The sequence below is a fragment of the Sciurus vulgaris genome (genome assembly GCF_902686455.1).
Source record: "Sciurus vulgaris genome assembly, chromosome: 11".
Lineage (NCBI taxonomy): Eukaryota > Metazoa > Chordata > Mammalia > Rodentia > Sciuridae > Sciurus > Sciurus vulgaris.
In genome coordinates this window covers 18,171,677-18,243,765 of record NC_136472.1, presented here as the reverse complement: position 1 = coordinate 18,243,765, position 72,089 = coordinate 18,171,677, and the positions used below count along the sequence as shown (strand labels likewise).

The window sequence follows — 72,089 nt, the reverse complement described above, 5'->3', positions numbered from 1 at the left end:
ATTTTAAAAGAGTATGCAATAGCATACATATATATGTCAATGCTAAATTTAATAATGTTCAACTGCATATGTTATTTCCAGTATTTCGCTTTATTAAATAATGATATCGATAATTTTATTTACATATTTAACACTTGTATTTCATCTATAAAATAGATTTCCAGAAGCAGAGTTGTTAAACAAAGACATAATCTTGTCAACTGTTTGGAACCTTATTCTAAGGTTTAGAATAAATAGGTTGAGAGGCTTAGAATAATTATGTTCCTCACTTCATGGTATATTATCATGACATGGTCAGCCAAGTTTCTCTTATTTTATTTTTCAGTGTAATAGTTTGAGTATTTCAGCACATAAAAATATGTTGATTTGTGCCCAACCCCAAATTTATATGTCTAAACCTTCATTCCTAGCACCTCGAAATGTAATTGCACTTGAAAATTGGGCCTTTGAAGAGGTAACCAAGCTAAAGTACACTCATCTGAATGGTCCCTAACCCATTTAAACTAGTCTTTATAAAAAGAGATTAGGATAGAGAGAGGGAGAAACATCCAGTACATGAATAGATCAGGGAAGGCCAGGTGAGGACACAGCAAAATGGTGGCCATGTGTAAGCCCAGGAAGGTGGACACCTTGATTCTGGACTTCAGGGCTCCAAAACTGTTAGAAAATTTTTGCTAAGCCACTCTGACTATGACATTTTGTTATGGCATTCCACAAAAGTTAACAAATCTTTTATCTTTATTTCCTTATGCAATCACAACCAGCACTATCAAATAACCACATTAGACTATTTAATGTGCCTGTGTTTTCTTGTGTTCTTACAGATATGTATTACTGTGCAATGTGTTTGCATTTATACTTTATATACATGTCACCATGCCACATGTTGTTACTTCCAGGTTTAAATTAAAGCCTGCAAGGGACTGTTTTTGCACAGGCAAAGTGAAATTTGCTTCCCAAACAGACAATCTACCCAAAGTATTTCTATTAGATAATACATGTATAAATTATGTGTAAATAAAATATCTGGTGTTTATAAATGTGGTTATGCATCAGGAAATCCATAGTCATCTTCCAGTATGACATAGGGCTTTGCTTTTAGGTACTGTGATTCTTCTTTAGCAGTTGTCTACTCTCTAGTCTCATCTGAAATGAAGCTTGAAGAGTAAAAGAATGACTTAATTACCTGAGTGTTTTTTTTTGGGAGACTGTACCCTTTTGAAATATTCACTTTATTCCATTTCTGAAAATAATTACTAAGTCTATTCTACTATTGAAGTAGAAAGGGTATACAGTGCCAACAGATGTTGGCATGATAAATATTTTCCTGATATATATGGTTTGCTCCAGTTGGGATGCTAGACCATTGGCTCCTAATTCTTCCATATTTGATGTTGCCATCATGGATCTCTGCCTAGAAACATGGTGCTCTGATAGACTCTCTTCACTCACTGTGAGCCTCAGCTGTCATGCACTTGAACTCAGTTCAATAACAGAGGCACAGACTACCCCCAGAGAAAACTCAAGGAGCGTCTGAATTCCTAGAGGGTGACCTTGTTAAGCAGCCAGTCCCAGGTGGCCTCTTCCCCAAGGATGTAACTGACATCGTGTGACTCCCAGAGTCACCTATGCCTCAGAGGTAAGTCCTAAAGTATGTAGAGCCACAAACTCCCCCTGCTGCTGTCATGTAGAGACTCACACAGGAACCCGAAAAGATTCTCCTCTAGAGGTGGGTAGAAAATAGTTCACTGAATTTTTGCATAAGGGCCTTAAATACTTCCAAACCATGGCTTACAATGTGCCTCTCCACTTTGATTCTGGAAGATCATATAGATTACATAAAACCAACTAATACATTAATTAAACTATTTCTTTGTAATACTTAACTGCTTTGAATAACAGGGTGTCAAATGCAATCCAATTTGTTCCCAAATCAGAATTATTGTAATGTCTCATATATCTAAGAAAATTATGTAACTAGAGAAACAATTCAATTTGTTCTTTGAAAAGGTATATATCATAATTTTATTGTTGCTACATTAGTTAAAATAAAAATTTTATCCTTATAATTGCAACTATGAAACGAAAGTGAATGTGTGACTACCCAAACTCAAAATCATGCCTCTTATCAAGAAGAAAGCCATGAATCAAAACTTTTCTTAGGAAAATTATCAATGAAATCTGATCACATACAGGCAAATGTAAAGAGCAGCAAACTTCATAATCAATGCAATAAGGCAAAGTGTTTGGATAAACCAGCTAGGTTTCTTACAGTAAAATAAACCTGTCAACACTTTAGTTCATAATCTATCAGAAAGGGGGCTTAAATTAGATGTCAAAAAATATGGGGTTGCACTTGAGGAGAGGCATTTGTGTAAGCACTTGGAGAACTTCAGCTGTGGAAACCTAGATTCCTGGTTTGATGAGACAAAAACCTCTATGACACGTTCAAGGGGAAAATAAAACCCAGGAAGTCATTACAAACGTCCTGTTTTGCCCTTGATTCCACTGAGCATCAATGTGCTGTAGATTCTCCCGTTTGATTGCTAAATGTTTAACGGACCCTCCATAAACTCGAGGCATAATATCTTGAAAATGTCACCTTGATTGTTCCATCTTAAACCATGATCTATAATATCTAAACATGCCACAGACACTTTCCCAGTTGCTTACACAAGTGCACCAAGGTCTATCCTTTGTATCGCTCATAGAAGTCGCCATATGAATTATTTTGGGGAACAGTTTGTTTCTATGTGCAGCAGTCAAATGTAGCAACTTATTTCAATGCCACGCTTCTCTTCTTTGGCCCACACAACATTCTTACCCAGAGTTTTGGTTTTTTTTTTTTTTCAAATTTCCACTCATGCTCCACCTCTAGTCTTTCCCAATTGACATAATTGGTTACCCTCATAACAGCAAGGGTATTATTTTAAAACTCAAAGCTGATCGTTATCATTCACCTGTCTTGAAATTTCTCTATGGTTTCAAGAAAATACAAATAGCACCTCCGGGCTGTACTATCTGAGTCGACTAATTCTTTTGTCCTCCAATCCCAGTCACTTTCTGCTCCATTGTGCTTCACTTTCCACACAGAGAAACCCTACGCAGCCTGTGCTACATATTCACTGTTGCCTGGAGTCATGGACTGTTCTCCCTATGATTCATTAAATAGTTGGTTCTTTCTGTTCTTTTAGATTTTATTTCTGTGTTTATCTCAGAAAAAGACTTCGCTGATATCCCATATGAAATGATTCTCCCAGGTTATGTTTATGTATCTTCTTGTTCAATTTACTCATTCTACTTCATCCACTGATTACACTTAACACACACTGCAATTATCTTGTTTATGTGTTTTTAGCAGACTTTGTCAGTTCCCTGCAATCAGAATAGCAGGTCTATGAGGTGAAGGACAGGCAATTTATGTGAAGCTTGAACATTTGCTGGCCCAGAATAGAAATTCAATAACTATCTGATTAATGAATGAATATTAATATGAATCAAAGAGTCTAAGAAGAAGGAATTATGTATGTTGTTAGAAGCAAACATATCACATAGATATTAAATTATATGGGCCTTCTATTGGTCTTATATCTCTACGTCATTTTACATTGTAATTGTATTTTTTTTTTTCGTTACTGAGTAAATTTTTCTATTCCATTATTTTCAGATGGAGAGGAAATGACAACAGTTCTGGGCAGGTACTGATCAGACATGTACGATGAAATAATCTTGACCCTCTGAAACATAACTCATAGGTTTAGATGAGGTACTTTGAAATAGATAGCATAGCTGGTCACAGTTGCACAGGACTGTGATTCAGGAGGCTGAGGCAGGAAGATTACAAGTTCAAAGGCAGCTTTAGCATCTTAGTGAGATCCCAACTAACTAAACAAAACCCTCTCTCAAAAAATAAAAAGGACTGGGAGTATAACTTAGTGGTAAAACCCTTCTGGATTTAAAAAAAAAAAAAAAAAGAAAGAAAGAAAGAAATGATGTAAAAGATAAAAAGACATGAATAAACTGATATGAGTTTCTTGGTCCAGGTACTAATAATTGTGTCCAAAAAATGTTTAATAGACCTAATTAAGTTCAAGTGATCATCTTTAAAATAAACAGCACATTTAACCATATTAAAATAGTGAGTAATTGTAGGGAAATATTTAACCACATTAAAATAGCATAGCTATTATATACATTAACACATTACCAAAGAAGCTATACAAAGTGAATATATTTACTATTATTAACAAAGGTATTAAAATGTAAAACCAATGAGTTAAAAATACTAAAGTTAAAATTAGGTATATTTTATCTTACTATCCAAATAATATAAAAATTAATAATTAAAATTATGATAAAAATAAAAATACAGGTGATTGGGTGGTAACTCAGTGATGCTTATCTAACAAGCATGAGGCACTGGGTTCAATTCTCAGCACATCAAAAATATAAATCAATAAAAATAAATATACAGTGAAAGGAAAATGTGAAGAACTATATAAGTATGTGGAACAAAATGGAAAAGAGTAATGAGAGTGAATGGGTAGGAAGAAATATTTAGTGAAGAATAATGTCAAGGAATTACAAGAATGATCCCGTGTTCACTGATAAAATATTAGAAAGACTGAAAGAGAATTTGCAGTCTGAAAGCTGTTGCTAAGAACATAACTCCATGTGTATTTGTCTAAGTTAATAAAATGAAAAAATAAGAACAAAATGGTTAAGAGACAAGGAATGGTAAAATATGCACGTCAACATATATTCAGCACAAGTTCCATAAAAGGACAGAATATAGACAGTGGAGCATCAGGGTGTCTAGAATCATCTATACTTGAGGAAAACAAAGAAGTTTCAAAACAAGTAATTGCAGAGAAACATTGGATTATTTAAGATAAAACTATTCATTATCTCACACAATATACACATGAGTTAAGAATCAAGACTTCAAATCCTCATAAGTCAATAACAGGAGGCCAGACTACCTCTTTAACTCATTATTCTTACTTTCCCTGACTCCAGAGACCTTAGAATAGATAAAACAACGTATAAAGGTTTACTTCCTGGACCTAGAACCTGAATGGAAGTAACTAAACAAGATCAACGCATGGTTGAAGGAAGGCTGGCTCCCACATTTAAGGGTAGTCATAGAAAATAATCTTTAATGTTGTAACCGCTTGTTTTCTACCCCAAACAGACGCCTTTCTGACTCCCACATGGCTCCTGAAAATATCACCCAGATCACTGAATTTGTTCTCATAGGTGTCTCCGATCTTCCAGAGCTGCAAATTCCTCTTTTCTGTGTTTTCCTGGTCATCTATGGGCTGACTGTGACAGGGAACCTGGGCATCATCACCCTCACCAGTGCTGACTCTCGGCTTCAGACCCCCATGTACTTTTTCCTCCGACATCTGGCCATTATAAATTTTAGCAACTCGACCGTCATTGCCCCTAAAATGCTGGTCAACTTCTTAGTAAGTAAGAGATCCACCTCCTACTATGAATGTGCCACCCAACTGGGAGCATTCCTGGTTTTCATCGTAGCTGAGATCTTCATGCTGGCGGTGATGGCCTATGACCGCTATGTGGCCATTTGCAACCCCCTGCTCTACATGGTGGTGGTATCTCGCAGGATCTGCCTTCTGCTGGTGTCCCTCACCTACCTGTACAGCTTTTCCACAGCTGTTGTGGTTTCGTCTTGTGTGTTCTCTGTGTCTTACTGTGCTTCCAATGTCATCAATCATTTTTACTGTGATAATGTCCCTCTGTTGGCACTGTCCTGCTCTGATACTTATTTTCCAGAAACTGTAGTGTTTATATCATCAGCTACAAACTTGTTCTTCTCTATGACTATAGTTCTCGTATCTTATTTCAACATTGTTTTGTCTATTCTAAGGATGCGTTCATCAGAGGGAAGGAAAAAAGCCTTCTCCACCTGTGCTTCGCACATGACGGCAGTCACAGTTTTCTATGGGACTCTGCTGTTCATGTATTTGCAGCCTCGATCCAGCCATTCCCTGGATACTGATAAAGTGGCATCTGTGTTTTACACCCTGGTCATCCCCATGCTGAACCCCATGATCTATAGCCTGAGGAACAAGGATGTGAAGGCTGCCTTAAGGAGGTTCATGGGGAATCTATGTTGTTCCCTTAAGTCACAGCAGTTTTTAAAATTGTAGGTAAATAAAGAGATGGCTAAGTTTTTCAAAGAAAAATTTATGTGAGTTACAAACTTTAAGGTTTCCCCGGGAAATTAAAAGATCTAGGATGTAAGGAGCACTAAATGGAGAAAGAAACAGGTTCATTGAGTTGTGAGGGTGACCTAAAACACATGTTGTTTGATAACTTCGCCTATGAGAGTTAGTGGTCAATATGAAAGGAATTTTTACAGGAGTCCAGACAGATACCTGTTTTTAAAAGTTAAGTAAATTTGGAATGAGCAAAAGCATTTGGAAAAGAGAAATGAAGTGCATCATTTTTGTTCTTTGACCTTTGTTGCTGTTTCTTTGGCTGAGCATAGTTGACATAATGAATTGCTGTGCTTTAACAATCTGTAATCTCAGATAACTAATTTCACTTTTATAGCTAAGTAACCAAAATGGAGTTGATTATTAAATTTAAAACTCCCTGTCACTTTCTGAATATTGCTTGAATGAATATTGTATTCTGCTCTTGATTAGCATTCAGAACTACATGCTAAGATTGTATTGTGCTTCCAAATGATGTTATTTATGTGTCTTTTTAAATGTAAACCCCATTTTACAGTTTCACACCAATTTTATTCTGCAAAGATTTTTCTTTTTCTTTACCCTAGGTATCATTCTACTTTAATTCGTGAAATAAAAATCTACTGTGATATTACAGGACACTTATTTAGTTATGTTCATGTGCACGTTTTACATCACTAGAGGAAAAATATGTATTTGTAAAAGTTTTGATGAGGCCAGCTCTGTGATCTGTGGCACTGGCCTGTGATCCCAGTGACTCTGGAGGCTGAGGCAGGAGGATCACAAGTTCACTGCCAGCCTCAGCAACTTAGTGAAACCCTGCCTCAAAATAAAAGTAAAATGAACTGGGGGTATGGCTCTGTGCTTAAGTGCCTCTCAGTTCAATCCCTGGCACCAAGAAATGAAAATAAAATGTAAAGTTTTGTTGTTCTCTCTGTTACTTCTTGATCAGTAAGCATGCACCTAAATCTGTTATAGACAACCTTAAATGTGTGGAGGATGACCAGGCTATATTTAAGAATTATCAAATCAGAATCATAAGCTATGGGCCATAAAGGCATATTTTAAAAAGTTTCAGGAGCATTTCTATATAAGACCATAAGAAGAACAAAAGCATTTGGAAAAAAGAAAAGAAGAAATTTTGGCAAATGTCAAAGAACTAAACTGGAATGTTAACATTCATTGAGTGGATTCATTTTACTCATTAAGGATTTTGATATTGAAGAGGTTTTTTTCTTAATTATAGATAGTAAATATTTATTGATAATCATTATGGTATAAGAAAAAGAATATAATACTACAAGACATATTAGAATCCAAGACATAGAAAATTTGCAATGAGAATGCATTCAGAGTTGCCTTAATGTTAATATACTCAGTTTATTTTTATAAAATAAATATCAGTTGTTATCTCTGGTTCCAGAAGTTATCTCACATTGCTGATTGGAATGAACAGTTATAAATTTTTTTGGCAAATAGGGAGACAGGTTTAAATAAAATTAAATGTGCAGCTAACTTCACCTAGGGGATTTTTACTTACAGGGAATGACAATGTGTACACATAAATGCACATATACTCATGTTACTGATATTGTAGTCAAAATCATGCAAAAGGAAAATATTTTAAGTGCTTATCAACGAATAAAAAGACAAATTATGACACATTGGTAAATGACATACTACTCCACAACAGAATGAAGTAAAGCCCAAGCATTCAGCAGCATGGATGGGCTTCAATAGCAACAACCAGACACAGACTTTTCTTGATATTCCTTTTATATGATACTCTAGAACAGGTGAACTGATCTGAAGATAAATAAAGCAATTTGGATCTGGAATATACAACTGAGGAATGTACCACAAAGGCCATTTGGAAATGTATACTCTGAATTAGGAACAGAAATAACATTTTCATATGCTATGCATTTATGTGAATTATTATTGTTTTAAGAGAGATCAATAAAATATGACACTTTACTTTTCCTGTTTTTGAGTCATAACTGTCAAATTAAAATATTATATATTGGAAATGTAAAACTTGATGTTTACATTGGTCTATCTCATTTACATCTCTATCAGCTCACTAGTAAATTTTCTGGTGGGCATAGCAAGAACAATTAATGTCTACGCTGCTAACATAATTTCAAATATACAGTCAAGTAACATTACCTAGCATCACCCTGCTGGACCTTAGATCCCCAGAACTTATTCACCCTCCACGAATGAAACTTTTTACCCATGGTCAAAATCTCTCCTGCCCCCATCAAGTGGTTATTTGTTGATAAGCACTTGAGACCACCATTCCACTCTCTGATTCTATGAGTTTAAGTATTTTATACTCCATATAAAGTATGACCATTCAATAAAATATGATGCTTTTAAAAGAATACACACTATATGTATATCTCAATTTACTACATAAAATCTCAAAGTATATATTTAGTTTGCAATGTTTTATCATAGTAAATAATAACCTTGTGAAGATTTTTATACCTGTCTTTTAATAACCTGTAATACTTCTTCAGAACAGAGTTGTAGAAGACACCTCCCCAAGTCCTTTATTTCTGGATTGGTATTTGTTGTTGCTGCTGTTGTTGTTTTGTTTTGTTTGGGAGCCTTAGATAATGAATTTAAAATATTTACATTTCTCATTTCATCTCATGCTGGATATTTCAATTTACTTTTAATTCCTCCACTCACAGGTAGAATTTTGTCTGCCCCCAAATTCATATATGATAACACTTACTCCTAGTACTGAGAAAAAATGGTATTTGGAAATCAGTCTTTCTAGAGGTAATTGAGTTAAAATGATTTCCTTAAACTAGACCTTATTCCAATACAACTGGTTCCTTTATGAGAAAAGGAGATTAGGGTAGAAAGAGGGAGGTGCACCAGACACAAATATAGGCCAGGAGCAGCCACGCCAGGACACAGCTGAGGAAGCAGATATTTGCAGTCCAAAGGGGTGGTAGACAAGAAATCTAACCTGCTGGGCATGGTAGTTCTTGCTGGTAATCCCAGCAGCTCAGGAGGCTGAGGTAGGAGGATCTTTCAAAGTCAGCCTCAGCAACTTGGCAAGGCCCTAGCAACTTAATGATACCCTGTCTCTAAATGAAACATTTAAAAAGTGCTGGGAATGTGGCTCAGTGGTTAAGCACCTCTGCATTCATTCCCGAGTACCAAAAAAATAAAGGAAATCAAGCCTGCAGACACCTGGATCTTGACCGTTGAGACTCCTAACTGTATGAAAATAAATTTACATTGTTTAATTCACTTATCGTATGGTATTTTGTTATGGCAGCTCTCAAAAATTAATGCACCTTGTATTTTCATTTATTTATCCAATCCCAATCACCACCATCAGATAACCACCCCTGAGCATTTACTGTGAATGTGCCTGTTCCTTATTTCCTCACAGAGTATGCATTATTGTGCAATGTACATTTACTAAAAGCTTCTCATGCCTTATATCCCCACTTGTAAGTTTAAATTAAAGTCTACAGGAGATAAGCCTGTGTAGTGTGTGTGTGTGTGTGTGTGTGTGTGTACAGTCAAATAAGATTAATCCACAAAGAAGACAATTTCCCCAATGCATATTGTCTTTCATATATTTTTATAGACATTATATGCAGGAAGTGCACATATTTAAGAATCATTTGTACATTAGGTCATTCTTAGTCATTTTCGACAGATCACTCTGCTCTTAAATGCTGTTTCACTCTGTTTCATTATTTGTCCACTCTTCTTTTATCACATGAACCGCAAGCATAAAGGAGAGACTAAAATAATAATTTTATTAAATTAGGACTGCTTTTTAGAGGAAGTATTCTTCTTTTAATATCCACTTTATAACTTTCCAGGAAATATTTTCAATTCCAATTATATTGTTGAAGCAGAAGGGATAAAAACCTAACAGAGATGGTGGCATATAAACATGTCCCTTATAGATACAGATTATTCTGATTTGATGGATAGACAACTAGTTCCTAGCTCTTATATATCCCATGTGTGAAATAATGAATTTCTACCTGGAGATGAGATGTGACAGACACACTTCAATCACTGTATCCCTGAAATGTCATGGAATTGACAGTCTGTGGTACATAATACAGAAGTGTTTATGGAGAATTCCTGGAGGAGGACTCTGTTAAGGAACCAATCCTAGTTGGCATCTTCCCTGAGGATGTAACAGGAAATGTGTGGATCCCAGAGCCATCTGTGCCTCAGAGGTAGGGTCCAAGGTATATAGGGCACATGGATTCTCATTGCTGCAGTTCAGAGACTCAAACCTGAAGCAGATTCTCCATTAGAGGTGGGTAGAAACTATTCATCTTATTTTTCTTTAAGTACCTTAAAGACATCCAAACCATGACTCAAAATAACTCACTTCACTTTGATTTTGGAAGATACTGTTAATTCCTTAAAATCAAAAAATATAGTACTTACCCTAATTTGTTTGTGATTTTTTAACTTTTTTCAGAAATACAGTGTGTCAGATAGGAGACATTTATACATGTTTCCAAATTCAAGCTGGCATCATGTCTCATTAAGAAAAGTAGATGCATAGCTACTCAAAGTCAAAATTAAACCCCTCTTTGAAAGCGTAACTACAGACAACAAATTTCTTAAAGAAAATTAATAGTAAATTCTGATGACATAAAGAAAATGTACATAGAAACAGTACCAATGCAATAAGGTAACATATTTACATAAACCTTGTATCTGTCAGGAAAATAAATCCGCTAATATTTTAGTACAATTATATAAAAAACGACTTTATTTAGTTAAACAAACAAACAAAAAAAGACTTCCACTTGAGCAGTGGCACTTGGGAGAGGATTTGTCATCAGTTGAAAAAGAGGCAGATTAAATAAGGAACATGTTAAAATTTTTGGTAACTATTTCAATAAAAACTTTGAAATAGAAGTAAAAAAATACGCTTTCATGATTTAGACTGAAGTTTCTCAAATGCCTGTGAAATTAACTGCACTAATGTGCTCCAGACAGAAATATTAATATGCCCAAATGACTGTGACTATTTTATGAACACCTCAAAATACTGTATTGGAAGCATCACTTTGATTACTCCTTTGTTTCGTATTCAAAATATCATCAATATCGACCCAATTGCCAAAATCATCTCACGCATGTCTTCCTGACTAGCTCTGTCTTTTGCTTATATATCTCCCACATAATTCTTTGAAAAATTTATACTAAGAGTACCTTGTTTCTGTCCCTAATTGTTCCAACTATTAATCTCTAGGTCCTGCTTCTCCTTCTTGGCTCAGTCAGCATCTGGAAAATCTCATAACTGCTGCTTAACTCTTTGTTTCTTTGAATTTCACTTCTGCTCCATCATTTGCTTTCAAATCACTACAGTTCATTATCTTCATAACAGTCAGAGAAATAGTCTTAAAACTTAAAGCTGATCACTTTGTTCATCTATCATAAAATTTCTCCAGTGTGTACAATTCACTTAAAATCTTAAAATGTACTATTAAAATCTACTACCAGATTCTACTAATCCCCCTCTCCTTATTATATCCAGTTACAATCTCTTCCATTGACATCCTCCTCCTCACCACCACCAAGAAACTAAGTTCTGTAAGTTATTTTCTACCCCAAAGCCGGATTGTACATATTCACCATGGCCTGGATTCCTGAAAGTATTCTTCCTGTGTTTCACAGAAGAGCTGATTACTTCTGATAGTTTAGGTCTTATTTTACAATTCCAAGTTTACCTTGAAAGATCATTCCTTAATCTCTTATGAAATTGTCCAAGGTTATCTTTTTAATTTTTTTGCATGACTGGAGATCAAACCCAGGACATTATGCATTTTCTCATTACACTTATTACACTCTACAATTATCTTCTTTCAATAATTGACTTTTTGATCATTATTTTCCTTCCTTCTTTCTTTTTTTCTTGGGCAGGGGTGGTTTTCCAGTGATTGAACACAGGGGCACTTAACCACTGAGCCATATCCCCAGCCCTGTTTTCACTTGCTATTTTGAGACAGGGTCTCACTAGGTTGCTCACACTCTTGCTAACTTGCTGAGTCCAGGTTTGAACTTATGATCCTTCTGCCTCAGCCTCTTAATCTGCTGGGTACAAACCTGTGACACGGGGCCTGACTTATTTGACAATTTTTTTGTCTGTTCCCTGTAATTGGTATGGCAAGTTCATGAGGTGAAGAGCAAATAATTATCTGAGTCTTGAATGTTGTCTGGAACACAGTAGAAATTCATTCAATATTTGGTCAATAAATGAGAAAACAACACAAAGAACCTAGTGAGTGAGGGACAGTGGGTGTCAGAGACACACTTAGACAGTCGGCAATGCTGGGGTGCATTGTGGTTTTATTTTTCTGATTTTTTGTGTCTTATCACTTTATTTATTTCAATGCTTAAAAATTTGCTCTTTTCCCCCTTTTTATTCCATATGTTTTAGAGGGAGAGAAAATGTCACATTGCTGCTTAGACATTGATCAAAATACAGACTTTGATTCTCATGAACTTAACTTCAAGATTTGAGGTAAGAATTCATGACAGGTCTTATTCTTTTACATTTCTCAACTGTCAATTGGAACTATAAAGGGACTCTAATTGGTTTAATTTGGGGCAGGTTATCATCCTTAAGATAAACAAGTCTAGGAAAACATTTAATTATTGGAAATACCATGATATTCCACGGCAAATATATTCATTGCAAATATCAGAGTAAGTAGTTAGAATAAAAATTTTCATTATCATCACTATAAAGATTGCTGTCAAATTGTGCAAAAAGGCCAATTAGAGGGATTAACTAAAATTAAGAGCATATATATTTTCAAATTATAAAAGCAATATTTTAAATATACTAATAAAAAGATGATAAAAGTAGTACAATGGTAGGAATGTAAGGAATTATACAAGTTTCTGGAACAGGAAAACAAGAATAATGAGAAGGTAAAGGTAGGAAGAAGTATACAGTAAATCGTAATGTCAAGGTGTTACAAAATGATTAAATTTTCACTGTTATAATTTTTTTAAAAGACTGAAAAAGGAAGCCAGTCATATAAAATTTAGGTTTTAGGTCATATCTCTCCATATTTTTTCTGAGTTAATAAAATCAAAAATGAAAAGAAAACAGTTAACAGGCTTAAATAGTTGAATATGCAAGAAGTTTTTATGTAATTCAAGTAATAGAAAAATAGAATAGAGAGAATGGGAAAGGATAGGACCTGGAATCAGATATTTTTAGAGAAAGGACAAAAAAATAAAAATAAAAAATAAAAGCCAGAAGTCTCAAATCAAGAGATCGTGAAGGATCCTTGGTCACTTGGTCCTCCAGACTCTCCCACACTCAGTACGAAAGACATGACATGAATCGTGGCTTCCAATGTTCCCAAGTTAAGGATTCTGATAACTTCATTAGACGGCAAAGAAGTAAACCCTGAAAATGTTCAGTGATGCTGAAGCACCTTATAATCTACAGGACATTCTCTCTCCAAATAGTTACAAATTTTTAACAGATGAGCAAGTTTAACACATAATTTAAGAAATCTCACCCAAGGAATTGGACTTGCCATAAAATGACAACCTTATAAAAAAATTCCTGAAAGCTGTAACTACTTTCCCTTTACTTCTGCAGACACATGAATTCCACCACCCTCATGGCTCCTGGAAATATCACCCGGCTGACTGAGTTTATTCTCATGGGAGTCTCCGATCTTCCAGAGCTGCAAATTCCTCTTTTCTGTGTTTTCCTGGTCATCTATGGGCTGACTGTGACGGGGAACCTGGGCATCATCACCCTCACCAGTGCTGACTCTCGGCTTCAGACCCCCATGTACTTTTTCCTCCGACATCTGGCCATTATAAATTTTAGCAACTCGACCGTCATTGCCCCTAAAGTGCTGGTCAACTTCTTAGTAAGTAAGAAAACCACTTCATACTATGAATGTGCCACCCAACTGGGAGCATTCCTGGTTTTCATCGTAGCTGAGGTTTTCATGCTGGCGGTGATGGCCTATGACTGCTATGTGGCCATTTGCAACCCCCTGCTCTACATGGTGGTGGTATCTCGGAGGATCTGCCTTCTGCTGGTGTCCCTCACCTACCTGTATAGCTTTTCCACAGCTGTTGTGGTTTCGTCTTGTGTGTTCTCTGTGTCTTACTGTGCTTCCAATGTCATCAATCATTTTTACTGTGATAGTGTCCCTCTGTTGGCACTGTCCTGCTCTGATACTCACATTCCAGAAACAATAGTCTTTGTATCTGCAGGAACAAATATGTTTTTTTCTATGACTATAGTTCTTGTATCTTATTTCAACATTGTTTTGTCTATTCTAAGGATGCGTTCATCAGAGGGAAGGAAAAAAGCCTTTTCCACCTGTGCTTCGCACATGACGGCAGTCACAGTTTTCTATGGGACTCTGCTGTTCATGTATTTGCAGCCTCTATCCAGCCATTCCCTGGATACTGATAAAATGGCATCTGTGTTTTACACCCTGGTCATCCCCATGCTGAACCCCATGATCTACAGCCTGAGGAACAAGGATGTGAAGGCTGCCTTAAGGAGGTTCATGGGGAATCTATGCTGTTCCCTTAAGTCAAAGCAATTTTTAAAATTTTAGGTGAAGAGATGACTGTGATTATCTTAGTAATCTTAGTTTTGTAATTGACTTAACAACTTAAATGTATTTCTAGAAAAAAAAAAGAGGATTTAGGATCCAGGAGTTTTTAAGTATTATGACTAAGGATTTAGTCATAATAATTATGATATAAGAAAAGCAATGTAATGCTGTAAGACAAATTAGACTCAGAGACATAGAAATGTTATAATTAGGATATATTCAGAGTTGTATTAAAGTTGACATATTCAATCTATTCCTTACAAAGTCTTTCGTCCTCTTGCTTAGAGAAAAAGCAGCAAAAGAAATCTGTTGTGTGAGGTGTCATTGTGAATTAATTGATTTATCTTCTTTAGTTCCACATTCGCTTTCATTTTATTTTATATTAGATTTCCATCTTTTGTTTGCAAAATACATACATATATATACTACATATTTATACATATAAATACACATATATGTCTTAAGCTTTCCCAGAATATTATTAAATGAAACATGTATCTAATAAGAATGCTTTTTTGTTTAACAGTGACAACACTGGGTTCCACCAGTTAAGTTTCCATTTGCAATGTGGAATAATATGGTCACAAGCTAAAGAACAAAATGTGTTACACCCTAGTATCATTTTAGATGGATTTTTTTTTTTTCTTTTTTTTTGAGCAGCAGTGCTTGATGGCTCCCAAACCATGTGTATCCAAGTATGGCAAATGAAATATATTCAACTTAATCAATACATTTTTAATGAGTTTTCAAGTCAAAATAAAAAGAATATTTCTCAATTTAAAAAGTTTTTTTAAATTATTTATTTTTTTATTTTTTACAGACTGCATTTTGATTCATTGTACATAAATGGGGTACATCATTTCGTTTCTATGGTTTTGCATGATGTAGATTCATACCATTCCTGTACTCATACATGCACATAGGGTAATGATGTCTGTCTCACTCCACCATTTTTCATACCCTTACCCCTCCTCCCTCTCATTTCCCTCTATGTAATCTAAAGTTCCGCCATTCTTCTTTCACTCCCCACCCATTCTATTGCTTTTGAATTTTTTAAAATTTGTTCCAATTTGTTGTACATGACAGTAGAATGCATTTATACATTTTGATAGATCATACCTAAATGATTAACGCAGTAATAACTTACTTTCATGGGTAACATTGAAAAATATTATTTCCGTTCCTAATTCAGAGTATTTTATCACTCTTAAAAATTTCCTAAAGTCTTTTTGTGGTACATTCCGCAGTTGCATATGTTAGGGCAAAATTGCTTATGTTTATCTTTGGAGATTCATTTGTCTATTCTAGAACATTATCTAAAAAGAATGACAAGAAAAGTTGGTGTGTGACTAATGCTATTGAGGCTCCTGCAGTTGCTGCCTGTGTGAGAGTTCATTTCCTTCAGTTGCTGAGTAGTGTGCTGTTTTACATACACCATAATTTATTTTTCATTTGTTGATGAACAGTTAACATTTTTTTTCTAGATTATTTTGTGTACAACTTTAGTAACATGAGTGTATGTATATTTTTCTAGACATATTGTGATTCCCTGTAAGTAAAATCCATGAAGTTAATCCCTGGAGCATAAGTTATTTGTATATTTAACATTATTTTAAACCATCCACCTGTTTGCCAAAGAAGAGTATCAGTGCATGTCTATCAGCAAACTGAGATAACTTCAGGAACCAGAGGTAGTAACTGATAATCGGTATCAGCTTCAAACCAGGTCCTTGGTTAATGGGACATTTTTTATTTCACTTGAAAAATGTGTCTGGGAAAATGTTTCTCATTGTTATTGTTAGTTGATTTTCCAGATGACTAAGGAAGTTGAGACTCTTTATCATGAGCTTAATAATAAATTATATGTATAGTTTGATTTATATTTTATGTTTTTCCTGTTTTTGTCATCATACATGTACATATCACTTTCATTATTGAATTATAGTTGATAAATATATATGTTGCTGAAATATATGTGTGTTTATACATTCAAGATGTTTGCATATACAAACACATATATTGCTATCATTGACATACATAAAATTCTTAATAGATATTTGTAGTCTTTGAATGTATTTTGACTTTAGGATCCACATAAAGCAAAACATTTTCTGGAAAAGTCTAGTAATAGAAACATGGCTAATCTAGAATCCAAACTTTTTGTAGTTAATTAATTTTAAAAATGGTAATTGTTCTCCTTTGTTAAAAATGCCACATATGGTCTCACACACAAGAAAAACAGTATTATATAAAATCATAATTACAATGGGTTAAAAACAGTTTTTAGTATGAAAAATGGTGGAGTGAGACAGACATCATTACCCTATGTACATGTATGATTACATGAATGGCATGAATCTGCATCATGTACATAGAAACGAAGAGATGTACCCCATTTGTGTACAATGAGTCAAAATGTAGTCTTTAAAAATTAAAAAATTAAAATAAACAAATAAAAACATGCTATATAATTCACTTGCAAAATAAAAAAAATCAATAGAATATGAAGCTCTTATTTAGTTTTCCAAAAGTTTAATTATTATTATCAAATTAAAATAGTATATGTGTAAAGCCTAAGTCATGTTTATGATGAGCAGTCTTTTTTACATATTCTTCACCTCACATAGCAAACTGTTTCAGGGAGTATGACAAGGAAATTTAATATCTGCTATTAGCTTGATTTCAACTATAGGGTTGAGTAACATTAAGTATGGCCACCATGCTGAACATTAGCTCTATGGAACTTAATTGTCCCCCATAACTGAAGATTTTTCTCTTTGGTCAAAATCTCCAAAATGTCCCCAACCCCTACACCTTGAGACCACCATTCCACTCTTTACGAGTTTTAATTTTTTTTTTTTTTATTTTATACCCGAAAATGAGATCATGGAGTAAAACATGACCCTTTATAAAGAATATATGCTATACTACTATGCATGACTACATTTCAAAATTTCCTGAAGTTATATATTTAGTTTTCAGTATTTGGGCATATTGAATAATGATATTATGAAGAATTTTTTTCTGTATTTTAATAACCTGTAATAGCTCTTCAGAATAGGTTTGCAGGAGCAGGTTTTCTTACCAGTGAAGACTTCCATCTTTACTTTTTTCTTTCTTTTTTTTTTTTTTTTTTTTTGGACCTGAGATGATTTAAAACACTTACAGTTCTCATTTCATCTGGCAGTATCATCATTGGGCCAGTGAAGCACCTACAATTTTAAATTATTTGTTAATCCCTCTGATTATAGGAAGAATCTAGTCTTCCCCCAGATTTGCATAAATTAGTGTAAAACCCTAACTCCTAGTACTGAGAAGGTGATAGCATTTGGCATTGGTCTTTCAAGAGGCTATTGAGTTAAAGAGAGATCCTTAAATTGGGTCCTAATCCAAGAGAAAAGGAGATGAGGGCAGAGTGGAAGATGCACCAGACACAAACAGACTAGGAGTATCCATGCCAGTATGCAGCTGAGGAGTCAGCCATCTGCAGGCCAAGGGGTGGCGGATGAGAACTCAAACCCGTGGACAGCTGGATCTTGGACCTTGGAAATCTTAAATGTAAGAAAATAAATTTACATTATTTAATCCATTCATTGTGTGGTAATTTATTATGGCAGCTAATAAGCCAATCCCAAAAAACCAAAGGCCGAATGTTTTCCCTGATAAGTAAAGAATGATATATAATGGGGGTGGGAGTTGTGGGGAGTGAGAAGAATGGAGGAATTTTAGATTATGTAGAAGGAAATGAGAGGGGGGTATGAAAGATGGTGGAATGAGACAGACATCATTACCCTATGTACATGCATGATTACACGAATGGTATGAAACTACATCCTGTACAACCATAGAAACAAAATGATGTACCCCATTTGCGTACAATGAATCAAAATGCAGTCTGTAAAAATATATAAATAAATAAATAATTTAAAAAAAAAAACCTAGTATTTTTACCCAATCCAAACCACCACCATCTGGTAACCACCCCTGAGCATATAATGTGAATATTCCTCTTCCTTATGTTCTTACAAATTATGCATTATTGTGCAATGTGCATGCATTTACAAAAAGGTCATCATGCCCTATATCTCCACTTGCAAGTTAAAATTAACATCTACAGGACAATCCTGTGTAGCGTGTGAGTGCGTGCATGTGTGTGTTTTATGTGCCCAAAGGGAGATTAATCCCCAAAGAAGACAATTTCCCCAATGGATACCGGTTTCTAAATATTTGTATTAGACATTACATGCATGAAATGCACATATTTGAGATACAAATCTTTTTAAAAATCCATTCATGTATTAGGAAATTTGTAGTCATTTTCAAACAGACTGCTTAACTTTTAAATTCTGTGTTTGATTCTTCTCCAACATTTGTCCATTTTAACATCTGAAGTGTAAATATAAAGGAAATTTTAACAGAATAATTATATTAAATGAGAATCACTTTTGGGAATGGATGTCCTTCTTTAAATATAAACTTTATAATCTTCCAAGAAATAATTTTAATATCCATTCTGTTGTTGAAGTAGAAGGGATAAAAACCTAACAGAAAGATGTCAGCGTATAAACATGTTCCTTAGAGATACAGATTGTTCTGATTTGATGGATATACAACTAGTGCCTAGCTCTTATATATCCCAATTTTGCAATGATGAATCTCTACTGGGAGATGATATTTGACAGAAATACTTCAATCACCATATCTGTGAGATGTCATGGAATTGACAGTCTGTTGTACAGACTGATACACAGAACACAGAAGTGTATATGGAGAATTCCTGGAGGAAGGCTCTGTTAAGGAACCAATCCTAGCTGGCATCTTCCCTGAGGATGTAACAGGAAATAGGTGGATCCCAGAGCCACCTGTGCCTCAGAGGTAGGGTCCAAGGTATATAGGGCACATGGATTCTCATTGTTGCAGTTCAGAGACTCAAAACTGAAGCAGATTCTCCATTAGAGGTGGGTAGAAACTATTCATCTTATTTTTCCATAAAGACCTATAAACCATGAGCCAAACCATGGCTCAAAATATCCCACTTCACTTTGATTTTGGAAGAGGCCATGAATTCCATAAAATAAAAAAAAAACAACCTGATATTTGTTTGTGATATTTTAAGTATTTTCAGAAATACAGGGTGTCAGCTATGACCCAAATATATGTTTCCAAACTAAAATTGACTTCATGTCTCATGCTTTAGTAAATTTTATCACCACTGAAACAATGGACTTTTGCTCACTAATTGTGTTTCTATCACTGCTATATATTAGCTAAAATGAAAATTCCATTTATACGGAACAGTGAAAGAAAAGTGGATGCATAGCTACCCAAAGTCAAAATCCTGTCCCTCCTTGAGAACATAGCTATAGATAACAAATTTCTTCCAAAAAATTAACAGTTAAACCTGATGACATAAGGAAAATATATATAAAACATAATTCAGTAATCAATACTATAATGTAATGTATTAACATAAACCTGTACCTTACACAAAAATTAATCTTCCAGCAGTTTGATTCAATTATATCCAAAATGGCTTTGAATAATTATTTTTAAAAAACTTAAATAGAGAATTCCTTTTGAGGGCCCTTGCCCTCCTGGTACCTTCCAGAAGCATAGATTCTTGGTCTCAAGGATGAATCTTCTATGATATTTTCAAGGGGGAAATAAAATCCAGGAAGAAAATACACATTTCTTGAGTTGTCTTTAATTCAACACACCTAAAATTTTTAAATGTTTAAAAAATAAATTCACTTTCTTTGTATTTTTCTCCCTTAAACTAGAATCTCACAAACAGAGGATTGGTCATTAGTGGAAAAAGATGAAGAGTAAATGAGGAACACATTGAAATTATTGGTTACTAGTTCTATAAAAACTTTGAAATAGAAAAAAAAATACATTGTCATGATTTAGACTGAAGTTAATCAAAAGCCTGTGAAACTAACTGTACCAATGTGCTCCAGACCTAAATATAAAACATTCAAAGATTGATTGTGAATATTTCATGAGCACCTAAAGCATACTATATTGAAATATCACTTCGACCACTCCATTCTTCTTTCATATTCAAAATGTCATTAACATCAACCCACCCAATTGCCAAAATCAATTAACAGAAGTCCGCCTAATCTACCTCACTTTTTTTCCTTAATTTATCTCTCATATAATCCTTGTAAAATTTATGTTGAGAGTAACTTGTTTAAACATGCCCCTAACTGTTCCAATTTACTGAATCTGTCTCCAGTTTCTCTCCTGGACTCAACCAACATTATCTTGAAAACCACTTTACTGTCCATTAACTAATTTTTTTTAATTCCACTCTTGCTCTACCTCTTACCTTTAAAAATCACAATTCATTATCTTCATAAGAGCAAGAGTCAGTTTGTTAAAACTTAAAGCTAGTCATACTATTTATCTATCTTAAAATTTCTGCATAGTTTGTGATTCACTTGAAATTGGAATGAGTACTGTGAGCACTCTAGTCTGATTGTATTAACAACCCACTTCCTTATTAAAACACAGTTACACTGTCTTCCATTAAGTTCCCTCCTTTCTCCCCCCTCAAAAAATGAAACAAGTTCTCTAAGTTATTTTCTACTTCAAAGTAAAATTGCACACATTCACTGTGACCTAGAATCCTGGATCATTCTTGCTGAACATGTTCTTGCTTTACAGAATAGCTGATTGCTTGTGATTTTCTAGGTCTTTAGATTTTTCTATTTCAAGACCTTGAAAGGCCTTTCTTGAATGATGAATGTCTCTTGTGAAATTGTTGTCTAAGGTTTCATTCATACACACACACACACACACACACACGTACACACACACACACACACATATATATGATTTTCTGTCGTTTTCCTTTTCTTTTGCAGTCCTGAAGGTAAAACCCAGGGCCTTGTGCATGCTAGGCAAGCACCCTACCATTAAGCTGCGTCCCCAGGACCCCTGCTACTTATCTTAATGTGTTTTTGTGTTCTTGTTTAATTCACTTGTTACACTTAATACAAATCTACAGTTCTCTTGTTTTTATGTTTTTTTTTTTTAATCACATTTTCTTTGCTTCCTTGTAATTGTAATAGTAGGACCAAGAAGTGAAGAGCAAGTAATTTATCTGAGTCTTGAACATTGTGTGGCACTGAGTTGTAATTCAAATGACATCTGGCTAATAAATAAGAAAATGATGTAAAGAATGAGGAATATTTGGTGTCAGAAACAAACTTAGATACTCAACAGGTCTTGGGCTTATTTTGGTTCTATTTTTCTGATTTGTTTTGTCTTATCACTTCATGTCTTTTGTTTTTTTTTTTTTTGCTTTTTTATTCTATGTGTTTTAGATGGAGAGAAAATGTCAACAGCTCTAGGTTTTAAGTGCTTAGACATCAAAATACAGGCTTGACTCTAAAGGACTTCCAGTTTTTAAGGTAAGAATACAGGGCAGGACTTATTGGTTTATGTGAATAAATTGTCAATTGTGACTAAATAGGGAATCTAATTAGCTTAATTCAGAGAAGTTGATCAGACTTAAACTACCTGGGAAAACATTTACTATTATTAACATAGCATGGCAATATATTAATTGTAACTATCACATCAAATAAAATAAGAATGTTTATTATAATTGCAACAAATAGAATTTCAAATTGTGCATAAAGACCACTTAAAATGATTAATTCAAGTTAAAAGCAGATATATTTTTTTCTCCCTGAGACCATCATTTCTTTTTTTATTATTTATTTGTTTTTTTATTTATACAGACTGCATTTTGATTCATTGTACACAAATGGGGTACACGTTTTCATTTCTATGGTTATAAACAATGCAGATTCATACCATTCTTGTAATCATACATGTACACAGGAATGCAACATTTAATATATGAAAATGATGACAAAATAAAATATGATGGAAAGAAATATAGGAATTGTATAAGCTTCTGGAACAAGAAAACAAAGGGTAATGAAGGGAGGGAAGGAAGAAGTACCCAGTAAGTCATTATGTCAGCAAGTTACAGAAATGATAAAATGTTCACTGTCATATTGTTTTAAAAAATGAAAATGGAAACTAGCAATCTACAAAAGAGCTCTTAGGTCATAACTTCAAATGTTTTTGTCTGAGTTAATAAAATGGAATGTGTAAACAGTAAAAAGACTTAAATGGCTGAAAACACAAGTTAAGTTCAGCTAAAACAAATAATAAAAAATAGAAAACAGAAAATGGGGAAGGATGGAGCCTAGAGCCAACTATTCTAGAGAAATACACACACACATACACACACACACACACACACACACGTCTCACATCAAGGGGTTGCAAAGGAATATTGGTTTATTCGGACCTTACAATTCCTAAGGCCTCCATCAAGTTCATGGAAAAAAAACATAAGTTATGAATCATGGCTTTCAATGTTTTATACTAAAGACAGAAGAATTCCATTAGATTGCAAGGAAGGAAATTCTCAAACTGTTCCATGATGCTGGACCACCTTATAATCTGCCATCCTTTCTCTCTCCAAATGATTGCAAATTTTACATAATAGATCTGGAATTTTGAGTTTAATGACTGAGCAAGATTAATGCATAATTTAGGAAATCTCAACCAAGGAATTGGCCTTGCCACACAGTGACAGTCCCATAAAATAATTTCTTAAATTCATAACTATTTCTTCTTTACTTCCACAAACAGAAGAATTTCCATCAAACTCATGGCTCCTGAAAATGCCACCCAACTCACAGAGTTTGTTTTCATAGGAGTCTCAGATCTTCCAGAGCTGCAAATTCCTCTCTTCCTGCTCTTCCTGGTCATCTATGGGCTGACTGTGACAGGGAACCTGGGCATCATCACCCTCACCAGTGTTGACTCTCGGCTTCAGACCCCCATGTACTTTTTCCTCCGACATCTGGTCATTATAAATTTTAGCAACTCGACCGTCATTGCCCCTAAAGTGCTGGTCAACTTCTTAGTAAGTAAGAAAACCACTTCATACTATGAATGTGCCACCCAACTGGGAGCATTCCTGGTTTTCATCGTAGCTGAGGTTTTCATGCTGGCGGTGATGGCCTATGACCGCTATGTGGCCATTTGCAACCCCCTGCTCTACATGGTGGTGGTATCTCGCAGGATCTGCCTTCTGCTGGTGTCCCTCACCTACCTGTATAGCTTTTCCACAGCTGTTGTGGTTTCGTCTTGTGTGTTCTCTGTGTCTTACTGTGCTTCCAATGTCATCAATCATTTTTACTGTGATAGTGTCCCTCTGTTGGCACTGTCCTGCTCTGATACTTACATTCCAGAAACTGTGGTCTTTATATCAGCTGCTACAAATATCTTGTTTTCTATGACTATAGTTCTCGTATCTTATTTCAACATTGTTTTATCTATTCTAAGGATGCGTTCATCAGAGGGAAGGAAAAAAGCCTTCTCCACCTGTGCTTCGCACATGACGGCAGTCACAGTTTTCTATGGGACTCTGCTGTTCATGTATTTGCAGCCTCGATCCAGCCATTCCCTGGATACTGATAAATGGCATCTGTGTGTTACACCCTGGTCATCCCCATGCTGAACCCCATGATCTACAGCCTGAGGAACAAGGATGTGAAGGCTGCCTTAAGGAGATTCATGGGGAATCTATGCTGTTCCCTTAAAGCAATGCAATTTTAATGTCTTCAGGTAAATGAAGAGATGTTTATGATTATGTGCTTGTACAAAATAAAGATTAAAAAAATATAGTTATATAACTGATTTAGTGGCTCCATGGCATTCTTGGATTCATGCGAAATTATAAATAAAAAAAAATTGGGGGGTTCTAAGGGTAATACAGAAATAAAGATCCATTTTGCCCTGTGGGTTTGACAGGCAGCTAATTTGGAAGCAATGTTTTCAGGAGTAAGGAAAGCTATCAGTTAAAGAATTAAATAAACTTGAATGGAGAAAACGTATAATGGACTAGAGAAATAAAATAGATCTTTTTTTATTCTTTAGCTTTCCTTTATGTTTCCCCCCAGGTACAGTTTAGTGTAGTAGATCATCATATCTTGAAATTCTGTTCATTACAGATGAGTAAAATCCTGGATACAAATACGTTACAAAGCTGATCTCACATTTTATTTAAAAGAAAATTATCCCTGTCTTAACAGTGTTTGAATCAATAGATGATTATCATCACTTGACCTCACATTCTGAATGATAAGCATGTTAAGATGAAATTATTTACTCTAAACAATTTGATGTTATAATTTTTGAATTAAAGACACAATGTAGCACTTTTAATATGCTGAAATTGATTTGAAAGATAGTCAAATCTATAAATATGTTTATCCTTACACTAAATATCATGTATCTTAAAGTAAGTATCTTGCGTGCAAAATAAATTCACTGTTTTGTAATGTTCTTAGGCAATTAATTGACTGTCTTTGTGAAAGTTACTTATACTGTTACAGAAAATATTTCATTTTGCTTTGTAAAAATGTTGTCTTCTGGAAGTTCTTGCTCAGTTAGTTTACACCTAAGTCTACTTGACAAATTTAAATTCATGGGGGTAGCCCAGCTGTGTCTCTGAATTATCAAATCAGAATTATAAGATAAAGGCTACACAGTCATATTTTAATAGACTGATGGGGTATTCTGACAAAGTCTCTTAGGAATTAATATTGGAAAACATCAAAGTACTAGACTGACAACCACATTTTAACATTCTGTGCACATGTTTACTTTTCTTATGACTGGACCTTAGTATTAAAGAATGTTAATACAGACATTAAATCTTCAGTCATAATAATTTTAATATAAGTAAGGAAATGTTGTATAACAAAAATATCTATAACATGCAAAGATTGTGGATTGCATAACTTCATAGTTGCCTTAATTCTTTGAAGTTTTCCTGTCCAAGTCTTACCTCTGGGCTTCTCAGACAGTATTTCTCTTGACTATTATTTCTCTTTTGTGGATCACAATTTTCTTTTTCCTTGAATATCTATAGTTTTCAGGAGGACATTTTACCTAATATGATGTGGAACTCTGAATTCTGTTCCTCTCTCTCTCTCTCTCTCTCTGTGAGATTTGTTGCTCTTATTTTAGTCTGTGGATTTATTTGAAAGCTTAGTACTAAGATATTTTTCTTGGTCACCTTGCAACTGTAAAAGCCTATGCTCTTTTCCTGACTAGCTGGTCTGCTAGTCTGATGTGAAATCTCCATTAAATTTATCAGCCAGTTCCCAGTATGTTGATTACTCCAATTACTACTGTTACCTCACACTCTACTACAACTCTAACCTTTCCATGAATGGCCACTGAAGTAACTTTTATTTTTCAAACACTTCTCTGAATGAGTTTTTAAATGTTATACTCAAATCAATTCAATCCACATCTGAAAGCAAAGTTGTAGGTTTTCGAGGTCTACCTCACTCCCAGGTATTTTCATTTATCCAACATAAATCCCAAGGGTAGACATACATGCCAATTGTATGAATAATTGACAAACTTTGAAAGCAACCAATGTCCTTCAGAGGGTAATTTAACAAATGCATCCATACAAGGGAATACTATCGAGCAAGAAAATCAGTGAGCTATTAATACTATGAAGAAATAGAAAACCTTCAGTGCATGTTACTAAGTGAAATAAGTGAACCTGAAAGACTACATCATTCCATGCCTAAGTCATTACATGTGAGGAAAACTCTAGAGATGGTGAACAGATCAGTGGTTTCCAGAGGATTGGGGGAGAAGGTTTGGGAAGGAAGGGTTAAGTAGGAGAAGCCTAGGGTGCATTTTCCTATAGTGAAACTATTGGGCCCAACACTGTAATGGTGGATACATGACACTGTGTCTTTTTCTAATACATACAGAGTCTTACAAAACAAAGAGAAATCTTTAATGAATGCTAATTTAGAAACAAATCATTTAAGAGATCCAGAGGACACTGGAAAAGAGTACAGAATGTGACAAGAACATTCTATGGTATTAAAAATACATGAAATTATTTTTCTGAAGTAGGTAAGAAGAAACATCCTGACTTATTAAACACAGGAAAGACCAGAGAAGTGATACCAAAGGCAAGAGGCATTCTGTGCAGCTCAGCACTCAGACAATAAAGCTGTTTCTCATGAGGATGGAGTTTAAAAATTCTAACCATAATACACGGATAAAAAAGAAGTAAACAATTAAATACATGGTTGGCAGCCACATTTCATACTATTGGAGAAGGAGATTAGACTTTTAGGGAGTGTTCTTGATTATAATAGATCAGAGGTGGAGACAGAATTGAGACTGAGACCTCCTCAGGACACAGAGACAGTGAACTGGGCCTTAACTCAAGGTCTGAACCACTCAAAGATACTGTGCAGATTCCCAGGATCATAACCTGCTGCTTACCGTGATCTGTGCTCTCTTCCATTTCTACCCATGTGCTCTCTTAATCACTATAGGGACTCATCCTTATCACATGACAGAGATGTTTATACAGACTGAGGCAGCAATACGTAAAATTAACTTAGTTCCAGGAGAGCCAACTGACCGTGCCTTCCTCAGAGTTAAAGATCCTCACAGGAAAAGGAAACAGACCTTGGAAATGTACCTGAAACCAATTAACATTCCTAAACCGTAGCACCTCTTGCAAACAACCCTTTCAGATGAATAAAATTCTCTCTTCCTCTTTCTGGGGAGCCAGCCATACATTCTGGTTAGTGCTTATTTCCCTTCTCTTAGGAGAAGCCCTAATTAAAAAAAAAAAAAAAAAAAAAAATTTGCCTGTAGTTCTCTTGCCTCACTTGCTTTTGTTTCTACTGTTACCAAGTCAAAATCCCTATGTCCAGTATCATTTGGCGACTCTGCCAGGAAACTGTAAGATGACTTCAGGGTGAGACCTGCCCGGATGGGGACACCGGATGTGATGCCTGCCCACTATGTTCACCTAATGTAGATGCTCTGAGTTTACACACTGAGTTAGTTGTATATATGTTTATATACACACGCACACAATGCTCTGCCAGCTGACACATATTCTAGACATATATTCAGTCCAATAGCAACAAACACACCAAAAACCCAAATAATGTTTTCTAATAACATTCTTCAGTAAAAAGACCCAGAAATTCTTTGAAACATGACCAGGAGAGAAGTTTACATGATGATTCCAGAGAATGTTAATAGTGTCAGAGAGTTAGGAACTAAATAAATAAAATCTACCACACAAGTAGAAGAAAGTCGATAGCATAATCATTAAAAAAAAAAAAAATAAGGAAACAGGCAAATGTCCTCTGCAGAAAAATTCACAGGAATTTATGTGGATCCTCTGCCTTCAAGGAGATGAATAACTCCCTACTCCTTACATGTGAGTATCACATACTGACTTCCCTCCAAAAATCACAGTAGGGGAAGGAACAGAGAGTCACTGTGGAGTGGAGAAATCTGACAAACACTACTAATACAGAACTGGGTCTTCCAAGAAGCAGAGGTACCCTGAAGTCCTGCCCTTCAATCTCCATTTCTTGCGATGGAGTCAGAAAGATTTCAGACCTATCCATCGGTGTAATAGGTATGCAATTATTAAAGGGATAAGAAAAGGCAACAGGGACACTCTCAAGGGAGAGTGTGGATCCTCTCATAAAGGAGGACAGCGTGCCTCTCTTGCACTCCAGTTTTACTGGGTATCCCAGAGTAATTTCCAGAGGGTCCTGCCCAGTCTACCTCTTGACTTTTGACTGTCAGAAAGACAATTCTAGGTCACCTTGGCCAATGCTGACCCATTCTAACAGTATTCTTAACCATATGTTCCTACAGATGTTTTCATTAGTAGGAATTATCTTCATCAACTTGAATTTCAGGATCTGTTCCCCAAAGTCTTCTTCCTCCCCATTGGCACTACCCAGGTAGTGTTATCTACTGCAGATAACAGGTAGTTTGCTGAGGAATGTGACATATCCTGTCCATTAGGCCAAGCAGGGCTGCAGGTAAATTGCTTTTTGGAAAGGAAAGCATGTGGGAGTCAGCACAATGGGCCCATTTTATAGCATTATTCTCTTAACCTCTTGTTCTCACTATCCTCGTCTGTCTGTCCCCTAACATACCTTAGCCAGGTGATCAAGATTAATGTAAGCAGGAAGTCACACTGATATTAAGGACAATTAGTAATCACATTGTTGACAGATAGTAATCACACTTTGTAAAGACGCAGTTTTGAATATCAGTTGATTTCTATGATTTTTCTCCACAAGATTCATGAGCCTAGTCTAATCTTAGAGGAAAAGATCATCAGAGAAGCCCAATTTAAGGCATTTTAAAAGATACTTGATTAGTATGCTCCTCAACATTGTCACATCATAAAAATTAAGGAAAGTCTAAGAAATTCTGACCACCTGGAAGAGTTTCAGAACTGTGATCACAAGATGCACCAGTCTATTCTGGATGGGACATTCAAACATAAAGGGGCATTGGGTGAAAATCTAGGAAATCAGAAAAGGGGATGAAATTTCTTTACAATGGCAACAAAAGTACCAGCACAGCCATCAGCATCTATCAGGTTGCCAAAAGCCACGGTGCCGCCTCACATTCCTCTTCTCTGGAGTTAAATTGAATTTTACTTTAAAAAGTAAATCTCAACAAAAATCAGCTTATGGAGTCAAGTCCAGAATTTTCTTTCCCACAAGAACCCGGGGTCTTTTTATTCTAAAATAAGGCTGATCAACGACAAGCCGTCAGGAAGCATGGGTTGGATGCCTGAGAAGACTACAGATGTGGTGGTGTTTGCACCAAGACCTGGATCTAGGTGCTGCAGCCACCAAGGTGCCTCTGCGTTTGCTACTTTCTGCCAATGAAAACGGGAAGTATATTTATCTACAGTAACAGATATAAATACGCAAATCTGCATTTACCTCTTTCTTAATACCTACCTACCTACCTATCTATAGAACTTCCTAGGTAGAGGAACTTGTGTGAATACTGGTAACACTGACTAATCCACCTTCCCAGGATTCATGGAGTTCCCCACAGATCACGTTCAACCCCTGATCTGACAGTAGAAGTCTTGCTTTTCTCATCTATAACCTTATCCCTTAGCTGCTCAAGTTGATATAAAATCCCAAAGTTGTCAGCCAGTGCTCCCTTCAAAATAACTAAAACCCAGCTGGGTGCAGGGTACATCCCTGTGATCCAGGTGGCTTAGGAGACTGAGGCAGGAAGATCATGAGTTCAAAGCCAGCCTCAGAAACTTAGTGAGGCTCTAAGCAACTTAGTGAGACTCTGTCACTAACTAAAATATAAAAAAGAGCTGGAGATGTGAGTCAGTGGTTAAGAACCCCCAGAGTTCAATACTTGGTACCAAAAACAAAAAACAAAAACAAAACAACACAAAACCAAAAAAAAAAAAACAAAACAAAACAAAACAAAAAACTAAAATCCATCTCACTGCACCACCTTGAAAGCGGGTGATGCAGTTTTCCATAGTCCCACCCAGTTCAGCAAGTTTCTGGGTTTCATTTTCCAGGGTGCATATGGAAATTCTACATGGTCAATAAAATGTTTCTTACTAAAACTGCTCCTTGACTATGACTGAATTCCCATGAAAAAATTCGGGTACACTTATATATTAACTTTAGGGCCACTGATTACCTATAGAATCATTAGAATCATTCCTCAAGTCCTCAAATTTAACAAGGGCATGCAACAAATTTTAAATCTTGCCATTAAAAAGAAATTTTTTTAGCTGGTAAAATTTAAGAACTAGAAATCTCATGTTTCTTCAATATAGAGTTGTAGTTCTGACAATTTTAGAAAGATGTATTTTATCTGAAATAATTTTCCTAGGAGAAAATTACTAATAGTCATTTTGTATGCCTGATCTACAATATATAATTAATTTAATTATTAACATAACATTTATTTCACTGACTAACTTGGGATTCTAGGAAGTGCACATTTATTAGTGGTATCATAATTTTATCTAATTACAAAGACATATCTAAGAGATTTAATGTAATTACTTTGTGTAAATAGACCCTTCCATAAAGCTCTCACATAATAATCCTCTCTGCCAGCTCAGAAGGGAATGTGAGATAACTAACAGTGTCCCAGGAGAGCCTTCTCAGAAGATGTGGGATAAAAAGTGCACTTTATTTCAAACCCCTCAGAGGTTTAAAATGAGAATTAAAAGAAACTGATAACATTCAGAAACTCAGTCTAAATAGCCAAAGTGGAAAAACAAGTATTGAGAATATTCTGATTCTCCTTTAGAGGAGAGACCCCTGGACTTCCCTAAGAAGGATCAGTGGATCAGTGAGAACTCAGTGGGCCTGCAGGATAATGGGTTCATTAGGTAACCCCGTCTTCCAGTTCTGCCACCCCGTGCCAGGGATGTGAGAACAGGTGCTTCTCCTGGATGTCATCTTTGTCCAGTTCCTCATCACAGGAGTTGGATTTGTATGGCAGTCATTGAAACACCAGGCAATGCTATTCCAAGAGGTCTCATAATTTTACCATTTCAATGAAAAATAAATTGGTGTTTTGCCATTTCAAAAATAAAACTTTATCTGAGAAAGCAAAGCTAAGAAATGGAAACTACCAAGCTGTTCTGTAGAGATTGCATAGAGATGCAATTTGTTAATTTTTGAAAGCAAGTAACATGATACCACAAATGTGATATACTGATGGAGGGATTGTTGATGTTTTGATATCAGTACCATAATAACAATAACAATGTGGTTCCATGTCTGACAGCAAAATTAAAAATCAAACATCAGATTCATCTACACATGGATAGTCTTCTAATTTCAAGGAATGACATTTTCCATAGCTCCATTAAATATCAAGCCCTTTTTTTTTTTTCATGAATGAGGCAAAATTACAGAGTATCTAATTTAAGAAAAAGGCCAGAGGCTGTAGGCTATTTACATATTGCTCCCGTTCCAAAAGGCGTTCAGCAGGGCTTGTGATCATGTGGAGAATGAGAGTCCCTGGCAGAGGGAGTATCAGGTGTGAGAACCCCTGAGTGGAACAGCGCCACACTGCTTCAGAAACTGCCCTTACACCAGTGGGTCAGAGTGTGGAGGCCCAACAGAGATTCTGCAGTGGAAGACAAAGCCATTTTAAACACTGAAACAAAGAACTGTCATACTAGTCTTGATCCACCAGAAAGCAGCTGAGTGAGCCTGGCAAGTCATTACAATTTCGTCAGTAGCTCAAAGCCACTGAGTGCCATTATAAGTAATTCTCCTGGAGACCAACACAAGTGTCAGCAATGTTGATTCCTCTTCCAAGCAGCGGAACAGGGAACTGATAGAACCCTCACTTGGTCCTCACTTTCACTGGGGTATCTTATTAGAGCATATAGATAAGAACAGATTAAACTAGGAATAAAAACTCATAATTAATAATTATTCTCCACAATGTTTTCCAGAGTGGCTGCACCAATTTGCAACTCCACCAGCAATGTAAAAGTGTGCCTTTTTCCCCACATCCACGCCAACATCTATTATTGTTTGTATTCTTGATAATAGCCATTCTAACTGGAGTAAGATGAAATCTTAGAGCTGTTTTAACTTGCATTTCTCTAATTACTAGAGATGTTGAACACTTTTTTCATATATTTATTAATTGCCTGAATGTCTTCTTCTGTAAAGTGTCTGTCTAGTTCCTTGGATCATTTATTGATTGGGTTCTTTGTATTTTTGATGTAAAGTTTTGCAAGTTCATCCTCAGAAAACTTGGAATGGACCACCTTTTGACCCAGTTATCCCACTCCTTTTATACCCAAAGGACTTAAAATTAGCATACTACAGTACCACAGTGACATCAATGTTTATAGCAGCTCTATTCAAAATAGCTAGATTGTGGAACCAACCTAAATGCCCTTCAACAGATGAATGGAAAAAGAAACTGTGGTATATATACACAATGGAATATTATTCAGCCATAAAGAAGAATAATATTATGGCATTTGCAGATAAATGGATGGAATTGGACAATATCATGCTAAGTGAAATAAGCCGATCCCAAAAAACTAAAGGTCAAATGTTTTCCCTGATAAGTGGATGATGATATATAATGGGGATGGGGGTGTGGGGAGTGACAGAAGAATGGAGGAAGGGAAGGGAAATGAGAGGGAGGAGGGGGTGGGGCTGTGAAAAATGATGAAATGAGACAGACATCATTACCCTATGTACATGTATGATTTCAGGAATGGTATGAATCTACATTGTGCACAACCACAGAATCAAAAAGATGTACTCCATTTGTGCACAATGAATCAAAATGCAGTCTGTAAAAATTTTAAAAATTTTAAAAATTATCTAATAACTAGAAAGTTAATCAGAATTTTTTCTTTTAAACATTGCAATGTATGGAGAAGAAATATGAGGCACCCCAGAGAAATTTTGTTTTATCAGTTCAACTCAAACTGTAACAAATTCTGTTGCTGATGCTGAGTATTTTCTCCTGCGTTTTATTATAAGATTCTTGGTGAATGGCTCCAGCTTAAGAATCAACAGCTACAGTGCGTGCTTCCATAAGCATGGAGACCCCATAGTTTCTCAGAATCTTTTTATTTCTCTGATATTTAGAAAATCTAATTATTATGGGAACTCATAGATCACTTAAAAGTAAAAAAGAATAGGATTATGTGATGTGCTTTGGTATACATCCACTCAATGTTAATACTTAATCAATGTTAAATACAAATATATCCATCCAGTTTAACTATACAAGAAGAAAAATCTTTAATTCACTATGCTTGTTTATCAGAACAGTCAAACTGTGTCCACTGGAAATGGTTTTATTGTATTTTTACTTCCAGACACAATGTTTTATAAGCTTTGTGATGAGATGTAAGAGTCAGGAAATACATACTGCCATATGGACCAGCCCATGAGTTCAGAGCTACAACATTGTAAGCACACGCCCAGAGACTTACCAAATGTCTTGTTCAGACAGTGTTGAGGATGGGCCCTTCTAAGAATTGAATGCATTTTTCATAGAAAGATTCTTTCAAAATTTTTTACAAGATAGTTCCTGCCTTTCGAAGTCAAACTTGAAGAATAACACTAATAATTTAAGTAAGCAAAAATATTTAAAAAAAAAAACATAATATTTTTTAAAGAATTGGGAAGAGTTTATCAATAATGCCACACTAGATGCCGAGTTACAGATCTAGCGTTCTTTAAAATTAGGGACTCACATTAATAAAGGTCCCAATGGAGGAGCATGTATTTTAATTCATTTTGATAATCTTGTTTCCTCCTTCTCTGAAGTAGGATCCTTTGGGACAGAGTCTAACAAAATCACACAGCTGGACTGTATATGCACCCAGTATGAGGAAATAAAGAAGCACATTCTACCTGCGTTGGTTGAAAGAATATATTTGACTTTGAAAGGAAAGGTAAGCATGACTTTTTAAATCAAATACATTCCATGCACAAATTTCAGTTTTGTGTTTTAAGAGTGGAAAAGAAAACTGAGGAAGAGATGAGAAAAACAGAGGAAGTTTGGATGAAGCTTTCTTTCCCTCTGGTCTAGGTTCTTGTGCTTTTCTAGGCTCTACATGCAGACTCCATGTACTGTCTGGACGTTACTAGTTCTCACTACATATTATTGCATGATGAACACATGAATTAAAATTGCCTCCTAAGAAAGTGGCACTCAGACATAATCAAGGGAAATGTGAGGCCCAGAATTTCTGCTCTCTTGGTCATAGAGCAGCATGAGAGGTAACTTTGGGTACTGTTTGTATGCAATGTGGTCACCTGCTCAGTGAAAATGGTGTGGTGTGTTGTAGATTAGAGTGCAGATTCAAAACTTTGCTTTCCACTACTAGTATTTCAAACCTAAAAATTTTAAGATGCTGACAAGCATTCTTTGGGTTACATAGGACAGAATACCATAACACAAAGGAATATTTCTGTGCATTCTAAGGAGTGAGTATTATTCTGGGTATATTTGCTAGTTCCATGCCTTCTTAGAGGGAGTGTTTATTTCTTTACCTGTGATAAAAAATGCTGGAGTCTGACAGTTATTGTTCTACAGAAGATTCTTGGTTCGAGCAGCAAAATAAACAAATATTTTATTATCATTTTGTCTCCCTTTTTCTTGTTTTTTTTTCTTGTTTCAGTTTTTAATTTTTATTTATTGAATTATTTTTGCTTAAAATTGACCTTCATTTTTTTATTAAACATGAAAATTTGAGATTTGGAATTTATGGGTTCCTAGGTTCTTATTTCCTAAAATTTCCATGGTGCTAAAACTAGACATTACAATGTGTATTAGTACTTCAAGAAGAAACACACAATTAGTTTAGGGTAAAAGAAGGTTAAATTAGTATTGCTGGTAAGTTATTACTCGATAAATAATGTTGCTCAATAAACGTTGGTTAGAAAAATAAAAGTAAAGATAATTAAAATGTATTCTAGACAATGAAACAACAGCTGTGAGTGAACAAGGCTATTAGTACATTCTGAAGAGCTGTGAGGGAGCCTGAGACTCTATTTTATTTCTATGTTTATTTGTGAGGTGAATTCATAGTATGTGAAGCAAATTATGAGTTTTTCTAAGAAACTCATCTTTGTTTTTCAGAAAGAGAGAGAAAAAGAAAAAAGGAAAGAAGAAAAGGAGTATGGAAAAGACAATATTTCAGATTATCTGAATATCCAATAATTCAATTGTGAAAATTAGCCAAAATCATTAAAAATGAATGTAGAAAGATATTAAACTTTTAACATAGTAGGGAAACAAAAAATACGTGCAAGATATGATTCAAACCTGTTTTCTTAACAAAAGGATAAAACACTGAAAGAGACACAACCTAACTTACAAATTAACTTATAGAAAAATTTCCAAATCTCTTTGAAAGCAAACATGTTTTATCCTACTTTACAATATATTATAAGGTTTTGTGAGAAATAATTCCCTTTTAGCTTTCCTTTATCTAGTGTTTTAAAGATGTTGGTGGAGTATTATATACATAAAAATCTAGAAATAATTTAGTTTTCTAAAACTAGAATAAACAGGATATTTTATTTTGAGAACATTCTGACAAATGATGTGCACTCCAAAGTAAAAATCATGGATTTGAAACCCAACTGTACTTAAACAGGTTGTCTGATGTTGTTGCTATTTATTCACCTTTGCCATTTGCAAAATGGGCATGAATATATTAACATTAAGGTTTAGTAAGATTAAATGAAGTCTGTTAGATACCATGATGTGCCTTCCACAAAGTTAACTATCTTTAATATTTAAATTGATAACATATCATGAAGATTATTTTGTAACCTAGAATGCCTATATTTAAAATATAATTAATGTAAGGTATAAAAATACAAAACCATATTTCTGTCAACATTGGGATAATGAGTAGATTTGTTCACATGGGCAAGATAACAAATCTTTCAGAGAAGATGAAACTTACAGACATCAACTTGTTGTAGATATCAATATCCGTTCAATAAAACTATAGCAATTTAACAAGTCGGACTGTACATTTAAAAAACTTGAGGCAATGGTGGCCACTTCACATCAGCTATCACTGAATAAACAATGAACGTAGGGAAAACAAATAGTCCTTGTCCACAAAAAATTCTTTCTGATACCCATCATATTTCCAGAATCTCAGAATGCTAGCAACCCCTGGTACTGGGAGAAAAACACAGAACAACTCCTTTGCAAGATATCAAAGTATGAAAACACCTTTTAGAGTAAACATAGTATAAATACACAACCTGGACTTAACTATTCTCTCTTCTTCTTCATCCTGATGTCCTGAAGACACATGGTTCAGAAAAATTGCTCCCAAGTGACAGAGTTCATTCCCATGGGCCTCACAGATCGCCAGGAGCTGAAGATGCTCCTTTTTGTGGGATTCTTGTCCATCTATCTTTTCACAGTAGTAGGCAACCTGGGTTTGATCCTGGTCATTAGAACAGATTCCAGACTCAACACACCAATGTACTTCTTCCTTAGCAATCTGGCTTTTGTTGATTTCTGTTACACTTCTGTCATCACACCCAAAATGCTTGGGAATTTCTTGTACCAACAAAATGTTATATCCTTTAGCGCCTGTGCGGCACAGTTAGGCTGCTTCCTCAGCTTCATGATATCGGAATGCTTGCTACTGGCTTCCATGGCCTACGATAGATATGTAGCCATTTGCAAACCTCTGCTCTACATGATCACAATGTCCCCAACTACCTGCATCCAGCTTATAGCTGTGCCCTATGGCTACAGCTTCCTGATGGCACTGTTTCATACCATCCTCACCTTCCGCCTCTGCTATTGCCACTCCAACACTGTCAATCACTTCTACTGTGATGACATGCCCCTCCTCAGGTTAGCTTGCTCACACACTAGCTCCAAGCAGCTGTGGGTTTTGACCTGTGCTGGGGTCACATTCATTTCCTCTGTTCTCGTAGTCTTTGTCTCCTACATGTTCATTATTTCTTCCATCCTGAGGATGCGCTCAGCTGAGGGAAGACGCAAGGCCTTCTCCACATGTAGCTCCCACATGCTGTCAGTGACCATATTCTATGGCACCTTGATCTTCATGTACTTACAGCCCAGTTCTACGCATTCCCTGGACACGGACAAGATGGCCTCTATCTTCTACACAGTGATCATCCCCACGTTGAACCCTTTGATCTATAGCCTCAGGAACAAGGATGTGAAAGAGGCTCTGAAGAAAATCATTATGAACAGACACCAGGCTTTTGTGTCCACGAAACTAAAAACATGACTTCAATAAACAAACAAACAAAAAAGACTTTTATTAGTTGTCTGTTTTCTCTGTTAATAAAACCAGTTATTGTGCCTTGGACATATGTGATGATCAATAAAGATCAGTTCACTAGAAAGTGAAATCATTCTCTGTATTTTTGTAACCACTTTTGACTTAGAATTACATTTCCCATAGAAAATGACATAATGATTTACATTGTAATTTCTCACATAAAAATATTATTTTTTAAATTATCTCATCTGATAGCTATAAAACTAGATGCTAATCCACAATAGACAAAAGTGAAGGCACTCCAAATTATAAGGGTTATAAGAGTGCTTTAACATTATATTCAAAATTGAATTTGAATAATATATTCTAAACTAAATGTAATGATATTTTCTGATAAAATTGTACAAATAATTTCCACTGAAATTTCTACCAGAATTTTCACTGAAGATATTTTTTTCCCTCAGGGTAGATTAGGAAATGCCTGAAATAATTATTAATTTCCATGTGAAGTGTGGTGTGAAAGAATGGTACTGCTACAGAGAGAGCGAGATCTGATATGACAAAAATAATCTACCAAGACCAGCATAGTCCTTTACGCAATAATTTATCAAGAACACAAGGGTAACAGTGCCAACTTTGAGAAAGTCTGTCCTAGCAATTATATGACTACCAACTGTTATGTGGTCAAGATGGTTGATTTTTAGTGCTGCTCAATTCTTTTAGAGACTTGTTGGTTTTTTCTTTCTTTGTTCTACCAATTATTAAGACTGACATTAAAATCCCAATTAAAGTTGCTTAAACTTTTCTTGTCGATTTTTATTTCAGATATTTTGGTGTTTGTTATTTGTGCATGAGTTTATAATTGCTAAATTTTCTTGTTTTCTCCTCTTATTGTTAAAAGTCTCTCTGTTTTCTGTTAGTGGTTATTGCCTTAAAGTCTTTTTTTTTTTTTTTTTTTTTTTCACTGTCATTAGTGTAACCATTATTGCTTTCTCTTGGTTAACATTTGCATGGAATAATATTCCAAACTCTTAGTATATTTGTGTTTTTGAGTATATCTGGTGTCTCTTAAAAATAGCAAATAACTGAATCTTGCCTCTTTAATAATCTCTGCCTTTTCACTGGAGTATTTAACCCATTATTATTTCTTTTTTTTTTTTCCATTCATACTATAGATGGCAGTGTTCTTTTATTTTTCCCTTACATTTTTAATAAAAGTACAAATATACTCATGGTAAAAAATGCATGTAGTACAGAATGATCTAAAATAAAAAACAAATATCCTTTTCCTATAACATGGCAGATCTGATGTCTTCAAAATCCTTTAAGAGTCATGTGAGTAACACACCAACTAAGTCTTTTCAGGACTTTGGAACGGTGTTGATTGTCTCCTGTAACACCTCTGCTACAGAGGAAACATGCAGTCTTCTCTTTCATGAAGAAAATTTAAAGGGCAACATGCACATACTACTCAGAGACAGCAAAATCCAGGTAGCACATCAGACACCACTGGGTCTAGTCGTGGCTCCTGAGAGTCCCAGGTAACATCCAGAGACACTGTTGCAGGAGCTCAGCCAGGTCCTTCCTCAATGCTGCATATCCTCCTGGAGAGCTGCACATCCATGGGGAAGAGAGTGACTCGCCCAGCATGTAAGGAGAGGAGGTAGGCATCCTCAAAGAGGTGAACTAAACATGCTTCTGCTGTCTGGGCCAAAGAGTAAATGACAGACTGACAGACAAAAGGCACAGGCTACTCTTTGGAGATCTGCTGCACTTCTGAGGGCTCAAAGGACTGAAGGAATGACTATTCACAAATGGGACTGAAATCACTGCCACACAGAATCTCATCCAAACTCTCAGGCATCAACATGTCACTCTCTCAGGAGGCCAGACCCAGCCTGTGATATTACACAAGCAGTTCCATGGAATTCTGGAATGTTCTTCCTCCCCCTTTCAGCACTCACCCAGTGGTACCTGGGCCCCTTATTCCCTCTTGAAGGGCCAACAGGGCCTGGGCTTGCCAATTGAAGTCCATCTCACGTGTGAATGTCATACATATTTTTCTTGTCTATGGGGGAATGGGGAATGGGGAGGAGTGGAGTAAAAGAAGAGAGATTAAGGGGAAGACAGATTCTCTCAAAGTGTCTCCCATGAATTTTCATCTCCATCATCCTGTCCTGGCCCTTACTCTTACAGCCCAACCAGCAGCAGGTATGGACTCCTGGGAGCTGAGGAAGTGGCATATCTCTTATTGGTGGTAGGGAGATAAGGAGGCAAAATCCCAGGGTAGGAAAAGGGATCAAATGGTGGATGGATGGGAGGGTTCCATTTCTATAGTCAAAGCACACAGTTTCGAAGTAGAGGTGGTGGGGTCATCAGTTCCAGAGAGAACTGCAAGGCTGGGGGGTTCGAGGAGGGCTCATGTACCCAGAAGATGGAGTGCCCAGGCGGCTGAAGGAGCGCTTCCTTATCAAGAGGTCTGTGCTCTTCTGCAGCATTTTGACCTGCTTAAGCCAGACATTTCTCTGCCTCTGTGAGGAAGAACCTAGGGAGGCTCCCCGCCGCGGGGTACTGGGCGGCGGACTCGCGGGGCCTCTCCTTGGGGCCTCGGGCTGGCTCCGGCGGCGCGGACCCATGGCGGGCCGCATAGGATCCGGCGCGCGGCCGCCCCACGGCTCCTGATCGGCCTTCGGGGTTCAGGAGCTGAAGGCCGGCTACCGACGGAGGCGCGAGGGGCCCGGCGCCGGTGCTCCACCGCAGTCAGCGACGCCCTGCGTTCACTTCTCCCGCCCCGCCTACCTCAAGGCTGGCGTTTTATAAAACCCCATTCTTTTTTCTTATAGCTATTGGTGCAATTGAATTAATGTCTGTTATTTCACTAACTATTCTAAATAGTTCATGCCTTATATGCTTCTTTATTTCAGCACCTCTGGCCTCTTTCGTTTTCAAATATTTTACTTAGACACATAATTCCTAATTTGTTAAATAAACAAGCACACACCTACACACACACATACATACACCCTAACACACAGCCCCACCATTTGTTGTTTTTATTCACCTTATTTTATATTATTGTGGGGTTTGTTGCTGTTATTTGTTTGCTCAATAACTTTTCTGAAGTCATTCTGTAAAATCTTTCTTTCCTCTAGTGTGTGGTTCTGTAGTTTAAATGTTGAACATCCCCAAAAGGCCCATGTATCCAAACACCACAGACACTGCCCTTTAATATGGCTCAGGAAGTTTTTCTTGAAGAAACAGTTTTCACATTATTTTAAAAATTTAATTCCAAGAGTTCTGGAAAATTAGATTTTCAATTGTGTACCAGTGTTTTTCTTGATTTTATGTAGGGATGAATTCATGGAAGTCCTTGTCCCACAATTCCAAAAGTCCCTCACATTTCTTTTTCTTGATCAAAACATCATTGTTAATTAGTGTTATGGTTTAGGTATGAGGTGTCACCTCAAAGCTCACGTGTTCGACTGTGTAAGAAAGATTATAGAGGTAAAATGACTGGATTATCATAACCTTAACCTAATCTGTATGTCAATCCACTGATAGGGATTAGCTTAGTGATAACTGTAAGCTGGTAGGGTGTGGTTGAAGAATATGGGTCACTGGGGGTTATGTCTTTGGGATATATATTTTATCCTTGGTTGGAGAAGAAGAGTCTCTCTCTGCTTCCTGATTCCAGGTCCTGATTTCACCCCTCTGCTATGAAGTTCTGCCTCATCTCAGGCCCAGAGAAAGGCTTTGTCCATCTGTGAACTGAGATCTCAGAAACCATGAGCCCTTCAAAAAACTTTTCCTCTTCTAATTACACTTTTCAGGTTTTTTGGTCACAGAGTCAAAAATAGTTGACTAAGACAGAAATTGCTACTGAGAAGTAGGGTCATTGTTGTGCCTAACCTCCTGACTAGGTGGTTCAGAAGCTTTTAAAGCTTTTTGGAATGTGTGGGGAAAATTTTGAGAATTTTAGAGTTGAAACCTGGAAAAGCTTTAGAATATTGAGCATAGCTGAATAGGTGACTCTGGTAGGAACTCAAAACACCAGAGAGCTAATAGGACTATGGATAGTGAAGACTGGGTTCACAAAGGTTCAGACAGGGAAGACTCCATTGGAAATTGAACGAAATATCATTTGTGTTACATTGTGGCTGAGAAGTGTTGCACACTTTAACCATGTTCTGAGATTTCCTGTGAAGCTGAATTTAAAGGTGGTGGCCTTCTTGTAGTACAAAGCTTCTACCCCTGCCCTTTCCGGTTGTATCACCACCTAGTTTGTCAGTCTGAAAGCTGCTCTCCCTGCCCTTTCTGGTGCAGCCATTTCCCCCGCCCACTCCAACTACTGTCAGTCTGTGAACATCCAATTGGTCAGCTTGCAAGTATCCTTCTCCATTATTGGTCCCCTGTTAGCCCAGGCAGGATTCTTAAAGATAGCTTCACTGTCATCTTTTCTCTCTTGCTTTTCTCTCTGTGACTTGCTTTCTTTCTCCTCCTCACTTTCCACTCTCTCTAGTGGGAGCCCTTTCTCTTTCCTTTCTCTTTTCCTCTCATTTTCTCTCTTACCCTGCAGGGAGACACTCTGTTTGCTTAATAAACTTCCTATGTGATTTCCCGTGTCCAGCGTGGTTTCCATGGAATTCCTTACATTTTTAAACCTGATAGAAGAAATTTCTGGGCAGCATAGAGTTCAGGCAGTGGCATGGATATTGCTGGTGGCTTTTAACCAAGTTTATTTTGGTAATCGAGAGGATAAAGCAAAGCAGAAAGATTTGAAAACAATTGCATTTTGGCTAGAACACTGCGAGTAAATTTGGGACTAAGAAAGCTGTGATTGTTAAGGTCATTATAGCCACTAAGTAAGTGCTAAATATTTTACTAGAAACATTAGAAGATAAGATTTGAGAGTGTCTCAGGAACTGGCAATACCACATCCATATCAGGCTCAAGTGTGCAAAATACCAATTCCTTTGAGAAGAGACCTTGGGACCAGGGGACTTAGAAAGTTGTTTCACCATGCTCAGGCACCCAGGCATTCAGAGGCTGCTGCAGCCAGGGCCCCAGGTGTTTTCAATTAGACTATTATAATTATACATAGGATTTGGATTCATTCTGACAAAATCATACATGAAAGAAATTTGATGTCAATCCTCATTTCCCTGTCTTTCCCTTTCCTTCTCCCTACTCCTCTTTTCCCTTCTCTACTCTGTCAATCTTTCTTTCACTCCTTTATTTATTTATTTTTAATTATTATTTTCTACATATACATAAAGGTGAAATTCCCTTTAGTACATTTACATATGTACATAAGAGGATTATGTTAAAAGTATTCCATATTTCTTCCCCTTTCCCTCCTTGCTTCTCTCCATCTGGATTTTAACCCAAGTTCCTACCATGGAATATTGATATTACCACCTCAGTAACCTGAAGATCAATTCTTTCAACTTAAAACTTTCTCTTTGTATTTCATAGTCAAATATTCTCATTTCTCCTAAACTTTTTCCAACTGGGAAAAACTCTTGGACATTAAGATTAAGAAATGAGAAGATAAAACATACCCTGTAAAAAATCTTTGATAATTTGTTTTAAACTGATGTTGAAATAATATTGTAACAAAAGAAAAATCTTAACAATTTCTGCTCATTGCCATTTGGATTTAATCTAATTTATTTAAGAGTATAAATTTGCATAGAAGATTTCTTCTTAGTTGTTCAAGTCCCAATACCAGACATGAAGTCACAATGCTTTATAAAAAGACATAAATAATAATGGGGAATATTGCCATCTGTATAAGGTATGTTTGCAAGTTGGCACAAACTAGCATACTGTATATTCATAATCATTATTATCTTAAACATATTTATATTGTCCAAAACCATGTAAAAAATTTTATTTAAGCTTTTATATGAAGCAGATAACACACCACTGTATTCTCACAAAATCTATTCATCAACAGATCCAGAATCCCTGGAAATGTCAACTTCTCTCAAGGTTTATGCCAAATGCCTTGCTGGCCTTTGCACTTATGTATTTTAAGCTTTTTGTGTGTAAACTCATTTTTTAAAAGTCTCCTGTCTAGTCCAGTTCCATAGAAGACATACTGGAACATATGGTCTGTCCTGAGTTACATATTGACCTCCCTAGATTATTAGGAAGATGGTGGAAAATTCTGCTTTTGGAAAAACAAAAATTATTTCATAATTTCTTTTCTTCCTTCCACCTGTTCTCCACAAAGTCTTTTGCATTGTAGATAATTATTTTTACTTCTCAGAGATATCCCCTTATTCAATTCAGGTTGCAATAATAAAATACCGTACAAAGGGCAACTTAAATGATTGCAATTGATTTCATCACCATTCTGGAAGCCAGAAGACCAAGATCAAGATTATGTCTGATTCAGTGACTAGTTGGGCCCCTCTCTCTGCATTTTAAGCAGTTTCTTTCTTTCTGTGTCCTCACACCACCTCTTTGTGGGGATACAGAAATGAGGAGATGGAGAAAGAGAGAGGAAGAAAGCACACGCGGTATCTTTTTTCATAAGGGCACTAATCCACCAAGAAGCCCCACTCCCATGACCTCTTCTAATCCTAATTACCTCCCAAAGGCTCCATCCCCAAACACCATCACACTGGGGGGTGGGGTTTATATATGAATGGGGGAATGCAACACACTCATAGCTAGTGCATTCTTTCCTGATAAGTATTAAAAACATATACTTTCATTGCTATGGCTTCAATTGCTTAAGAAAGTAATCCTAAAGAGTACTCTTTAGACCAGATAAAAAAATTAAGTAATAATAAAAAACAAAGCACAGAAACAGAAACATATAATCCATGAGCATTTCAAAGAGGAAAGCAAATACAGTACATTATGTTTTAAAATACACAGGAAGAGGATCTTGGGAGTTGACTACTCGGTTTTCTGAAAGATACATTGGAAGAATATTCACAAAGCAATTATTTTCTTTTGTTCAAAGGTAAATTCAAACCCTGTCACTAAGCAAGAACACAAATATGAACGATAAAAACAAGAATCATTCAATAAACAGCATTCCCAAAATGGGAATGTTAGGGCAACAATGTTATGCTACAGGCAGAGCTGTGGTCTGTGGTTCATCCAAACCAAAGAACAATGCTAATTCACTTCTAATCGATCTTGGGAATAGGCTGTAATTTTTAGGATGATCTCATTTGCATCTTTCTTCCTTTGGGACAAAGTCTCCAATAAAACCCTTTCAGTTGTTTCTGACCAAACACCTGTGGAGAAGAAATAGGAACACTTTCTACCCAAGTAAGTTTGAAGAATGTATTTCAAAATTTGGATCAAAATAAACATTTTAAAATTGAAGTAGAATAGAATACAATAGACTGGATTAAAATATTTTAGGTGGCATTTTCTGAAATTAAGCTATACATACATGAGTTATTATATAAAATGTATGTCTTGTTAGTTTGAACTAGAAAAAATACTTTCGAATTCCAAGATAGTTTTTATTAGATGATTTAGAAATGTTATTTAATCAACTAGATTGCAATCTATGTTAAAACTGTCTTCGTTTTTGCAACAACTAGACATTTTACCGCAAATGAGAAGAGAGTATACCCAAACCAAATCATCAATATCCCACTTAATAAATTCGATATAAATAAAGATATTATTGAAATTATTTATAAACAAGAGGCATTAGGTGTTGAAATGTTGTTGCAAAATGAATATAAATTTTTCTATTACCAAACATTTAGAAGGGGCTGCAATAGGAAATGAGTTAAAAAGTCATGATTTCCACTCATGAGCCTACATTCTGTCAAAAATTGTGTGAGATGATATGTAAATGAGCTTTGAATAAAATGTTTCCATAACACAAAGATGAAAGATGGTAACCCAGTCTGGGGACTAAAAAGCTGAGAATCCTAAACGAATAAAGTGGCGTTCCAACTCTATATCCACCTTACACCAGGTACAGATGAGCATGGGAAAAGGAATATATGAAGCATGTATTCTGATGGAGGACTGCAAGACCTCTGGGCTCTTTAAACTCGTGTATTAGTTTTGGCAGAAGGAAAGAGACATGGCTGGAATTAACATGGGCTATATTGCAAAAGGTCATATGAAATACCTTTTCAAGTACAATGCATATTCTATCTACCTTTGAGTTAAACAGAATAGCAAACTGAACTTCAAATAGGTGTTAAACAGTGTGAACTTACAAGATATCTCGAGACATGGAAAATAAAATTTCAACAAAATATCTTCCTCATTACAACCATGCACCACATAGCAATGTTCAAATCTACAGTGGACCACATGTATGATGGTGGCCCCTTAAGTTTATATCACCTAGTGATGTTGCAGTCAACTTACATTGTGCAAATACTCTGTGATTTTCATGCAATAACAAAATTGCTTTCTGATGCATTTTCAGAGTGTAACATTGGCTATTAATCAACTTGTGACTATACTTAAAAGAGGATTTACACATTTGTAGGAACACAGAACAAGCTGACAGGATCTTCTACAACCTATCTCAGGTAATGGTAAGCAAAAGCACTGATCATGATCAGCCTATTGTCAGTGGTTGTCCTCATTACAGAAAGTGATAGATACATACATGCATACACACATAGACACACACACACAAAACTGATATCCATGTCCTTACTCAATGAATATTTAACTTCTTATGTATTTTTATTTCTTTTAACAAATGCAACAAAAATTATCAGTTATGGTTTAGACTTTCCTTTTGTTAATTTACTCTTTGTTGAGATTATGTTTGGGGAGCTAAGATTTTACCACATTCTTTTCAGTTTCTTATATAAAAATCAAATCACACATAAAATTTTGCACTACATATTTCCATCAGTTAAGAATTATAGCTATGCTTTTCTATCAATTTGGAATTTTCTATGTTTTTGCTCCATATCCTGTATGTTCCAGGCCTGAAGGTACATTACCTTGACACACTAACAGTACTAACTCCATTGTCAATATATTTTAAAGTGCTTATACTGACTTCTATGTCCACATACATTTTAATCTCTCCATGGAATAAATTTTGTGGGACTTTAAACATTGTGTTCTCCTCTAAAATATATTTATGTATATGATGCAGTAGACACACTAATTCCCTTTTAATACAACAAACATTTTAGATATAGATTAGAAAAACTGAATAACAAACTAAATTTTTGATGCAAAGAAATTATGTAAGTAGAAAGTGACAGAAACACATTCAGTCCAGGTCTCTCAATTTTAATCAGAGTTCATTCTACTATACCTTACTTAGTTTAAATCCCAATAAAATGTCATTTTCAACAAATATCTGACATTTAAGAAGTTCATTATAAAACTGCTAATTATGCTGGAAAGTCCACTTTCTTTTCTTTCAAATAGATCTGATAGCATGAGTCAACCCAAAGGGAATTTTATATTTATTTATTAATGAAAAGGGAGTTTACCTCTATTTTATGTAGTGCCAAGAACATTTTAAAACTTTGTCTAAGGGACAAAACTACCAGTGCATTTCATTGCCATTATTAAAGCTCAAACCTCATCTTTTTTAATGCTATGTCACATTGCTTCTTTATAAAGAAGGGAAATCGTCATGATAAAATAAGTGGGCTATTGTGTAAGTAAAACTGTACCTGATGGAAGGAATACCTTTTGGTGTAAAGAGTCAGGATAGAAGATACTTCTAATGCAGCAAGTATTTTCTGAGGATCTACTGAATAATAACCTCTGTGCTACAAGTTTTAAAAATAGAAAAAGATTTTCATATGCCTTTCTCCAAAGACAATTATGTTTCTTGAAGTTTCAATTCAGTGGTAAAAGATACTTGATTTTCAAACACATATTTTTGTGTATATATAATATATATATGCATAAGTATATATAGATACCTGAACACATATATTTAAAAGCATATATACACACACAGAGATAAATGCACACATTCTCTTTCACACAGGAATATAGCATAAAAAGGTGCAAGTACTCAATGCAAGAAAAAGTGACAGTATGTCAGAAAACTAACTAATGGAAATGTCCTGAGGACCTAAAGGTATTTTCGATGCTATGAAGTGGTTGTAGAGAAGCAGTATTTGCATTTCTGATGCTGGTGGCAAAGTTGGTTGTCTTGGAGAAGGAAAGGTCAGGGAACTAAATCATCTCAGTGAAACATCACCCAATAGTGAAAACACTGACTCTTTGAATAGTACACAATGTATTTTTATAAAAGAAGATAATGGATTCTGGTAATTCTTCTGGATTTGTGTAATCATATATATATATAGATATAGATAGATACAAGAGAATCATTTTAGATATTTGTATATGTTCTATGACAGTTTATAACACATGTTTCTTGCATTGGATCATGGATCAAAATGCCTTTAGTCAAGAACAAGAGTTTTAGTCTGAGCAGTTCTAGGCACTATTCTTAAAATGAAAATGCATTTTGTTTCTTCATATGTAAATTATATTATGTGATCCTGAACATTTTTGGGTCCATCTTTTCCTCCATGTAGATGTTGCTGTCATTGGACACATAAAAATCAATGTGTGAGGATTCCAAGATGGAATCCTTTCTTTATTTACTATAAAGAAAAAATGAACTAGAGTAAAAGTGACTTAGTTTCGGTGGAGTACATGCTTAATAAACATCCTTGAGCAAATAAATACAAACTCTAAAGCCATTTTGAGATAACTAAAAAATATACCTCAAGACCCATTAGTCAAAAAATGAAGATATGGGGCAGGGGTTGTGGCTCAGGGATAGAGTGCTCATCTGCATGCATGAGACTCTGGGTTGGATCCTTAGCACCACATAAAAATAAAATAAAGGTATTGTGTCCACCAGCAACTAAAACAAAATATTTAAAAAATGAAAATAGGAAATACAAGTTATTTTATTCATATAGTATTTACACAAACTCTAATTTCTTATGCTTATAAAGTAATGTATATATTTTCTTCAAAATTGCTTTCAATTTTTCATACACTGGCACAGGGATAAGATATCACATTAAGGAATCTAGTATCAAGAAACTTTAAATATATATATATACATATACATATATAATATATATATATATATCATGCATTCCTAAACCAAACTTTATATTGATGTTTGTTTTCCAACTATGAACAGTCCAAATAAAATGTGAAGATATTCCTTTTAAAATAATATACTAATGAAATAAAATTAATGTAAAAATAATTCTAATATATGTTTTTAAGTAAATTCCAAAGATTTGGCAGGACCCATAAAAATTGATGTAGACCTATTGGAAAGAAAATGCCTCTTTTATTTTAATTAAGCAAAATATTTTTAAAATATATAGATGTTCATTGCTCTTGACCTGGTAAGTCGACACTTTCCATATAAAAATGTCTTTGCAACTTCATATCAGGAAACACCTGGAGAAACAAGTGTTGGGCATGAATTGGGAGATTAAATTTGCTCAGACACTTGTTCCAAATATTTATAGGTATTTGTGCATACTGGTATTATGTCAGTTTCCTCCCTTCTGTTGTCTTTATCACCTATGTGTACATTATTTCTGCCTTTTGTGCATTTGCTTAGCTGAGGAAAGATTGAGAATATAATGATGAGGCTTAAAAATGTCTGAGTCTACAAACATGGGTTTGAATTCCAGCTATCTGAATTCAGGTTCTTAAACTATTGGAGTCGTCTCTCCATCATTTGTATAATGAGAGTATTTGTGTGTCTTTCATCGTGTTAACCTTCAGTAATAGTGTGAAGATATATAGAAAGCTACAAGGAGCTCTTTGTGGTAAGTAATGAAAGTAGATTGAAAGAATAGAGAATTCCAATATGTCACCATGGGGACAGTGTGGAGTTCTGCTTCACAGGTGCAATGGCTTAAGTGACAGCCCTGGAGTATGCTTATTTCTTTATGCTACTAATACCAATTATTTCTCAACAACATAATACTTTTAAATATTTGAAAGATACATTTGAATATTTGAAAGAGTCACTGTAAACTGATTCCTAACCTCCAACTCTTGACCTTATAAATACAGTTTGGAGGACTGTACTTAAACAAATGTAAATTCAATTAATTTTGTGTGTTTCCCAAGAAAGGTCTCTTTTTTTTTTTTTTTTTTTTTTTTTTAAGGGAGAGGGGTTCCCGGGGATTGAACTCAGGGATACCTGACCACTGAGCCACATCCCCAGCCCTATTTTTTTTTTTTAATTTCTTTTTCTTTTTCTTTTTCATTTTACACAAAACTGACCTGGTAAGTTGTACCTGGGGTACAACTTTTCATTTCTCTTGTTGTACACAATATAAGTCACACCATTTGTGTAATCATACAGGCACATAGGGTAATCATGTTTACCTCATTCCATTATCTTTCCTTCTCTTGGCCTCCTCCCTACCCCTCAATTCCTTCTACACAATCCAACATTCCCCCATTCTTTCCTTACACCCATTATGTATCATCATACTCTTATAAGAGAAAACATTAGCCCTTTGTTTTTTGGGGATTGGCTTATTTCACATAGGATGATATTCTCCAGCTCCATCCATTTACCTACAAATTCCATAATTTTATTCTTCTTTATAGCTGACTAATATTCCATTGTGTATATATTGTACAGTTTCTTTATCCATTCATCTATTGAAGAGCATCTAGGTTGGTTCACAATCTAGCTATTGTGAATTGAACTGCTATAAATATTGATGTGGTTGAGTTACTGTGGTATGCTGATTTTTATACCCAGTCCTATTTTGTATTTTATTTAGAGACAGAGTCTCACTGAGTTGCTTAGTGCCTCACTTTTGTTGAGGCTGACTTTGAACTCTCGATCCTCCTGCCTCAGCCTCCAGAGCCTTTGGGATTAGAAATGTGTGCAACTGCACCTGGCTAAAACATCTCCTTTTGACCTTCATTCCAACCTCAGTCTTCAAGTGTACTAATAATTTTAATATTAAAATAACATCATATTTGCAACACAATTACTTTTTGTAAAATTAAGTTAAAATATAGAAATATTTAGCTTGATTAGACTCTCCATCTTCTTCATCCACATGTTTCAAAGACAAATGGCTCAGAAAAATTGCACCCAAGTGACAGAGTTCATTCTTGTGGGCCTCACGGATCACCAGGAGCTGAAGATGCCTCTGTTTGTGCTGTTCTTATCCATCTATGTTTTCACAGTAGTAGGCAACCTGGGTTTGATCCTGGTCAGTAGAACAGATTCCAGACTCCACACACCAATGTACTTCTTCCTTAGCAATCTAGCATTTGTCGATTTCTGTTACTCTTCTGTCATTACTCCCAAAATGCTTGGGAATTTCTTGTACCAACAAAATGTTATATCCTTTAGTGCCTGTGCTGCACAGTTAGGCTGCTTCCCGGCCTTCATGACAGCTGAGTGCTTGCTACTGACTTCCATGGCCTATGACAGATACGTGGCCATATGTAGCCCTCTGCTCTATGTGGTGGTAATGTCCCCAGGAATCTGTGTTCGACTCGTAGCAGTCCCCTACAGCTACAGCATCCTGGTTGCTCTCTTCCACACCATCCTCACCTTCCTCCTCTGCTATTGTCACTCCAACGTCCTCAACCATTTCTACTGTGATGACATGCCCCTCCTCAGTCTAACATGCTCTGACACCCGCTCCAAACAGCTGTGGATCTTTGTCTGTGCTGGTGTCCTGTTCACATCCTCCCTTCTGACTGTCTTTGTCTCCTATGTGTACATCATTTCTGCCATTGTGAGGACGCGCTCAGCTGAGGGAAGACGCAAGGCCTTCTCCAGGTGTGGCTCCCATGTGCTGGCAGTGACCATATTCTACAGGACCCTGTTCTTTATGTACTTACAGCCCAGCTCCAGCCACTCCCTTGACACAGACAAGATGGCCTCTGTCTTCTACACCATGATCATCCCTGTGCTGAACCCCTTGATCTATAGCCTCAGGAACAAGGAAGTCAAAGAGGCTCTGAAGAAAATCCTCATCAATAGAAACAAGGCTTTTATGTTTATGAAATTAAGAAAGTGACTCAAATAATTAAAAATGGACTTTTTGGTGTGCTTCTTTATTTTATTTTATTTTATTTTTGCTACTGAAAATCTACCAGCACGATTGTTTCTTAATATGTAATTTACATGCATCTTAATATGTAATTTACATGCACCTGTTCACTTTATAACACATTTTTCTGTTAATTTTCACTTAAAATGTGACTTCAGGTATAAAAAGGACTGTAAGAATTTATACCCTTTTTCTCATTTTTCAAATAGAAAATGTCTGAACAATATTTCCTGGTCAATAAGAATTTGTGCCAATTCTTCCAGTTTTTCAATGAAAAACACATGAAAACTGTCAGTATATATGTAATTATAAGCAGAGAGAGCATAGACAAAAGTTCAGAATCCCCTTGTACCCCATTCCTCAGTTCTGAATTCTAAGGCTGTGCTAACAATTTTCCATGTGTAAATCAAAGGTGCATAGTGTAATAGTTTTTCCCAGGTCCCTAATTTCTTGAAAACATGCATGATAATTTAAAACTGCTCAATACTTTGCATCCACCACCTTCTCTTTGTTAAAGGGAACATTCCAACCTTACCTTGCCACTGATTGAACACACCTTCTACTGTCCTGCAATTCTTTAAGTGAGAAGATTTTTTATGCCTAGAAGACTACTTTATGTTTTTTTTTCTGATTATCTAAAACGATGTAATTCAGAAATACAATTATATTTCAGCCTACTCCTGAATTACATGGGGAGGAGGAATCAAATTCTAAACAAATATGTTCACAGTGATTGACACTTCATAGACTATTTTGCCAGTAGCTGGGATCACAAGTAGTGATGGTGGGGAAATTATGTCTTGGTGACTTGGTCATTATTTATTAAAGCATATATTACAATTCAATGTCTAGTAGGCAAGGTAGCCCAATGCAAAGAGAAGATGCTGCCTAGTCAAAGACTGTGGTTAAATCCCAAACACAAAATTGTAGTGTATACAGGATCTCATCCTTTTTCATCAGTTACCAAGAACACAGTTACTCAACTTATGTCTTTTTAAGGATTAAGCAACATCAATCATTCATGATGGGAATTTATGTATTATCTCCCTTTCTTCTATCAGTCAGACCTGGATTCTAGTCCCAACATTACTAATTAAAAATAACATGAACTTGAAGAAATAATTTACAAAATGTATGACACTACACAGTAGGTGATAACCATATGTATGTGGTCTCTCTCTTGGATACATACATCATATCATGTATGTACATATATATACATCTGTAATGTGTATATATCAAAGAATACATACATCATATCTTGTATATGTATATATTCATATATATACACACACACATATATCTAACAGATGTATGTATCAAAGAGAGAATGATAGGTTCCTTCATTTGTATGTGTGTGGCAAAAATGGGATATTTATTTGACCATTTTCAATTACACAGAAGAGTTCTGAGTTTGTGATTCATGCTTACCTCTTAACAATTTTTTGGTGTCAAATTCTTGCACCCATATGGGCACCAGAGAGGCACAAATATACAGATACCAATAGGCAAGATAAAGTTATCAATATACAGAAATGTAGACTGCATTTCAAAATAAAAATATGCCTATGAAATAGAAAGCAAGCTTGTTAAAGCAGAGTACAGAAAAGAAGAACTCGAATTATCCCTATTTGCTGATGACATGATTCTATATTTAGAGGAGCCAGGAAATTCCACAAGAAAACTTCTAGAACTCATAAATGAATTCAGTAAACTTGCAGGATATAACATCAATGCTCATAAATCAATGCATTTTTATTCATAAGTGATAAATCCTCAGAAAGAGAATTTAGGAAAACTGCCCCATTCACAATAGCCTCGAAAAAGAATAAAATACTTGGGAATCAATCTAAAAAAAGAGGTGAAAGACCTCTACAATGAGAAATACAGAACACTAAAGAAAGAAATTAAAGAAAACCTTAGAAGATGGGAAGATCTCCCATGTTCTTGGATAGGCAGAATTAATATTGTCAAAATGGCCATACTACCAAAAGTGCTGTAGAGATTCAATGCAATTTCAATTAAAATCCCCATGACATACATTACAGAAATAGAGCAAGCAATCATGAAATTCATCTGGAAGATTAAGAGACCCAGAATAGCTAAAGCAATCCTTAGCAGGAAGAGTGAAGCAGTGGGTATCGCAATATCAGAACTTCTACTATACTACAAAGCAATAGTAACAAAAGCCGCATAGTATTGGCACCAAAACAGAGAGGTAGATCAATGGTACAGAATAGAGGACACAGACACAAACCCAAATACAGTTTTCTAATACTAGACAAAGGTGCCAAAAACATACAATGGAGAAAAGACAGCCTGTTCAACAAATGGTGCTGGGAAAACTGGAAATCCATATGCAGTAGAATGCAACTAAACCCCTATCTCTCACCGTGCACCTTATAGAAGAAAAAGTAGGTCCAAATCTTCATCATATTGGCTTAGGATCAGATTTTCTTAATGTGACTCCCAAAGCACAAGAAATAAAAGCAAGAATCAATAACTGGGATAGATTCAAACTAAAAGCTTTTGCTCAGCAAAGGAAACTATCAGCAATGCAAAGAGAGAACCTACAGAGTGGGAAAAAATCTTTGCCACTCATACTTCAGATAGAGCACTAATTTCCAAAATCTATAAAGAACTCAAAAAACTACACCAAGAATACAAATAATCCAATCAACAAATGGGCTAAGAAAATTAACAGACACTTCACAGAAGAAGATCTACAAGCAATCAACAGATATATGAAAAAATCTTCAAAATCTCTAGTAATAAGAGAAATGCAAATCAAAACTATGCTAAGATTACATCTTACCCCAATTAGAATGGTGATTTTCGAGAATACAGGCAACAGTAGGTGCTGGCCAGGATGTGGGGACAATGTACACTCATACATTACTGGTGAGGTTGCAAATTAGTGCAGCCCCTCTGCCCCTCTGGAAAGCAGTGTGCAGATTCCTTAGAAAACTTGGAATGGAACCACCATTTGACCCAGCTATCCCACTCCTTGGCCTATACCCAAAGGACTTAAAATCAGCATAGTACAGTAATGCAGCCCACATCAAAGTTCATAGTTGCTTAATTCACAATAGCCAGATTGTGGAACCAACCTAGATGCCCTTCAATTGATGAATGGATAAAGAAACTGTGATACACACACACACACACACACACACACACACACACACACACACACACACTGGAATATTACTCAGCCATAAAGAATAATAAAATTATGGCATTTGCAGGTAAATGGATGAAATTGGAGAATATCATGCTAAGTGAGATAAGCCAATCCCAAAAACCAAAGGACTAATGATCTTGCTGATAAGCAGATGATGATACATAATGGGACAAAGGAGGGAGGCAAGAATGGAGGAAGGATGAACTATATAGATGAAAAATAGTGGTGGGAGGGGTGGGGGGAATGAAAAATAACAGAATGAATCAAACACCATTACTCTATGTAAATGTATGATTATACAAATGGTACGCTTCTACTTCATGTACAACCAGAGAAACAAGTTGTACCCCTTTGTTTACAATAAATAAATAAATATGACCTCAAAATGGAAAAAAAAAAAGAAAAGAAATAAAATTGATCATAAAAAGGGAAAGAAGAAGGGGAGAAGCCAGAAGGGAGGGACTAGAAGAGAGGAAGAAAGGGATGGATCATTGCATTGTCACTTTGCAGATATAATTGCTATTAACCATGGAAATCAGAGTCACATCACTGTGCAAGTCATTTCTGCCTGTAGGACAAGCTCATGCCCTGCACCACTAAATCTTGAGTTGCTGTGCATGCCCTGCTTTGAGGCATGGTGGTGCAGACGCACGGAGATCATACTGGACAGCTCAGGTGTCATGATAACATAGTTCCTAGCCTGTAGTTAACCATTCAGTTTCTCCAAGGACCTAATAACCAGTCAGAAACTTTAGTCTCAAAAGACAAATAATTATCCAATGAAGAAATTATCTCTCTTCCCCCCCAAATCATAGAAGTCTCTACAGTAATTCCCTTTAGGGGTTTTACAAAGCTTTATAAACACCCCTACCTTTCATGGAATTTCAAGTTGTACTACAATTGTTGTGTTGTGCAGCCCAAGCGGCAGAGCAGCTTACCCAGCAGGAAATAATAAAGTATAAGTAGCCACCTAAGTCAAATGACATAATTTGCTCTTCATCTTTAAAGTTTAATTTCAATATGTCCCAGACCACTAAGTCAGAGGAAATTTCAAAGACCAGGTTATCTAAATATTCCGAGATTATTAAATTGCAGTTGATATTCCCATGGTTCTTCCATCTACTTCAAGTTACACCTTCATCTTCACCTGGTCTCATCATGAATTAATATGAGGTATGTTAATAGTATTTAACATTTTTATTGTAACATTAGATTTTTCAGAATTTGAAATCTAAAGAGTGGTTCGATTGCCTCCCAGAGTGAATAAAATAAGAGACAGGTTTGTTCGTGAGTGTTGGAGTGGGGAGGAGTTATATATGGGTTTAATTTTATGAGAGAAAATTATATCATGTTAAAGAAGGATGATGCTGTTAAAGTATTTATTCGGATGCTAAATTTTATTACAATAAATTTGTGTTGGTGCTGGATTGTAAAAGAAGGAATTTCTCTAACCCCTGTCATCAATTTGACTTTACAACTTCTGCTAGAGTTGAGAATTCATGACTTGCTAAATTCTTTTCCTAAAGTTCTGAGTCAAAGTCTGTCCTTGAGAGGGAATGTGTTCTATCTGGGAGGCGCAGAAAAAGTAGAGGTTGCTGTTTTCACAGGGTATGGCAGACAGGCATCCAAGGTGCTGACATTAACATTTTACTATTTCTGCAGATCTCTGTGAGACCTACCACTGGGTGGACAGCCTTCTCTTAAACCCCTCTGCAGTCACACCTGTGAAACAGGTTTGTGTTGCTAATGAGTTTCACTGATGTTACAGCTTCAGCCTTCTTAATCTTTACTGTCCGGTTTCTTCCAAAATTACTGTAGGTCTTAACTGTGATTTATCCCTTAAATCTATAATATTTCAAGTTTTTCTGTTTTTCTGCCTAAACTGAGAAAGAGACAAGAAACAGTATTTGGACAGTGTCCATCAAGGAATATATAACGCTTCCAACAACAACTGCTTAAATATATAATAATGTACTTCTTTTTTTACATGGGGACCAAAGTTTCACTTTAGATAAATAGAAAATATGCCAGTATAAGTAATTTGCATATTGGTTAGATTTGGGTCCTCAAACATAGAGCAGTTGAAGAAGGAGAAGGAAAAGTTGAAGATGTTAGGGTAGTGGAATGAATTTCCAAGCAAGAGCTCCAGAGAAAACTGAACAGTGAATGTGAATAAAAAATCCCCCAAGTACTAACAGCCAGCAGGGGAAGGAATCAAGGATGAGCCTCTGAGGCATCTCAAGTAAGCCAGCTGATGATTCTGGAAATAGAGTGATTTCCTGCATGTCACTGAAGGATGGTAGTAGGCACTGGAGCTCCTTAAGAACAAAGCTGAACTTCTATGACAATAGTAATGATGGTAGCAGTAATTGCTAGTATTATCATTACTATTGATGGTGCTAATTGAGCACTTTTCAGGTATTAGAAAATGATATGTCATCTATTTCCAGGGTATCCAATATTTTGAAACTTGTGAAACTTCAGGCCTCTTTGGAAAGCAAACGGTACTTTCATCAGCTGCAGGTAGGGATTTTAGGATAAAGTGTTAGCACTTGGGCCATAAGGGTCTTACTAGAGACTCAATGCATTTCACCAAACATTGGACAGTTATTGTATCAGTTAATGGAGGAGGCATCTAGCTTGTCCATCTGTAAGGCTGATGTGAAGATTCTCTGAGAAGATACAGAAAACTAGAAATGATGGTTGGGTATGTAGCTCAGTGATAGAGCTTAGCATATGTGAACCCTAAATTCAATCTCCAGCACCCTGCAAGAAATAAAATAAAAAGCAGAAACAATGAAAATTGCACCTCTCTGTTCTGCTTAAAGGAAGAATTTTAATTTTGTCATCTTTCTGATAACTAGAAAGCAATGTGAATAAAAGGAAGTACAGTGTTAGAATATTTTATTTTCCCTTTGTCACTGAATACAGGGTAAATATAAGGGATAAATACAGGATAAAATATTTCTGAATTATCTAAGTATATATTATTAATCCTCAAGAGGAAAATTGTACATACATGTTTGTGCGTGTCTATGTACATGTATGTATATTTTTCAAAACAGCACTGACATTTTTTTACTTTTCTCTGAAATTCCTAAATACTGTATATTGATATAATTAAATTCAGAGCATGTAAAATACAGACAGAAGACTATTCTATACCCCAAACTGTATACCTAGTGATATACTATCAACATTTTTGTCTTATGGCCTTATATATTAGAATTAAAAGTGTTTTCTTCATATAGTTAAAAAATGTCTCATATTCTAATTTTCACACATTTTTGTTTTCTTCGACTTATGTTTAATATAGGTTTATCTACACACACACAAACACACACACACACACACACACACACACAACTTCCTAAAGACTTTTCTACCTTGGATGCACACCTCTCCTGCATTCAGAAATTCCTAGTGTAATTGGGAGTACACATTACTGTTCTCCTTCGAGTAAACGTAGCACATCTTTGTAAGCCTGTCCTATTCTAATACCAACCTGGATTATTTCCTACAGAATCGAGATAACTCAGAAGGTGTGCCCTGGAGGGGTTTGCTCTAGAAACTTCTACATCTGCTCAATGGCCAAACGCAATCATTCAGCAGTGACTGAGTTCATCCTCTTGGGGCTTACGGACAATCCTGAGTTTCAAGTCATTGTTTTTGTGATTCTTCTCATCATCTACTTAGTGAGCATCATAAGTAATCTTGGATTGATTATTCTAATCCAATTCAGTCCTCAGCTTCAATCACCCATGTACTTTTTCCTCAGTCATCTGGCTTTTGTTGATTTTTGTTATACCTCCTCTGTGACCCCAAATGCCCTGGTTAATTGTTTGTGTGACATTAAAAGCATATCCTTTTATGCCTGTGCTGCTCAAGTGTGTTTCTTTGTAACATTTTCAGTGTGTGAAGTTTTCCTGCTCTCCGCGATGGCCTATGATAGGTATGTGGCTATCTGTGATCCCTTACGCTATATAATTCTCATGCCTAGGAAACTCTGCTTCCAAATCATCATTAGCATATATATTTATGGATTCATCACAGGACTTATACAGACAGTGAGCACATTCGTTTTATCTTTCTGTGACTCCAACGTGGTCAACCAGTTCTTCTGTGATGATATCCCTTTGATTCCGCTGGCTTGCTCTGACACCCAAGTCAAGGAGCTGATGTTGCTGACCATGGCTGGCTTCAACGTGTGCTTCTCTCTGCTCATTGTTCTTATCTCCTATGTGTTCATAGTGTCTGCAATCCTGAAGAAGCACTCAGCTAAAGGAAGACAGAAAGTTTTTTCTACCTGTGCTTCTCACTTATCTTCGATTACCATGTATTATGGGACTATCATTTTTATGTACTTGCAACCCAAATCTAGCCATTCCCTGAATACAGACAAATTTGCTTCAGTTTTCTACGTAGTGGTGATCCCCATGCTAAATCCCTTGATTTATAGCTTGAGGAATAAGGAGGTAAAAAATTCTGTAAAGAGGATTATAGATAAGGTTCATTTGAGTAGTAATAAATGAGCCAGGTTATTATTGAAAGAACAAAGGAAAGGACAAGATGAAAGTGAGTCTAGATATCTGGGATCACAGTACTAACGTGTTAAGAAATATAAGACAAGCCTCTTGTCTGTGGACTTACTTCCTCTACAATGGAGGCTTACTGTAAACATCATTTAGACAGCTGTAGTATGTACACAGGACTTTGATAATTATGTTTAGAATAGTTTAACTGAAGACAAGCTCCCTGTGTACCTCTTGATCATAAGCAATTTAAAAGAATAACAAGCAATAAAGATTACAAATAATGAGTAACGAAATGATGAATTTATTTCAAATGGATTTGGAACTGAGAACTTTAGAGTACATTGAAAAACATGAACTATAGCATAAATCATATAAAGATGGGGTCACATTTTATTGCATAGGTGCTCTGGGAAAATAGGACAGGATCTTTCATTAGAAAATTATTTTTTAAAGTACTTCCAGCAGTTTCTTGACTGATTCTATAATTTTTTTTTATTTCTTTCACAATTTCAGTAGGTCACTGTGGTATAAGCAAAGGCAGCTTGTCATTCAACTGCTATTTTGACATATTTTTGTTTCATTTTAGTCCCCAAGAGTAACAATATCTTTTACCTGTTCTGCTTAGTTACATAATGTTGGGTAAAGCATAGACTCTTGTCTTACAAAGTAACTTTCAAACACATTCTGGATCTATTTTACTATACCCCAATGTCTCCAAATCCAAATCATTGCTTTATTGAAGAACATAAAACTGCCAGCATAAAAGTAAAGATTTATTTTCTGCTCATCATTCAAAAATATAATAAGCACAAAAGTTTTAAACAAGTTTTAAACAAGTTTCTCATCTGGGAATTTTCATATCAACTAATTTTCATATCAACTAATATCCAAATGTAATTTTCTTTGTGTCCAGTGATGCTTACAGTGAGTATACCCTTTTCTTGAAATAAATTAATCTCATACAATGTATTTTATACATGTGGAATTTAAAATCTCATGTTATTTTCAAGAGTAAGTGAACTTGTTCAGGCTTTCATAAATAATAAAAAATAACTATTATCAAATGTGTCTATGTCTCATTGGTTTAGTGAACAGATATAAAGCTATTACCTCACATATTTGCACAAAAATAATTCTGCCAATCAGTGTGCATATCCTATTTTGTGAACAAAGAAATCAAGAGAGTGAACATAACTTTCACATACACAGTCACTCACATGCAGCAAGCACACAGATGTATGTGCTTGAGTCAAGATCTAAATCCAGTTTTACTTGATCCTAGAGCTCAATTTCACAATGATTTTATCAAGCTTCCAAATGATTCCCTAGATGTAATCCAAAGAGTGGATACATTAAAACCATTCTATAGTGTTACAAATTGCCATATGGCAGAGATGAAGGGGAGCTTCAAATGGCACATACACCTGCACTGAATCTTGCTGTTTGTTACACTGTGAAAGGGAACACACACACACACACACACACACACACACACACACACACACACACACAGCCAAGAAGCATTCCCAAGGTCACTCTTTGTCCTTTCCATTTAATGATGCTGAGCTCAAGTATTCTGGTAATTCTCCAACTTTCACGAGACTTTACCACTGGCTACTTCCTTCAAGTAGAGCCATATTACAAAGCAGTGATATAACTTGGTAATTCCAGTTTTCCATTTTATCCCTGGACAAGTTTCTGCAAAACACTTAACAATTCTGGAATGCATTTTTCTAATCCATGAAATGGAACATCTTACACATTTGAAAATTTCTAAATATAGCTCTGCCCTTTTGATTGCATATCATTCAGTCTTAACCTAGAAACTCCAGTTATAGGCAGAGTTTCAGTAGCTTGGGTTTTGGGAGGCTTAAAAATTCTTGTGGAGTAAGAGTGAGGGGAAAACAGAGTGACACAGGGAAAGAGAGATGACCCCCTACGTGTTGAGTGTCAGTGAACTTGAAGAGACACAGAATAGCTTGTCCACACGGCGTGTCTCTAGATGAGGTATGCAGAAACACGAACCTTTAAAACAGCAAGCCGGTGACCCAGGAGCCTCCAGATGTAAGTGGTGTTTATCTGCCTCCACCACCAGTGAATCTGCACTTGCCCTGTCCTCAGTCATTATTTTGGAAAGTCTAATGTTTTATTGTGCTTCATTTATTTTGTGGGGTAACACAAACCCTCACCACCATGTATTCTGAGACTTTGCTACTCGGTCCTTGTGGTGCTACATTTGCAGTAGCAATTGATAATTGTCACTGACTACAAAATTATTAAGTTACAATGCATCTGTGAATTTTAATTGCATACATCCTTGTCCACCTTACATGATGGAAACCCAAATTCTTCCAGATGGGAGGATTGATTACCTATCACGATTTGGATATGAACTATCCCCTGAAGACTTATGTGTTGAAGGGTTGGTCCCCAGTGCAGCAGGAATGTTCAGTGGTAAGGCTATTGGGAAATGATTGAATGGACTATCAGGAGCTGGTGACAACTGTACAGGCTGGAGCATGGTTGGAGGATGTAGGTCACTGGGGACATGTTCTGGAAGGGTATTTCTTGTTCCTGCTCCCTTTCTCTCTTTCTCCCCCCACCCCTCTTCTTGGCTGCCATGATCTGAACACTGGACAGCTTTTTTTCACCATGATATTCTGCTTCACCTCAGGCCCGAAGCACCTGACTGTGCACTGAAGCCTGTGTAAGCCCCAACATAGACCTTTCCTCCTCTAAGTTGTTCTAGTCAGGTATTTTGGTCACAGTGATGCAAAATTGACTGAGCATATGACACAAACAGTAGAATCAGACTTTTCTTTGCCTTCTGATTCACAGCAAAGGAGCACCATGTGCTTTGAGTGACAGTCACAGCCACCAGTGCAATGACTCCTGTGTTCCTCCAGAGAAGTGCTTCTCTTTGGGAACTAGACGTTTAATCTAGCAGAGACAGAAAACACAGATTCTGCAAATGAGTCATTAGATGTGAAGAAAAGAGGTGTTATTCCTGCTTTTACCTTTGGTTCCCAGTGCCTTTCACTCTAGCTAGGATAAACACAGTAGCACTTATTGGACCCAAGTTTAACATATACAATGTATCTTGGAGCACAATTTCCCAACCCAATGAAGAGAAGCCACCAGGTGATGTCTCAGTTCACCACCTATAAGGCCATTTTCCTTTCCATCAGTTCAGCTGTTTCTATGTGACAATGTACACAGTGACACATGATTCAGAGTCATATACCTAGGTTTGTAGCCTCTATCTTTGAGAAAATTGTCCTTTTTCCTGAAGATACACTGCAGGATGCAATGCCAATGAAGAAGGGAATCTTCAGGCCCTCAGATAGGTATGAAGGTCAAAGCAGTGCAAGTAGGGTAAGCCAATTCCTGTTGGGAATGCGCATTTACTGCAATAAGAGTAAAATACACCCCTTTTGTCATGACACAGGTTTGATGACAACTGCCTGCTGCAATTGTGGGCAGTGTCACTAAATAACAAAGCCATGTGAATGACCCAGAAATCGACATTACTATTGGCAAATTGAACCCTGAACAGTGGCATAGCTAGCTCAGATTTGGAAACAGAAAGCCCTCTTGGCGGGTCCACGCCTTTGCGGTCAATTCATAGGGAATGGCACTGAGAAGAAAGCCTGGCTAAGAACACAGGCCAAATCCTCAAAAGCTAGTGAACTAGTTCACTGGTATGTGTTTTCCCAAGAGACAAAGTCAGAAAATTCAAAACCCCATCTATCTTTAATGCCAATATGGTATGTGTATAAAAGAAAAAAGAAAGAAAGTGGAGATAAGTAAAAAGAAGAAAAAAATAAAATACCTCAAACAGACTGTCCAGAGAAAATTGTGTTAATATTTTGATGTTTCCTTTTTAAATCATATTTCCTCACTTATTCTTATAACTGATATATCTGATGTATAACTTATTGAGATAAACTTATAACTTAGATCATGTTGAATAGAATGTCAAAGTCAATTTCATTTTTAAAAGGTACAATATATTTTTTCTTTTTTCTCCCAGAAAAGTATGACAGATTTTGCTCACATGTTAATTATTAATATTCTTTGGTTCATTGAGTTTTATATGACATTAGGATTCATTTTGACATGATTGTAGAAGTTCCTCCTGTCCTCCCTCCCTGTTTTCTTCCCTATACTCTACTAATCATTCTACGTTGACTTACAGTTTTTTAAAATTAATTTGATTATTAAATGTTAATGTAACTATGGTGTTCATTGACACCTCCCAAGTGGATTCTATGTTTTAAAATTTCTGCCTAGGCCCAATATTTTCACCCTGAAAATAGAAATAAAATTCAATGTTTCGGACAGGATTTTTGCTGCTGTGACTAAGAGATCCTATCAGAAAAATTGTAGAGGAGGAAAATTTTATTGATGGCTAATAGTTTCAGAGGTCTTAGTCCATAGAAGATGACTCCATTCCTTGGGACTCAAGGTGAGGGTAAATATCATGGTGGGAGAAGGTGGCAGAGGGAAGCAGCTCATTTCATGGTGATCAGAAAGCAGAGAGACTCCACTCTCCAGATACAAATATATACCCCATGGTCACGCCCGGATTTCCACCTTTTCCTGCCAAACCCTATCACTTCAATTAATCTCACTAGGGATTAATTTACTGATTGGGTTAAGACTCCTACAACCCAATTGTTTCTCCTCTGAGACTTCTTATATTGTCTCATATGTGAGCTTTTGGGGGACACCTCACATCCAAACCATAACATTCAGGCATCCCTCAGGATTCTAAATTGGCTTAAATTTAACATAACATCCTAGTGAACCATTACTATCTTCTCACATTTAATTAGTTAATTTTCTGTAGAGTCAAGACTGTTCAGAACATACGGTTTGAAGAAGTTCTTGTGGAGGAATCCAGTATCAATTACCTGACAAGAGCCAATCATTCAGCATTAACTGAGTCTTACCTTTTAGAGTTCAAAGATAATTCAAAGCTTCCACACATTTTCTTTGGTGTATTCCTACAGATTTACCTAATTACTATGATGGGTAACCTTGGTATAAATCAAATCAATCCTCAGCTTTTTAACCCCCCAAATTTTCCCACCTGGCATTTGTTGATTTTTTTATGTTACCTTTTTCATCACCCCAGAACCCTTGTGAACTCTCTATGTATGAATTTAAAAGAATGTCAGTTTATTTATGTGACCACAAAGTATGTTGTTTTCTCATACCTTCTGTTTGAGAGTTGTCACTGATTTCTGTCAGGGTGTACAATCAGCACGTCTCTATCAGTAACACTTTATGTTAATACTCTTGTGCCTGGGGAAGTGGATCCAAATAGTCAGTAGATCCACATTTATGGACACTATGGGAGATTCCTACAGAGAATGCATTCTACCTGTCTTTCTATTGACTCTGTCATTGCTGACCAGCTCTACTGGGATGTTTTTCCTTGGTTATTCTGGCTTGTTTTGATACTTATGTTCAGGAGCTAATATTATCATTTCTGAGTTTGATGAATTTTTTATTTTGTTTTCTTATAATTGTTTTTACTTGTTTTTACTATCCCAAGAATCCATTTCTGTAGGAAGACAGGAAGTCTTTTCTTCCTATTACTCTATATGCATACATATTCTATTACTATGCATTATGGGGCCCTTAGTTATAGGTACCTACATCACAAGTCAAGCCACCTCTGGGTAAAGAAATTTGCCTTGGTGCTTTAACAGTGCTGATTCTCATGTTAAACCCACAGGTCTACAGCTTGAGGAATCAGCAAGTGAAAAGCGCTATGATAAAGTTATTTAAAATATGTATTTTCAAAGTCAATGATGATTTTTTTTTGTTACTTGAATCAAGGATTACATATTCATGCAGTGCTAGTACATGCAGAGGTCTGTGTCCTTGGAGGTTTTTCTGATAAATTTATCCTTCAAAATAGACATTGTCGTTGCTTTGGCTCATACAAACGAAGCATTTCATAACTGTTGGTCCACTTACTTTTTAAACTCTAAAAGAGAGAGAACCATTTATTCTCTCTGACCATGACATACTTCAGCATTAAATAGAGATGAAGAATAAAGCAGATTCAGGAAGATCCTGGTGGTCGTAACTGATGGCTGCACAGGCCATGATGAATCTCCTATATGTTTCCTTCCTTTATGAATTTGGCCCTGTTATTTGCTTTATGAAATAGAATGCTAAACGAGCATGTGGCACTGTGCACCTTGGAAGGCTAGACCCTGCAAGTTATGGAAACTTCTGCCTTTTTTTCTTGGGGAAGTTGTCAGAGCCCAGTTGTCATGTTGAAAGCGCCAGGTAGATTTGTCATAAATAAAACACCCCAGCTGACAGATTCACTCTGTGAGTCCTTTGAAGAGGTTACCCTAAGTCTCAAAACCTGTGTGCTGCCTCACAGTGACCATGTGAGGAACTGTCTAACCAGATGACAGAATTAAGAGAGATGATCAATCATCACTTTAGGATGCCAAATAAATAGCAATAGATAGCCAAAACAGTAGCAATCACATAATAAATTGTAATGTTTGAAAAATTGAAGTGGTCTGAAGAAGAATCCTGAAAGTAGATTTTGTGATTTCGACAGAAGGAAAAAAATACTTGAAACACTTCTAAAATTATTGAAGAAGAGACTCCCAGAGACCCAAAGCTGTGTACATAAAGATATCTCTCAATAGTTCTAGAATTTGCTTCAAGTCTCTGAGAAGTTATCAGTGTAAGCATTACAAAGGAGTTAGAGGAAAAATATATTGACTTCCGTATAATTTGTGTTTGAAGTTGTTTTTAGCTCTGGTAGGGAGAATGGTATGAAAAATCAGAAAAAAATTGTGATTCTATGATAAAATATTCACATTCAAGAAGACCACCCTCCTTCCTTTGTTCCCATCTTTCTCTCCTATCTTTTCTTGCTTTTGTAGAAATAAGTGATTGTTTTTCATATATTGTCTATATTCTACCTGTATATGTCATTCATTCTATACCTATATTAATTTTGAGGATTCAAATGAACAGCTACTAGCAGATTTAAAGACAAGAAGTGTTAATTTTATTGTCTTTAAATGTTTTCTAGCAGACTTTATGAAATAAAATTGAGTTTATTTTAAATTAATTTTCTCTTTAATAAAACCTCCAGGCAACAAATTTCTGAACTTGAACTAAATGTGCCACCAGGTCAATAAGGAATTCATAGTTGAATTATTATTTGCTTCCCTCAGCAAATTTGAATTGAATTTCAAATGTAGTGTTGGATCTTTAGTGCAAGATAAATTGGTTCTTGACATCCTTTTAAAGCCCAATGGCAAGCTAATTTACTTTCATCTAATTTGTACCATGACCTCTTATTAAAATTCATGACAACAATAAAATGCACAGAACATATGAAAAGCAATTCAAAACTAGTTAATTTTTTTGTGAGTTATTTCTCACTTGTTAGCTTAATATTTGCTATGGTTTATTGATTCTTTATTAAGTTTAGGCTCAGTAGAGTGATCTGCCTTTTGACTGACTATTTTTTCCATGTTAAGCAAATTGGGTCCCAAAAGATCAACCATAGCATAATTATTTATGTTTGCAAAACATCATTACATTTTCAGTTCAGCAAATGATTAAAATGATGTAATTCAAAGACAATATTCTAGAGGAACCAAGAGATCATACAAAATATGTTCGCAATATTTAAGTAATGTTAAGTACTATTGGCAGCCACAGAGTTTGCTCAGGGTATGTGGGACGCCTTTTGGTTCTGTAGTGGATTACTCAAAAGCAAAATGTAGTGGGACTAAAAAGCAAGGTAACTGAAGCAGTAAAAATAGATTTGGAGAAACATAATATTTGTATTCATTTGTTCAATTATTTAAATAATATATTTGACTTATCTACTAATTGTTGAAACCTGCAAGAAATAGGTCTTTGGTATATTAGAGACATTGCAAAGAATGAGAAAAGCTGACAGAGAAAAGTTGACAAAGAAAAGTTTATTTATCAAGAGTTTAACTAACTATATTAAGAAGTTAGGTCTTTATTCCAAATGTAAAGGGAAATAAGCTAAGATTCTCAGGTTAGAAAGATGCCATATACTTCTAACCATTTCTCTGCGCCCTATGCACAGAAAGTGTGGTGAGGCTCATCGCTATTACAGTGAGAAGTCAATATTCCAGAGCTGTGACTGGAAGCCCAAATAAATAAAATAGAGAAGGCTTTAGAAGTGACAAAAGGTAGTTAGATACTCAGTAGTGTTCAATAATTGATTTTTTACTTGTGAAAGTTAGAAAGACATACAAAATACATTGTTAACATACTGTCTCATGTGGATGACTGAATGGAAGGTGGTACCATCTCTTATTTACACCATCTGTATTTCAATGAATATGCTAGGGTTGGGTGGTTTTTTGAATTGATAAATTCTCTTTAAATATGTTATTTAGGAACCTCAGGAATATCTAATTTAAATTGCCTGGGAAGCAACTAGAATATGTGTACCTGAAGTTTAGAGGAGAAATTTGACATAGAGAGCTAGACTTTGCATCACCAGCATATAAATGACACTAGTTCCGATAGCATTAGATGTCAACTCCTAACAAGAATGTGCAAAAATGACGTCAGTTGGTTGGAGAAGAACAGTAAAGAAATAGTGCGGCTTCAAGCCTAAATAAAGGAAAGAGCCATCTAGGAGAGGAAAAGTGAACAGAAAGATGGCAATTTAGAATCGCCTTCCATCCAAAAAAGGGGGGACTCTAATGTAGAAGCAGGTTAGTTTCACGCAATTGGCAACTAGTTCTCTTTTAGTGCCAGAGAGGTTGACATCTACTGGGAGTAAATGGCGGGGTCACTGTGGGGGTGCCTGAAATAATTCAAAGGGTTGGAATTGCTACATGCAAACTGGGAGACAGAACATTGTTTCAAGAAAAAGCAGATCAAGCCAATAACTAGTTGATTTTTAATATAAGCTATCTATAACTCGCTTTTGTCAGACGTTTTTCTTTGTGGTTTAGGTAAAATTTCAAAGAGAAGAACTTCTAAAATTCCCATGATTTAATATATCCATGTACGGGTAAATGTTGAATGAAGAAGGTGATGTGTAAATAGACAAGAAGTAATTTGTGACATTTAAGGATTGAATATAAACAAATAAATGAAAAGTTGTAGTCTCATAAAAGATATAAAGATAAAATGGCAAAGTTTGTGAACATAGGTGATATTTTAATTTGGGATATTTAGACTTGATCAATTTACAGACATAACGCTTTTCAACAGGTAGCTGTGGGAGTGGGGAACCGAGGAAGAATTGTGAGATTGCTGATATCAAGATGTCAAAAGCTTGAGAACCCACATGTTAACAGTGTGGGAACCGAAGGTAGTTTTGCAAGAGAACGATTACTAGGAAATATATAAGGGACAAAGTATGCCAGTGTGGAAGGCTCAAAGCAACAGTAGTGTTCACAAAAATGCAGGATGTAAGAATAGATATGGAATAATACCGGAAGCATCAACAATCCTTACCTCCCTTGCCAAACCCGAAGTGTATAGAGAGTTCTAAACTGAACAGATATTTGGTCTGAAGAGAAATAGGTTTTCACGAAGCAGTTTACTTTCATTATAAGAAAAGAAGAATCATCAGATTGTCAGTGTTGGAGATTTGGTACTTATCAAAATGAAAGTTATCTGTGTAGCTTTCATAGCAGTAAATGTTTATGTATTAAAGGAATAACAGTGAAGAGAAATAAAGACTAGAGATTGACAAATTTATGAATCAGTATAATAATATTTCAAAATATCACAAAAAAGATTAAACCCCTATAGTTCTCATTATGATGGGAATGCACACACACTTCTGCTGAGTAAGCTTCAATCTAAACAATATCAACTCTACCAGCAGCTGAAATTGCTAGCACATAACATGAGATAGCCACTGCTCTCATCCCTTGGCTTAGGTAAATTCATAGATCACCTTTCCAAAGTTGCTTTGATCTCTAGTTGATAGGGAAATTTCTGCCTATGTGAAAGATCATTTGCATAACTAGGAACTAATGTTAGAGAATTAAATTATATGTTATTCTGTTTCACTGTATGCCAGTAATGAAGGGGGCTCAGTCTCAGTTCCCATAACTGAAAAGTAATACACTATATAATAATTGAAGAAAAACCAGGAACCAAATATGTAAAAGTACAAAATAAAAATTAAAAATCACTGTGAAAATATAAGTTATAGAAATCACTGGTTTCCAAATGATTCACTAGAATCCTTCAGAGTAGCCCTATGGATTCAATATTTTTGAACTTACCATTACCACTCATTAACATTTTCCAGATGATTCAGTGTGATCTTATTTAAAGTATTATGATAATTGTAAAAGAAGAATTTTTTCTTTATTCAAATGATTCTCTTTTTCCTCATTAAAAATAGATATGGTTATACAATTAACTTTAAAATGCCATCTTTCTATCTTTACAGACCCTCACAGAGTTGTATGCTTCACTGTTTCTACCTAGGAAACACCATTTTGTTGTGATAGCAGACACAACACAAAGAGGTTCCTTTGAATGTTCTCGACAGAAGATCAGCCCATCAGTATCATCTCTGGACCAGAAGGTGTGCTCTGAAGCTTTTCTTATACCTGTTCTATGGCTAGAAGCAATCACACATCAGTGTCTGGATTCATCCTCTCGGGGCTCACAGATAATCCAGAACTTCAAATCATCCTCTTTGGTGTGTTCCTAGTCATTTACTCAGCTAGTGTCATGGGTAATCTTGGACTGATTGCATTAATCCAAGTAAGTCCTCAGCTTCACACACCCATGTATTTTTTCCTCAGCCATCTGGCTTTTGTTGATTTTTGCTTCACCTCCTCAGCCACCCCAAACATGCTGGTGAATCTCCTGCGTCAAGTTAAAAGTATAGCATTTTTCGCATGTGCGATCCAGGTCTGCTGCTTCATCACATTTGTAGTCTGTGAACTCTTCTTGCTGTCAATCATGGCATATGATCGGTATGTCGCTATCTGTAACCCTCTACTTTATGTCATTCTCATGCCTAGGAAACTCTGTGTGCAAATGGTTGCTGGCACATACATCTATGGATTCGCGGTGGGTCTAGCACAGACAGTAGAAACATTCCACCTGTCTTTCTGTGACTCCAATGTGCTCAACCATTTCTACTGTGATGATGTTCCCTTAATGGCTTTGGCCTGTTCTGACACTCACATCAAAGAGTTGATGCTGTTAATCATCGCTGGGTTCAACACCTTGTGCTCTCTAGTGGTTGTGATCATTTCTTACATCTTCATCCTCTTTGCCATCCTGAGGATTCGTTCAGCTGAAGGAAGACAGAAAGCGTTCTCTACCTGTGCATCCCACCTGACCTCCATCACAATATTTTATGGGACAATTATTTTTATGTACCTGCAACCTAAGTCAAGCCATTCTCTGAACACAGATAAATTTGCTTCCGTGTTTTATGTGGTAATGATTCCCATGTTAAACCCATTGATCTATAGCTTGAGAAATAAGGATGTAAAGAGTTCTCTGAAAAGAGTGATTGAAAAGTTGTGTTTGGTTGTCAAATAATCTAGAAGTCACTGAACCGATGACTTTGAGTTGGGTGTTAGCTAGAGTAATTGTGCTGGTCCAGGGGTAGAGATAGACACATTCTTCACTTTGAGTGCTCAAATTCACTCAGAATAGGTCTCATCTCCACTCTTTTGTTCTTAGTCATTTCCACATGAAAGGCTTTTTATAAGTTTTGAGTTGTCAGATTTTAAAGGAGGGAAGGATAACATAGAGAAAGAAAACAAGATCTTAATCCTCTTAAACCACACATCTTTATCAATAACTGAAGAAACAGCATCGGGAAATAGAGGCTTTATCTGAACTCTGAGACACTGAGAAACATGGGCTACACTGAAATAGATCAACGTTTGTGTCTTATATCTCAAGTTTGCTGCATAGATAATCTGAAAAAAAAAAGTGTAATAATAGCAAGGATTGTTTGATTTTAAGATGCTGGATCATTTCCACTTTGGCTGCATTTTTCTGGGAAGGACTGTGCTAGCAGATCTATTTTGACCAAGAGTGTTTAGTGACGGTTTATGCACCAGATCAGACCACGAAAGCCACATCACGCCATTGTAATTCACTGCTTTTTGGCACTGAACACCATGGCTAAATTATTTCACATTTTTGTGCCTTGGTTTCCTCATCTTCAGAAGGCAGCAAGAGCCTCTTTCTCCTGGGGTGATTTAAGAGTTCAAGAAGATTGTATATATAAAGGGCATTTTCTAGCTCCTAGCATAGTAGGTATTATAATTATGAACACGTTTATCATACCAATGATTCTTTTATTTGGTTTTAAGTGATTGTATAATATAGCTTTTCGTGGAATAGTTGACAACATGTTTTACTTCATTTTAAAATTCACAAAATGAAAATGGAGAAACTGGAGAGGTTTCTCACTGTGATTTTTTTTTTTTTTTTTTTTTTTTTTTTGGGAGGGGGTAGTCAGGTGATTGAACACAGGGGATCTTCACCACTGAGCCACACTCCCAGCTCTTTCTATTTTTCTATGTTTTTTTTTTTGAGACTGGGTCTCACTGAGTTGCTTAGGGCCTTGCTAAATTACTGAGGCTGACTTTGAACTCACAATCCTTCCTTCTCAGCCTCCTGAGCCACTGGGACTATAGGCAAGTTACTGCACCCAGCTCATTGTGATATTTTAAACAATGCAATTCTTTTAAATTTGTGTATGTGCTGACAAACTTATTTT

The 72,089-nt window shown here is 35.9% G+C and overlaps 6 protein-coding genes across 6 annotated transcripts; all 6 read left to right on the top strand.

Moving 5' to 3' along the window:
- Window positions 1–5,193: 5,193 nt before the first annotated feature.
- Window positions 5,194–6,176, top strand: LOC306639697 (olfactory receptor 8J1-like; the record flags this gene model as incomplete). The annotated part of the gene is made up of 1 exon (XM_079103475.1): window positions 5,194–6,176. The coding sequence occupies exon 1, from the start codon at window positions 5,214–5,216 to the stop codon at window positions 6,174–6,176; it is 963 nt and encodes a 320-aa protein (XP_078959601.1). The 5' UTR covers window positions 5,194–5,213.
- Window positions 6,177–13,879: 7,703 nt separating this feature from the next.
- Window positions 13,880–14,842, top strand: LOC306639696 (olfactory receptor 8J3-like; the record flags this gene model as incomplete). Its single annotated transcript, XM_079103474.1, has 1 exon — window positions 13,880–14,842. One exon carries the CDS (start codon window positions 13,880–13,882, stop codon window positions 14,840–14,842), a length of 963 nt encoding a protein of 320 aa, XP_078959600.1.
- An 8,701-nt stretch (window positions 14,843–23,543) lies between these two features.
- LOC306639191 (olfactory receptor 8J3-like) lies at window positions 23,544–24,398 on the top strand (the record flags this gene model as incomplete). Its single annotated transcript, XM_079102591.1, has 1 exon — window positions 23,544–24,398. The coding sequence occupies one exon, from the start codon at window positions 23,544–23,546 to the stop codon at window positions 24,396–24,398; it is 855 nt and encodes a 284-aa protein (XP_078958717.1).
- A 12,186-nt stretch (window positions 24,399–36,584) lies between these two features.
- On the top strand, window positions 36,585–37,544 carry LOC306639695 (olfactory receptor 8U9-like; the record flags this gene model as incomplete). The annotated part of the gene is made up of 1 exon (XM_079103473.1): window positions 36,585–37,544. The coding sequence occupies one exon, from the start codon at window positions 36,585–36,587 to the stop codon at window positions 37,542–37,544; it is 960 nt and encodes a 319-aa protein (XP_078959599.1).
- Window positions 37,545–50,611: 13,067 nt separating this feature from the next.
- Window positions 50,612–70,894, top strand: LOC306639693 (uncharacterized protein; the record flags this gene model as incomplete). Its single annotated transcript, XM_079103470.1, has 2 exons — window positions 50,612–51,567; window positions 69,934–70,894. 2 exons carry the CDS (start codon window positions 50,612–50,614, stop codon window positions 70,892–70,894), a joined length of 1,917 nt encoding a protein of 638 aa, XP_078959596.1.
- On the top strand, window positions 58,338–59,320 carry LOC306639215 (olfactory receptor 5AL1-like; the record flags this gene model as incomplete). Its single annotated transcript, XM_079102612.1, has 1 exon — window positions 58,338–59,320. Exon 1 carries the CDS (start codon window positions 58,376–58,378, stop codon window positions 59,318–59,320), a length of 945 nt encoding a protein of 314 aa, XP_078958738.1. The 5' UTR covers window positions 58,338–58,375.
- Window positions 70,895–72,089: the final 1,195 nt, after the last annotated feature.